At 49.5% G+C, this 63564-nt stretch overlaps 1 protein-coding gene across 1 annotated transcript; it reads right to left on the bottom strand.

The window, feature by feature from the left end:
• Window positions 1-8871: 8871 nt before the first annotated feature.
• LOC122389079 (U1 small nuclear ribonucleoprotein 70 kDa-like) lies at window positions 8872-41971 on the bottom strand. The gene is made up of 7 exons (XM_043380765.1): window positions 41392-41971; window positions 37809-37926; window positions 37008-37072; window positions 16447-16509; window positions 15912-15993; window positions 10512-10899; window positions 8872-9471 (listed from the first exon to the last, which is right to left on the bottom strand). The coding sequence occupies exons 1-7, from the start codon at window positions 41533-41535 to the stop codon at window positions 9222-9224; spliced, it is 1110 nt and encodes a 369-aa protein (XP_043236700.1). The 5' UTR covers window positions 41536-41971; the 3' UTR covers window positions 8872-9221.
• Between the last annotated feature and the right edge of the window lie 21593 nt (window positions 41972-63564).

Raw genomic sequence — 63564 nt, 5'->3', positions numbered from 1 at the left:
CGTTGAGCTTTAACGACAGAAGTCGCAAACAAAATCGCGTGGAGTCATTCCGGACACGTGTCCGGTATTACCCCGAGGTCAGCTTTATTTTAAGAAAGCAGGCAGCAGTCAAAGGCATTGCGCCGCAAACGCCTCACATCCAGCAGTCGCCTAAGAAAGGCTTAATTGAAGGTCATTGCAAAGCAGCACTTCTGAAAATGCGTTAACACATTTCACAGTCAGCAAATAGATGCAACAAAAATTAAAAATCAGATACGAAAAACACATTTAACGCTATAAAAATGAAAATAATGGAGCTACCGTGACAAACTTGCACCACGTGCTAGAATGGCGCTCAACTGAAATGTAAACAACATCAGCCGATTAGTGATGGACAAAGTACTCACTAGAGATGGGTGGCCGGCATTACCCACCGTCCGCCATTGCCCCACTCTCCCCTATATACGAGCATACGCCTTCTGCACGAATCTCGTATACTGCCTTTTCCGAAGCACTTGAGACCAACGAGCGACTGTATCAAATATCAATGCGGCTTATCTCGGGCATTTGTTGCGAGCTGCGCTGATCGGTGAAAGAAGCTGGCCGTCTTGCCCTACCCATGTGACCGTCTTACCCCATGGGGTGGGGGTGAGACGGGTTTTTGCAAGGTTTTGCAAAAATAGCTGTAGTTAATTTGTTGAATCAGCTCTAGGTCTCATCTTCTGGCAAATGGAAGTACAATGTCTAAAAAAGGTTTTCACTCAGTTTCCCGTTTCTATGACGTTTCTAACCGGCCCAAAATGGCTCCAAAGTTTAGATGCCCGTCTTACCCTACTTTCCCCTAACAGTTGTTCACTAGCCGATGTGTGCATAGTACATACAGAAACATATGAGGAGATGTCACATCAAAAATGAGGACACACCGTGTGACAACAGGCAGTGGGTAGGTACATCACCGTTGGCCGTCTCCGGAGTTCCCGTCCAGTGCCGGGTGCCCGGCGGCAGTTCATCCTGCAAAAATGATTCCGGGGGTGTGATATTAGGAGAATGGTCTAAAACGAAACCCCAATTATTCCCGTAATATACTTCAAGTAGCACCTTTTTAGCCTTAGATACCCCCAATATCCCAACATTATTACCCTAATATGCCTGTTGGATGGCTAAGTGGAATCAAAATGATTATCTGGTTATGCCTCCATTATTCTTACGAAATGCCTAGTGTATTCCCCCTGAATCTCCTCTATGCCCCTTTGATGCCCCCTAGCATAGTTCGGATGCTCCGTCTAAACCCGATCTATGCTCCTTCGATGCTATCTACAGGGTGGGGCAGAAAGATTTACCTGTTTCGTCTCAGACGGCCAACTTCACTCAACAGTGGTGCAAGACCCACATGCCTGGATTCTGGGACAAGGACATGCGGACACCATCAAGTCCAGACCTGAACCCGATGGACTTCACCACCTGGGCCATCCTGGAGAGGGAGAAGTGTGCAACACCACACAGCAGCATCGCCGCTCTGAAGCTGGCACTCGAGACGGCATGGTCGAATTTCGACGAAGACACCGTGCGGCGCTCGCGCCTCTCCGCAGGGAGAGGTTTCGGGGCAGGGGTGAAGACCAAAGGTGGTCAAATTGGTTCATAGTGCCGTTGCTGAGATGTGTACATGCTACTGAATACGTGTACCAAAAATCATTTGAATATCTTCGTTCTGGACCGAAATATTTTCAAAAATCAAGAGGTAAATCTTTCTGCCCCACCCTGTATATACCCCATTGATGCTCCTTTGATGCTTGCTATAAACCCCATTGATGCTCCTTTGATGCTCTCTATATACCCCATTGATGCTCCTTTGATGCTCTCTACATACCCCATTGATGCTCTCTATATACCCCATTGATGCTGATTTGATGCTCTCTATGCACCACATTGATGCTCCTTTGATGCTCTCTATATACCCCATTGATGCTTCGTTCCGCAGTGGCGGATCAAGGGATGGGCTCGCGGGGTCATGCTATTCCTCGTGAGATCCCCATGAGATACCTAGCGCACTGATTTCTTTACCCACACAAAGGTAAGAGACGCCATTTATGTAACCACCTTCGCCCTTCCTCTGAATTTCCTGGATCCGCCCATGCCATCGACGCTCAGCCACACCAACAACAACCACGATACGCTTGTGTGTATAAGAAAAACGTACTGTATTGATTGGAAAGACAACTGCCTCTGCATTCATTTCAAAATCACAGCTTCCTAGTTGCCAAGAGACATTCAATTTGTACAGTCTGTCTTAAAAGTACCGCGCAAAGTAACGGTGGATCCATCAAGCCTGACCGAGGAAGGGCCTGCTAAATTTGAATCACCGAAGCAATTGACATTCTCGACCACTCCCCAGGTCAATTGGTTCGGTGACTTTCATATTAGGTATAGCAGGTTCTTCTTCGGTCAGGCTTGATGGATCCACCGTCACTTTGCGCGGTACTTTTAAGACAGACTGTACAGTCTGTCTTAAAAGTACCGCGCAAAGTGACGGTGGATCCATCAAGCCTGACCGAGAAAGGGCATGCTTTAGTTTGAAAGTCACCGACCAATTGACCTAGGGAATGGACGAGGATGTCAATTGCTTCGGTGACCCAAATTTAGCAGGCCCTTCCTCAGTCAGGCTCGATGGATCCACCGTCACTTTGCGCGGTACTTTTAAGACAGACTGTACATACTATCCATATTAAACATACGTCACGCACACGCCTCATACCATAACAAACAAATAACAAATGCCATATCACATGTTGAGATCCAGGCTGTAAAAAAGCACATGACACACGAGAAGCGCCGCTGGCTCTTCTACGATGACCGTTGTTTTGCGACTCTTACGAAGGAGTCGCAAAACAACCGGTGCCCCTTCAAATGGCGTGGTTTTTCCCACCTTTGCTACACAACGAAAGTTGAGCGTGTGGCTCCTACGAGTTCCCCCTCCCTGACCTCAACAGTGTGGCCAAATTGGTTTAGCGTTAGGGGGAAGATGTATAAAAAAGTCGTACGAGGATGTCACTATTTTCAAAAAAAAAAAAACTCGTCTTCAGCCTCAATTTAGGTGCTGTTTTTACAGATAATGTGGAAAAACTATACCTGACATCAAGTTCTGGTGGAAAGTACAAAAAATCTGAATATTGTCATTAAAAATGTAAAAAAAAAAATTGCAAGCGCGACAGCACGAGTATGACGGTGCGAATCGTACATTGGAACATTTTTAGTCTTTATTCCTACACTACATAGGTATGCTTTCACGACAAAAACGTCGTGATGATGTAATTTTAAAATTTCTGAGGATGTCATTATACTTTTCATTGGGGGTGACTTTCCCCGCAACATCACCAATTTGGCCACACTGGACCTCAAGAAAGTCCGACAACGTAGCGGGCTGCCACATGGGATGTCAACAGGCCCGCCCATGCCGCTTGTGACCCCTTTCCCTGTGGGGCGGGCCATCACGTCCGTCTCCATCATCTCCGTCCATCACTCCGTCTCCACTCCGCCCCTGGGCTTACCTCACTGCGCGGGCACACTATGCTGTCAGCACCGACAGATTTTTCAGCGCGTCCGCCGTCGCTGTTGACTCTGCCGGCAGCCCCATCATGTCGTGGACGATGAACCACATCGTGGAGCGCGATGCACGGGACAGTTTCTGGTTGAAGACGTAGTAGGCGACCCCGAAGAGAAGGAGTGCCTCTTCAAGGCACTGGGCGCTGGCCACCACTGTTTCTTCGACCACGATGTCGAACTCGTCTCCCGCTCGTGTATCAGGGGACGCGTCATCGTCGCCGCTGGCGCCTCCATGATGACCGTTCCCTCCTCACCCAGAAGGCGCAGCAGTACCAGCGCCGCGTCCTCTGTGGATCAGGAAAGGAGGACGACGGACATATCACTTACTCATTTGAGAATATTTTTTATTCACACTGACGGGTCCAGGGATGCTCACACATACTGAAGAGTATGAGGCAATCCCCCCCCCCCCCCCAATGCATTTTGTATAAGATTGGTTGAACAGGTTCGCTTATACTCGATATGTAAGAAGTTAACATGTATCAGAACAACGATGTTCAACTGTTGGGTACCTACCTATTTAAACAAATATAATGCTGTATAGTAATGATCTCATTTAGACATCAGAAGCACAAGTACACGCAACCTTAGAAGAACACTACCTACATATGAAAAATCAAGGGCCTTAGTCAATCCAAGCATTTCATCGTCATATGAGTTCCTGCTAAGGATGGTACTCACCCTCAATAAGGCTCAATTCCAGCCTAAAAATGGCACCACTCGCAACCACACAGCACCCAACACCGCTCTTCACTGATCACCGGAAATGGCGGAGAAAAATGGCGGACCTTTGGCGCGTTCTTGATGCCTCCAACGAAGAATCATTGAGGAATACTATGGTTCTGCTCGGGTGATATCAAGAGTATTTTGAAAGAATCAGGCAAAGGAAGCATAACAGAAGAATATGAAAGCATCTCAAGGGAATATGAGCCTCCCTGTGATTCCGGCAAGATACCCTCTGGGCAATGAAAGGGTATATTGCAAGAATAGATAGAGAATCATAAAGGCATAACTATCAGCGACTGGGGTATCAACAGCATCTTATACGCACGGAATCATGCAGAATCATTTAGGGTATCAATGGCATAATATGGTTCTCACAGGGTGATATCAAGAGCTTATTAAGAGAATCAATACCTAATTCATGGAGGTCGAGGGAATATCATGGGAATATGAAGCCAACTGCGATTCCATGAATATACCCCATAGGTATAATGAAGAGATCAAAAGGGAATAATTGGGGTATAGACTTCAATGATCAGGGCATCAGGAGATTCATTTTGGTTTTCAGTGTGCGCTGTCCTGTCCTGTCCTGTGCACGGATGCTCCCTCATCATGGGGCTCGGCTCACGGCACGGGACGGTCAGTGGTCACTCGCGCGCCACGCCGACGCCCGTGCGTCTCACACTGCCTTGGCCTATATTATCGCCAGCACTCCGCAAAGCACCATCTCTCACAGCGCCATCCGTAAAACACACACTACACCCTCAAATAACAGCACGGCACATGGGATATTCTCACTAAACTCCAGCACCGATTTCACGCCCACACTCAAACACCGACAACTTCCGTTTGAAGGCCTGAACTGAAGCAGAAATTTACAAACATGGCCGCCTCTATAGGCGCGCCGGCCGATCGAATGCTGATTGGTCGAGCGAACCGTCCGGTCAAAATTCCGCCGCCGGCTGTTTAGCGCAAGGCCGTATAAGTTTAGCGGTTTAGCGGTTTAGCGTCTCGCAGTGTTTTTATATACCTTGGCGTCTCGGTCGGATACGGCGAGCGCGGGCGGGTTGGGGCAGACGGCAGTTCTCTATATACCGTGGGACGTGGTTTGGGGGTGGAGGGGTGGGTGGGGGAAGGGGTTGTTGCTGTGCGGCGGCCTCGGGTCTGGGCGACACGCATGTCAATCGCCAAACACGGATGACGGAAACCTAGATGTTCGCCATTCCGAAAAGTCCTAAACATGATTTACGGTTTAGTGTCATATGAGCGGATCATTCTCAGTGATACGGCTACGTGCTATGCTCCGGCTTTCAAAATGCAGTTTCGATGATATTGCAACTTTATGTTTCGTTTCGTATCGCATAGGGCAGCTTTCGGAGGCTTGCGTAATGTAGCGGTGACAACTCATTTGTCACTTGGCATCGAAAAATGCAAAGAAACAGGGGCGGATCCAGGAAAACTCCAAGGGGAGGGTCATGAATCGAAGTGGTGCCCCTACCCAAGATTACCCCTACCTATACCCAAAATTAAAAACTCAACGGATTTCGTCCACTTCATTTTGGTGGTGCCCCCGTTTTCAGTTTTTTATTTTTATTTTTTATTTTTAGTCAGTATCTTACCTCTTAGCCACAACCACATTTACCAATTGTAAGCAAGTATATATGAATGTGCTATGTGTATATATGTTGTGGACGCTGAGTAATGAGTACTTACCAGGAACGTTATCAGGTAAGCAAATCGTTGTCAGTCCGACGAACTTGACCCTGGCGTCTAAAGGGTCTGTCCTTGACACTTCAGGCTTGTCAGGGGCACCAAAGTCCTTCCAGGGACACCACAAACCTGTCAGGGGCACCTACGGCCTTGTAGGGGCGCCACAGGCCCACCAGGGGCACCACAGGCCTGCCAGGAAGCAGGGGCACCACAGGTCTAGCAAGTATACACGACAGGCCTGTCAGGGGCACAACGGGCCTGTTGGGCCCATGAGTACCCCTAGGGGCAGGGGCACCACAGTCCTTCCAGGGGCACTGCAGGCCTGTGAGGGGCACCAGCGGCCTAGCAGGGGCACCAGTCAACACAGGCCTGCCAGGGGCACCACAGACCTGCCAGGGGCACCAGAGGCCTGCCAGGAGCACCACCGACCTCGCAGGGGTAACTTGGACCTGTCAGGGCCCAGGGGCACCACGGGCCTGTCGAGAGGCACTTCAGGCTTTTCAGGGGCACCATAGTCCTCTCAGGGCGCAGGGGTAGCAGGGGCACCAGAGGCCTGCCAGGGGCACAACAGGCCTAGCAAGGGCACCACTGGTCTATCAGGGGCACCACGAGCCTGTCATAGCCAGGCATCTCAGGCTTGTCAAGGCCCAGGGGCACCACAGGTCTGTGAGGGGCACCAGCGACCTAGCAGGGGCACCAGTCAACACAGGTCTGCCAGGGGCGCCACAGACCTGCCAGGGGCACCACAGACCTGCCAGGGGCACCAGAGGCCTGCCAGGGGCACCACCGGCCTCACAGGGGCACCTTGGGCCTGTCAGGGGCACGACGGGCCTGCCGAGGGGCACTTCAGACTTTTCAGGGGCACCAGTCCTCTCCGGGCGCAGGGGCACCAGAGGCCTGCCAGGGGCACCAGCGGCCTAGCAAGGGTACCAGAGGCCTGCCAGGGGCACCAGCGGCCTAGCAAGGGCACCAGAGGCCTGCCAGGGGCACCACAGGCCTAACAAGGGCACCACGGGCCTGTCAGGGGCACCTCAGGCTTGTCAGGGCCCAGGGACACCACAGTCCTTCCAAGGGCACCGCAAGCCTGTCAGGGGCACCAGAGGCCTGCCAGGGGCACCACAGGCCTAGCAAGGGCACCTCTGGCCTGTCAGGGGCACCTCAGGCTTGTCAGGGCCCAGGGGCACCACAGTCCTTCCAGGGGCATTACAAGCCTGTCAGGGGCACCAGAGGCCTAGCAAGGGCACCACAGGCCTGCCATGGACACCACAGGCCTGCCAGGGGCACCACCGGCCTTGCAGGGGCGCCTCAGGCCTGTCAGGGGCACCACGTGCCTGCCGGGGACACTTCAGGCTTGTCAGGGGCGTTACAGTCCTGTCAGGGCCCAGGGGCACCAGGCCCGTGGTGTCCCTGCTAGGCCTGTGGTGCCCCTGGCGGTCCTGTGGTGCCCCTGTCAGGACTGTGATACCCCTGATAGGCCGGTGGTGCCCCTGGAAGGTCTTTGGGCCCCCGGGCCTCAAGGGGGGGGCATGACCCATGTGACCCCCCCCCCCTTGGATCCGCCCCTGCAAAGAAACGAACAGTAGTCTTCCGAAAGATGAAGAGTAAATCGTAAAAATGTCGAGGCAAGAGCGAGCCATAATGTGGCAGTCAAAACCAGAGCCCAGAACCGACTGCAGAGCAGTCAATCGAATGATCGGTCATCGATGTGCGTTCTCCAAGGACCCATCGCTCCCAGTGTGACCCGAGACCGACCAAGCCCAACGCCCGGCGCGTCCCGTGCGAAATCCGTGTGCGCAGTGCGTCCCAAGCGTAATCCGCGTCAGTTCCGCTCGTAATCCGCGATACTCGGAAGCGTAATCCGCGCTCCTGTGGGTCGACTGGCGAGTCAATGTCCTCGCCTCCTTCCGTCTGTCCGCTGCAGCTCTGTCCTGCACCAGGGTCAGGTCTGCACGAGACAGCTGTGTGCCGGTGGGGTGAACAGGGTTAGACCGTCACCGAGCACCGGCCAGTGACCGTCCGTCTACCCAGCCCGTATTGCGGAAAACGGCAGCACATCAGATAAAAAAGGACAACCAGAAGCACCATATATAGACATGTGGTGTCGCCATAACGCAGGAACTTAGAATAAGTAGTTGAGATTCAGTCAGCCTTGACTGGTGTGTTTGAATGAAACTGTCACTTGGAGTACGTTTGGAACAAAACCGTTGTTCAGAAGACCTTGACTGAAGATCTGAAATCGAGAATTGTACGGGAATAATACAGGAAGCTATACTCAACTAACGGGTACATATGGATTAGGATATATCTTGTCGGACGAGCGGGAGCCAACTAACGCTCACATCACTCACGGGATAACAGGGCGGTGCGGATAAAAGTCACACTCATTTATAAATGTCAGCAGTCGATGACAAGGTCAAACCGTCATGCACGATATCTTCCCCATTAGAGCACCTGGTCATTAAGAACATAATTTCAGCAGTAAGCACACGTGGCTGCTGAGACATACAGCAATGTTTCCCTCGTCCCTAATAGGTGGCGGCGCTGAGCGTAGACACACTCAGATCGGCCAACCCCCTCACCCTCTGACCTTCCAGTCCAACCAACTGCCGTCTCGGCTGGCAGTGACGGAAACAGAACCTGGCTGTGGCCCATCCACCCAGGGTCATACCTTCGGGATGAATGGGATTAATTACCAACATTCAAACACCAGACCTCAGGTCCTCAACAGTAGTTAGATGGAACTCGTGCCATCGCCAAACTAAACAAGTCGAAGTGTGTGACACACGCCACACATTTTCCCCTTTTCGCCCGCTTTTTCCTGCTCGCCTCGCCCACAATCCTCCACCGGAAACACTCGACCCAGATGCGTCACGTATATTGAAACCAGCGATGAGCACAGACGCACGACTTACCGAATGAGACCGCCTCCAGAATCGCCGTACCGCGGACCGGACGGCGAGGGAGCACGACGGACACAACCTCGACGGACCGCCGGGAGCGTCCCCAGGGGTCCTCTCCCGCTGACCGCCGCAGCGCGTCCTCCCGGCTAGCTACACACCTCGGGTCGACCGCGCCGGCCCGTCCGCGCCCCGCTCACACAACACCGACCAAAACGGCCGCGGCCAACACAACTCTGGGATGAATGAACGCTCGTCGCCATGTAAAGAGATAGGTAAGCGGGCGGGCGGGCGCCGCTGGCCGCCGGGCCTTCAGTAGTCGATCTCGCCCTCGTCGCGGCGCTCGTATCCGGAGCCGTTGCCGGCGTCCTGGCCCATCTCGGGCGGCGGTGGTGGCGGCGGCAGGTCGCGCGGCTTCTTGTCCTCGTCCTTGAGCGGCGGGTTCTGGCCGTTGTAGCCGCTGCTGTACTCGGGGTAGTCGTCCTCCGGCTCCGTCTTGACGCGCACAGCGTCCGGGTCGAAGTAATCCTCGCCGTTGCGGTCGCGTCGGTCCCGGCGGTCCCTGCGGGAGGGGAGGGGGAGGGGCAGTCAGACACGGCGGGATGGGAGTGGCGGACGACGGGGAAGGGAGGATAGAGTGTCAGATACAGCAGGAATCAGGATGGTGTGCGGACGGCGGGGGAGAGGTTAAAGGTTAAAGACAGACAATACCCGTCGAAACATGAGAACAGATATTATACATAAATGACGATAGATAGATAGACGAAAAAAGAGTAAGAGAGACAACGGGAGAGAGAGAGAGAGAGAGAGAGAGAGAGAGAGAGAGAGAGAGAGAGAGAGAGAGAGAGAGAGAGAGAGAGAGAGAGAGAGAGAGAGAGAGAGAGAGAGAGAGAGAGAGAGAGACCACCATGAAATAGCGGGTGGTGTGACAGTGAGCATGCAGGCATCTGATCGTAAGCCTATAGTGCCATCTACAAATCGTTCCACATATCCAAACCAAACCCGAATGACATACGGCGACTGAGCAGCAATTCCATGCTCAGCATAACGACCCTCCTGACCCTATCAGACACCCGCTGACCCGGCTCCCCTCGTCGCGTAGCGGTGCAATGCTTCACACCGTACGGAGCCCGGGTTGGGCGGGGGGGGGGGGGAGGACCGGGGAGGCAGGTACCGGGCAGGTACTCGGGGGATAAAGCTCTCTCGGGGGCGGGATTTAGCAGGGCAACAGGTCACTGTCAGGTGCGGGAATTAGGGGTAAACAGACAGCTCTAGGGAGGATGGAGACTGGGGGAGGGCGGCAGCTGTCAGTGGCGGCTCTGACGGCCCAGACCACCCGGGCGGCGCGCTGAGCTCACGGCATGACGCCGGACCTGCCGACGGAGGCCAGACCGCTCGTAAAGCCGGCCATAACTGCTCGCGGAGCGGCGGATTACACCGCCGCAGCGCTGCCAGACAGGGCGACACAGCTCCTCCCTCCCTTCCACGGCCGGCGGGGCCACAGCGCGGACCCCACAGCAACACGGGTGACGGTCCTACCCGGCGTCCCGCCCACCCACACCAGCCCTCTCCTCCCGGCCAGTTCCCCCGTCCAGCACTCACCTGTCGCGGTCTCCGCGCTCGCGGCGTCGCTCGCGGTCGCGCCGCTCGCGGGGCGAGCGGCTGCGGTGCCGCCGCTCCCGGCTGCGCGAGCGCGAGCGGCGCCTCTTGCGCTCGCGGTCGTCGCCGCGCTCTCGGCGGTCGCGCGGGCTGCGCGAGCGGCGGCGCTTCTCTCGCTCGCGGCTGCGCTCGCGTCGGTCGCCGCCGCGCATCCGGTCCGAGTCCTCTCGGCCCGAGTACTTGACGTTGACGTCGGGCCCGCCGCGACGCGTGCCGCCCAGGCCGCCACCGAGCCGGCGCGGCAGCCAGCCCTTGACGGTGCGCGCGCGCTCCACGTCCACCAGCACGCGCCGGCCGTCCATCTTCTTACCGTCGGCGTGCTTGTAGGCGGCTGGAACACGCGGCCGGCGCTCGTCAGGAGCCCCCGGCGCCTTCGGACGCGCAGACGCACTCACCGTGGGCGGGGCGTGCCGCAGTCGCGGGCCAGCATCTCAGAAATACATGCACCTCCCCCCGCCCCCACCGCCCCATGCATTAAATCCCCGTGAATAGTTACTTAAAATGTGACCCGATTAAAACAGAAAACATATAGGAATTCAAATCAAGGTCTGCATAAAAGTAAAGGAGGCACACTACATACAAGAGGAATCCAACAGTCACAATAGAGCGAAAAAAAAAAAAACATGAAACCCACCAGCAATATGTTCGGCGATTGGTATCCAAACCAACCAACTTTCAATCACACTTAACTGATGAATCCTTCCACTACCAAAACATCAAAACAACAGCACGATTCACATCACAACACATCACGGCTACATCATCAACAATACCCTTGTCACGTCATCACCCCACCGATCAGTCCTACTTTACGTAACCAAGTGTGAAAAATGACGCATAAAATCCGCATCAGCATCTGTCAAATGGACACGATCCGAACTATAAATCACAACCCACGTCATGTTTCAGCAGCTCACGATTCAACAATACCCCGTCCGAGTCCCGCGTTAGTTCTTAGAGACGGCACACACACACACACACACACACACAGAGCCGGACACACTGGCTCCACCCTGCACCTGTCGGAACACAGACACGGTAACACCCGGTAACACCCGGTAGCACTCTGCCGCCGCCTGCCTGTGGACGCGGACGTGGTCAGCCCGTGGTAGCGGCGGGACGGGGAAGGATCGGGCCGAGTTACCTGCCGTAGTTACCTGGCAGTGAGGAGGTCGCGCGCGCTTTAGACGGTACGATCGGTCCTCGGCGGGTGGGAGCGTGGGTCCGGCCAGCCGCCATACCGTTCGACCCCACTTACGAAAGGTCAGTCTAGCACCTCCCTTACGCAGAGGTTCACCAAGAAAACGACCTCCCTTACTCAGAGGTAGAAGCAATGAGCAATTAAAAATTTACAAGTACCTCCCTTACACAGAGGCTTACGGGGAAAATGACCTCCCTTACTAAGAGGTATAAGCAATGAGCAACTACCTCCCTTACGCAGAGGTTCACCAAGTTTCTTCCGTACTTTCGAGATCTACTAAGAAAACGACCTCCCTTACTAAGAGGCAACTGCAATGAGCATTGAGCAAACATCTCGCTTACGGAGAGATTTATCAATAACCTCCCTTACTCAGAGGTATGAGCAGCGAGCATTGAGCAAGTACCTCCCTTACGCAGAGGTTTACCAAATACCTCCCTTAAACAGAGGCTTACCAACTGTTCCTCCCTTACTCAGAGGCATGAGCGCTGAACAAGGACGCGAAGATTTATCAATGGCCTCCCTTACTCAGAGGTATAAGCAATGATCAAGTACCTCCCTTACGCAGAGGTTTACCAAGTTCCTCTTTACGTAGAGGTTTTCCAGGTTCCTCCCTTACTCAGAGGTATGTGCAACGAGCAGTGAACAAATAACTACCACCCACGCAGAGGTGTCATTTTTACATATACGGTAGTAGTGAAAAGCAGACGATAGAAAATAACAGCATTGGCATGAGGACTTGAGGAACGAATACATAAATTTAGATAGGAAAAATGAAGCATGTGAACGGAGATATTTTCAGAACTTTACGTTGCCTTTTCAGCTTCAATGTACGTTTCAAGCATAAAAACTACCACGTAAATCTGAGCCGGATACTTCAAAGGTAGAACAATTAGATAGGTGTGCAAAATTACAGCCAATCAGAGTGGAAAAAGGAGCAGCCGAGTTCATACCAACCTCCACTTACGTGTTACTGCCGCTTGAAACTTACGCTAGCTGGCGAGCGACGCTGTGAATTCGTCGTAGGCATTGCCATTGGCAACCCACAGATGAAGAATGATTTCTCGAAATGAGGAAATTTTGAAACAATACTGGAGACAAGGCATTTCAAAGCTGAACAGTAAGTTGCAAAGTGCACGCAACATGCTTGAAATACGAAAAGGAAAAGTTACAATGATTAAAATTAAAAGTATAACAAATTTGGATTTCATAACTGAAAACTGAAGCCACAGAGATAGGCCTTTCATAATGACCTTTGAACAATACCAAACTTACAACCTTTCACTTACGCTGAAGACCAAGGCAGGCGCTTCGGGCGGGAGGCTGGTATAAACGCTTTCACCAAATGACATTTTTAGAAGAGTGACATTAACAGTTCTATCAAGTCTGGTAGCTGACTTCGTAACAGCATATTATGCCAGCCATACAATGTCGATTGAATGAATTACGTTCCACAATCATTGAACATGCCATTAAAGTAACTATGTTTCCGAAGTAGCAAACCGTTTCCGAATTTCCCATGAGACAACTGAATTGCCTCAACTTTCTAGCAATCATAAATATAATTCACTGTTCTTCTACACAAAAGCCTTCATTTGAATGACGCATGATTCATTCGAATTCCATCTGAAACTGATAGATGGCGCTAACCACAATGCAGTTATCTATCAACTGATGAGCGATTAACAATTTGGGTCATAATTAACAACAAAAGGAAATATAATGCAAGTGGAACATTTAGGTCGTACAAAACTCTATCGAAACTGATAGTAATTAAACTTTATTTTTGAACGCTACTTTAACCCGCGCCCCATTGGGCTATAGGCGGACCCTACCACCCGATGGGGGAAGGCGTTTCGCCCCCCCCCCCCCTCCCCTCAGATCTCGGAAAGTTACCGACCGATTTTGAAAATTCAAACGGCATTCGATAGCACCAGCAGGGTACTACTACCTTGTGACCAAGTTTCGTTGACCTAGGTGCAACCGATGACGTCAGAGGTCAGGTCAAAGGTAGCGTTTTTCACCGGTTACGGGCCTTCTAAGGAATGCGCTATAACATCGAATAAAAAGCATGTTATCGAACATCAGCGATTCAGCGTTGGTCGCCTAATACATATGCTGCTTAGGAGGTCACTGATACCAGGTCAGGTCACAGGTCAGGTCACGAAGGGTCACAATATGGACCCGTCGCCCAACTATACTAGGGTCGTGCGATGCGTGTTTTATGACAAATTTTACATTTCAAATTCAATGGTGTGGGTTAGGTACACGACCATAAGGACCGGTTTAGGTTCCGTTCTGGTGGAGGTCAGGTCAAGGTCAGGTAAAAAATATATCAAATTTCAAAGTTAATATTTTGCATAAAAAGGGTGTCTATTCGCTGCAGCTCATCACGGGGAATCCAATGGTGGTCTTCATTTTCCTCTCCGCGGTCCATAACGGCAGATTGAGTTGGAAAATTTTACGTCATGAATTTTGAGCAATTTTTTCCCATAACTTTGCCAAAAATAGAGCAATCGAACTGAAATTTGGCATGTCAATAGCATACTAATAGTTCTATAACGAACATTCCGTTTTTTATATTTTTTTTTGGTATTTTGGAGTATTATATAAAAAAACACTTTTTGAGTTTTGGGGGTCTAAATCCAAAACTTTCACAAATCCGAGATAGCGGTTTTGTAGCCCTGTTAATCCTACATCTTTTTTATTCTGTACATTTTTGTCTATCTCAAAAACTGTAGGCATGATAGCTCTTCCCGCAAACCTTTTTTGGTCGAAATTGGCAGAACATGACGTCACTCTGACGTTATTTGCGGCCAACCTATCATAGGCTTTGGAAAAATCTTTGGTCACAAGGTGTAAAATTGATGCCCGGAGAGGTCCTGCAAGTTTCGTGTCGATATAAGCTATACTTTGGGAGATATCGACTGAAAAGGAGAGGATGGCCGTTTCACCCCTTCGCCTAACGGGGCGCGGGTTAATGGAATCGAAATCCCTTTTTAATCAGAGTACTCGTATGCATATCATAATCATCAATTTTAATGAATTTCAGGTTAGGCATGACTATTTTTGAGGTAATTATCAACACTTACGCTTCTCTTATACTTTCCAACCGCTCTTCGCATTGTTCATGGACGCACATTCCTCTTCCAGCAGCAGGGGACGAATTTCAGGTAATTGAACTGAGCATAATTCAATGATGACGCAAAAGCTAAGAACTCCCCAAATTTTGAGTGAAACTGAAAACCAACCCTAGAGATAAAGCTGCATGACATCACCCATTTGGTCAGAAAGGGAGATTACAATAACATCAACTCTGCAACCATCTACTTTAATGATATTCAGATATCCATGAATAATGGAGCGTCATCTAGCCTCTTTGAGTGGGGGTTCATAAAACCTGGTATGGTTTTCGGCGATCGGGCTTACCACCATACAAACCTACAGGCCAGGGGATAGATACGTGGCGGAGTTGCGACCACAGGCTACGCGCCCGGGCGCCGCCAGGCTGCGGCAAACAAAAGCGTCAGTTACAATCATGCCTGGAGGATGGCGCCACGGCCCGGACCAGCGCAGATGCTCGCCCGGTCGGCGCCTTTAGGATGCAGGAACGTTTCAAACGCGAGACCACAATGTCATAGATTAACGACAGGGCTTTGGTTCAGCATTGTCTTTGGAACGAAACAGTATCACTTTGGGCAGGAGCGTAAGACATTAAACAGCACAAACAATCCGGCGCCAGTCTGTGGGAGAATTCCGTGTTTCGGATAGCCCGGCATCCGATACCTCCTCTGATGGCCTGAAAACACTACAGAGTGGCGCGAAAGGAGCGGCCTACACGCCGGAGGAACACTTTCAGGTAGCGGACAGCGCGACAGCTGCTGTAACAGCCGACAAAACCAGCACGGTCCAGGACAGGGGCAGGAGGGATGTGGGGGCAGCCAGTTCGGTGGCCGGGCCGGGAAGCCGCGGTCCGGGACAACCCAACCGACCCAACACTAGAGGGGAGACCGATAATTTAGTCCCGGGATCAGTGAGCAGCTGGGCATGATCCCGTCTCGGGCCCCTTACACCCCATAGCGCAGGGTCAGGTCAGGACGCGCGGGGCCGGACCGGGACGGGGCGGCGCCCGACGCGCTACTCACAGTGCATGTCTCGCTCGTGCTCGTACTCGATGAAGGCATAGCCGCGCGGCTTGCCCGACTGAGAGTTGTGCACCAGGACGATCTGACAACCACACACAATGGCGTCATCAAAGGCAGCTCAGAACTCTGGACGGTTGAGCAAGGGGCTCAGCATAGTGCATGTTGGTGGGCTGAGTGCAATAGGGCGCTCGTTCAAGTTTGAAGGGGAAGTCACAAACACGCCTCGGCTAGTGCAGAATAACAGACACTACTGATTGCACATCATAGAACATTCAGTATTTTGCAAGTCTGAAAAAATGGTGCCACAAGCGAGCACGAACAGGACATGAGACAAAAAAAAAAAACACAGATCGAATGACAAGGCCAGTAGTGCTAACATAACAGCTCGAAGGCACGCCACTCTTGTGTGATTTGATGCAAGGCAGCAATAACACAGAAAATATCTAAAATACACCACCTGCACCAACGACACATGGCTCTTAGACGAGACAGCACAGAAGCAGAACGAAGAGGGTGGAAATTTCAGACTACTAACCTTCTTGATGGGCCCGTGAACCTCGAATTCTCTCCGCAGCTTCGACTCTGAGGTGTCGTAGTTCTGGAAAACAGCCAAACAGTTACAAATATGGACTTTTTGGTGGATGATAATAGGCCGATATGGAACTTGCAATGTAAAAAACACACACACAATTATGCAAAAAAAAAAAAATAATAACGAAGAAAATACCTGGTGAACCCCGTTTTCAAACAAATGCCTACTAACAACAATACTAGTGTGTTAGACACTCCTAGAAAAGCGTAATTGGTCGGTGACTTATAGTGATTCAGTTATGACAAAAGCATAAAACCTGCATAAATGGCAGTGTGGCCGCCGGTACGGCGTGTTTTTAATTTGGTTGCGTCGAGCCGATCTTGTGACGTCATTTTCGCTCACTCTCACTTCCGTTTCACAATTGTTTACGTTCCCTCGCGTTTTCCTTATTTCCGTTGAACTGATCAGCCCACGAGGGAGAAACGTATGTTATTTATTTTTCTAATGTGTTTCATGTTTTGCCATATATTATTGATGCGTGTACCCTGTGAGCTCGTTGGATTCGCAATTTAAATAGGGCAAATGTGTTATATGACTAGAAATCGATTGGCTGTGGGTCGGGAGAGTGCGCCAGTTTGTGTGACAGCGGCCACATTTTGCCCCACAGGTCAAAACGTACCGTACCAGTACAGTAGGTCTACAAAAAAAGTCCCCCGCTCCAGAGGCGGCCGGCCGGCCGAACCCCCGGATTCCAGCCCCAACTCTATTGCGCAGGCCGCGGCAGCGACACGGGTCAGGTCGCGGCGCCCGGCGAGTGGGTCAGTTGGCGGCGGCCGGCCGTGGAGTGAGGACGCCGTGTGAGGGGCGCAGAGATGCCGCAGTGCTGAGGAGGGGGAAGATAGTGACTCTGCACTATGCCGGAAATGATGCCTTTGTGATCTAAATTAAACACCCGCAGACGCAGTGCATATCCTCCCTCGCCCCATTCCTATTTTACCATAACCCTTCAATAATCCGTAATGACCATTCAACGCAAGCAAGCAAACAAAACAACCCGTTTAGCGGCGACATCATCTCGGATAAAAAAGCGACAGTAATGATTAAAATAGACATAGCGCGAGAGCAAATCGAGGGGTATATATGTATCACATACCCAGCATTTTATTCCCATCTAGAAAATCAAGATTGGGGATCTTGTCCAACAAGTCAGCGGCCGTTCTAGACACAGATAAATGCTTTGTTTTCGGTCGCATCATTATCTGCAATAATTCGAAGCGAGGTTTAACCCTCGCCGGCCGAGAAGAAGGGGTGAATGCCGCCACCATGTATTTTTTTATTTTTGCGGTAGCTCAAAGCACACTGATGATAGAAGGCTGACATTTCATATGCCTTGCATTTGATTCACGCCGGATCATTTGACATCAACCACGTTTTCAGGTCAGGTCACTTAAACATGGCGTCTTAACCCTCGCCGGCCGAGGGGGGGGGGCAATAGGGTTTTTCGCGATAGCTCCGAACACGCTGGCGATAGAAAGCTGAAACATGGCATACCTGAACTTTGATTCAAGCCGGATCTTTTGACACCAACCGCATTTTTGGGTCAGGTCAGGTCACTGACCTATGGCGTCATAAGTGAGCCTTTGCACGGTCTTCAGATGTCGCAACTTCGCAACGCCCTCACTGCCAGAGGAGATGTCACAGGGAAATGAAACTTGCAGGATCTAGTATCCATTATGAGTCTCACAGCTTGTTTATCTCGGATTTTTCCTAAAGGTCATATGAGGTCAGGTCATTTTCGTGACCTCACCATTAGGTATAAGTCAATGGTGGAAAAATGAAAACTGCTATTCTGGCGCCGGGAACGATCTCCAACTACCTCAAGCACACAGAATCGTGATTTGATGCACTCCTTGCAAGGTTAGATGCGTCACGTTTGCAATGTTGACCTTGCGTGACGTCATTTATGACGTCATCAAGGTCATATTAGTTTCTCGTCAATAACTCTTGAACAAATTAAGCTAGCGAGTCGGGAAAGGCACCAATTGACTCAGGAAGACCTGCCGAATCGAATGATATGCGACATGACCTCTTTCGACCAACTTCGTGACCTGGGGGTGCTGACCTGACCTTGACCTGAGGTCAACACCCCAAGTTGACCTGACCCGGACAAAAAGTATATCATTCGACGCGCCTGAGCAAGGCGAACACGATGCTGCCAAAATCGCGGTTCTGCGGCCGTTTTTGCGAAGTTATTCACCAAAAACTGAACCGTAACTTGGGGCACTTGACCTGACCTCAGAGGTCACCGGTTGACCTAGGACCTTAAAATCGGGTACCAATCTCTGCGTCTCGTAACGGCGCACACGCTCGTTTTTTCCGCGACGCGCTAGCTCCACCTGGGGCGAAACGGCGAGGGGGGTTCGTACCCGCCCCCCCCCCCTCGGTCGGCGCGTATGTAGAAAACCAATAGGCCCGGCGAGGGTTAAGTAAACCTCTGCACGGTTGTCGGTTATAAAATGATGCAAATCCGCAATGCACTTAGTGTCAAGCATAATGGAGAAATATGGAAACTGTTAATTTGGCGTCGGAAATGATCTAAAATTACACCTCAAGCACTTCAAATCGTGACTTCATACATTCTTGGCAAGGTCTAATGCTTCACTTTTGCTTTGCTCACCTTGCGTGACGTCATTTATGACGTCACTAGGGTGATAGAAGTGCTTCGTCAATAAATCCCGATCAAAATGAGCTAGCCAGTCGGGACAGCCATCTTTGGACTTTGCAAGACTTGCCGAATCAAATGTTATGCAACATGTCCTCCTTTCAACAGCTTCGTGACCTGTGTTGTCCTAACATGAAATTGACCTCAGGTAAACATTCTAAATTGCTTCACCTAAACAAAAAAGCATATAAATCGACTCGTCTGAGAACAGAAAACACGATTGTATCAAAATGACGATAATGCGACCATTTTTGCGAATTATTACCAAAAACCGATCGACTGCCTTGGGGCCCTTGACCTGCCCTAAGAGGTCACTGATATTTTAAAATGGGGTACCAGTCGCTGCGTCACGTAACGAAGCAAGCGCTCGTTTTTTTTTCCGCGAGGCTCTAGCAGCTAGCTCAATTATAGGAGCCAAACATGGGGTTGGGGGATCGCTCCCTTCTCACTCACTATTTGGCCGGGATAGTGTTTGCAATTGTTGTTAAAATCTAGCATTTTCAGATTTCAAATAACCCATTTTTCCCGCCCAAGTCTTTCAATTCAAGGTCATAACACCAGGTCACGTCAAGTAACCTTACCTCAAGGAAAGTTCCTGTGCTCATCATATCTAAATACACCGACTAACCGATCGCTTTAGAACTTTCAGCGATTTCAATGGGCACTCAGTAGGTATATATATTTGAAACGTTTACTTTGCAAGTTTGACATTGTTGACAGAAAGGCCGGATCAATTTTGAGATCGCTCAAGTCAATGGGAGAAAATTGAACTGCGCTTTTTTGGACGGAACGCATAATAAACACTCCGGAAACATGTGGTGCTTGATGGGATACAATACTGAATGAGAAAATTGTTTGTTTTGTTGGGAGCCATCTTTTTCAGTCTGAAAAGGCCCTTGCAGAGCTATGACATAACTATGCTGGTGTAGTAATTGGGCTGTGCGAGCCAGCGACAGTGATCTGCGGAAGCGAGACTGTTCCCGTGGGACGATTGCCCTGTCGGGACGGTCCAGCCGTCTCCCAAACGGTCACCCGAACAGGATTATGTGTCCTTAAATGGATCCGACATCAACTACAGGTTGGCTGGTGGGGTGACCTCCAGTCCAGAGAGGGAAGCATGAAGTCTAGGGGCGATACGGATTGTTTTTTCCTGAGGATAGCGAGGACGGAAGGGATCTAGCACTCTTCACCCTTCCTTATACTGAATGTATCTCAGGCTGTTAAATCTCCTAAGCGTTTTTTTCTCGACATCGTCAAGGTGTCATTAATAAAAATATGAACTCCGGGAGGATAAATTAAATATAGAAATTGTGGCCAACAGAACATTATCAGTTGCGGGAAACATACTAGTAAGCATGATCACACACCCAGCTTATATATGAGCCATCGGTCATAATTATTTTTGATAAACATGCTTAATATGTTGTTTTAGTCATTTTTTCCAGGAAATTAGCTATGTATAGTTACTTTTCGGATTATTCTCTGGGATAATAATATCTAACTCACAAGTCCATATATTTCGGATGATGTTGCTCACCCTTGGTCACTGGACAAAATAAAAACAATTACAATGAAAAACCACGTTTTTTTTTGTTTTTACATATATGAAAAACCACGTGGTTTTTCATATATGTAATTGTTTTTATTTTGTCCAGTGACCAAGGGTGAGCAACATCATCCGAAATATATGGACTTGTGAGTTAGATATTATTATCCCAGAGAATAATCCGAAAAGTAACTATACATAGACATGCTCAAGTTGTGAAATCATCTAAAGTGTTTGTAAAGTTCCACGATACGAATCTAATATCCTGCTATGCATCATTACCATTTCTGGTCAGGTCATGTCTTTGAACATAGGCCAAATTTTTCAAATAACCTTTATTTAAAAGATCAACTTTTGATTCATTCGAAGCGTTTTTTGATAAGAGGAACACGAGGCTGGTAAGATTAATTTCAAGCAAGTTTTAAGCTAAAAACTTTTGTGTTTGTGGAAAAGCAATTGGTTTTCTCATAATACCAATGGTGGCAGTTGCTGTTATTTACGTGCTAAGCCGTTCGCCTTTATTAAATCTGACAATATTATTCAGACATAGCGGCAAACGAGCTGATTGTTGTGTTAGGTTAGGCTCGGTCGATTTCAGAGTGGGAAGGATGACAGGAATTAGGGGGAGACAGGGGGCCTGGGCGGGAGTCCTGGACCTCATGCTCCGCTGGGGCCGAGCCCATCACGTGGGTTGGATTGCCCTGACACATGGATAGCCCTGGGCGGTGTTTCACGGCCCCGCGTTGCAGCACGCTGCGCTGCGCTGCTGCATTGTTGCGGCGGTTGATATGAATTCGGCTCCACGCTAGCGTTGCGAACTCCCGAGTCTGTTGATGTTTCCATGTAAACTGGAAACCCAATGCACCGCGGTGCGCGCAACGCACCCTGTCCAAGCAAAATTTTACCACCGATGACCTCTGGTGACATGACCTCTGGCTCTAACCCGATCTTAAATTGGCTGAAGTATATTTCTTTTTTTTTGCTACTTTTGACGCTACTTCGAATGCCACTTAAATGCCCAAAGCTGAGTTATAAGAATGATGCTCAATCCCCATTTTCCCTTCAACAGGGCGTGCATAGGCATTCCTGTGGGGCACGGGCTAACAATGACTTTCTCATAATCATTGTGGCCATGAACAAAAACACCATGAACATCATATAGACATGAACAGCTACTGCCATTCTTCAACACCGGTTTCGCTGCGCTGAGCGGCGGCCGTCCCGTTTGTTGGATTCTACGCTGGCTGGCGGAAAGCGTTACCGGCCGCCCGTCCACCGCCCGCGGGCCGGACCGAGCGGCCCCGCTGACCCTATCTGACCTGAGCCCGGCGCGATATGGGACAGGCAGACGGGGGTTCGGCTCAGCGAAGGCAGCGCCCACTGGTGCTGGGGACTTTTTTAATAGACCTACTGTACCTAAGTACGTGCCAAAGTACCAAAGAACCAGAGCCACTACGGACAGCTATGGCTGATGCTCATCGTTGATTTAGTGTCTTTTGTTTTGTTTGCCAATTTGTTATCTTTTACATACATGTAGTTTATTTTATCCTTTGTTTTTCACCACTGGCGTATGAAGGCCGGTTCAGTTTTGACGTATCCCAAGTGGGATGTAGAGTAAATGAATTGTATTGATTTTGTTGCCATGAGTAGTGTTTGGCAAAGTCAATTAACCATGTACTTACCCACTGACTCGTATTTGCCCACTGATGGTGCTGCCCTTGACTAACTCGAGTACTGACCAATGATTGACCAGCTGATTCCTGTTGACCCACTCCGTACTTGCCTGTAGTTAGCACATGGTCTTCAATCCTGTCTTGGCTGTGATACCTACCTACCTACCTGATGATGGATGGTCAGAACAGTCAAGATGAGTCGTCTGACGGAGCCAGGGCTCGGAGGACCACAGAGAAGGGTGCACAGTACCAGCTCAGCGTGAAGCAGAAGCTGTACAAGCGTGCACTGAGTTCTGTCCGTGCATCAGGTCAGAGGTTGTGCACAGCAGTATCACGGAATGAAAGGCACGAGCAAGTCAGAAGTGAGTACGACAAATGGAAAGGGCTCTGCCAAGATCTGGTGGCGGCTGATGAAGGGTTGCGGCTGCTACTACCTCCAGAAGATGTTGTCTACCATGCGGACAGACACTCCAGGCAACTTGAAGAAAATGATGCAGTCTCAGCAAAAGTGATCAAGTTCCTGAGTAATGTTCAACAAGTAGAGGCAGCTGATGATGTGGAACCACAAGACAGTGCGTCCAACCTGTTTGCGACCACCAGAACAGCTCTGTCGACCAGGGTAAGCCGTCAGTCAGGTGACTCGACTGCAAGCTCTGCAAGGCTGAAAGAAATGACGAGACAGGCCGAGTTAGCAACAAGAGCTGCCCTAATGAAGAAGAAACTTGAACTGAACAAGAGAAAACTAGAAATGCAGTATGAAGAAGAAGAGGACAAACTGATGACCGAACTCGCTGTGAGTGAGGCAAGAACAAGAGCGATTGACAAGTTTGAAAGAGAGCTCACCAACAGTGCTGAAGGATGTCAACCTGAACCGGATGCAGCTGCAGAAAGGCTACAAGTGATGCACCAAATGGAACTGAATGATGGTGTAAGAAGAGGCCAAGAAGCAGAGCAAGCGGAAGGTCAACAACTACAAGCGACTGTGGTACGACCCAGTCAAGAAACTGAGCAATCCCGAGTGGCTTCAAACCAGAACACAGGTGTGGTTGAAGATCTCGTGAACCTCCTGAGGGAGGAAGTGAGGCAGAATCATCTTCCTTCACTGGAGCCAGATGTTTTCCATGGTGACGTTGGTAAGTTTGACCTCTGGCTCAAGGGCTTTGAGACTTACATCGAGCACAGAACCAGCTCACCGATTGAACGCCTTCACTACCTTGGCAAGTATACCGCAGGAGAAGCCAAGCATGCAATCATGGGATATCTTCAACTTCGCAGTGAAAATGCCTACCAGCAGGCGAAGACCAAGCTCATGGACAGGTATGGAAATGAGTTTGTGAAGGCATCAACACTCAAGAACAGAATCCGTAGCTGGCCTGCCATAAGAAGCGGAGATGGAAAGGGGCTAAGGGAGTTTGCTGACTTCCTGGAGCAGTGCCAAGCTGCGTCAAGTGCAGCTGGCCACCTGCGAGTGCTGGATGACCAGCACGAGAACAGCATCATGCTGAAGAAGCTACCAAAGCCTCTTGTTGACCGCTGGAGAAGGTATGTAGACCAGAGGCTCTACGAGCCAGCTGAAGGTGAGACGGCAGGGTTTCCTCGGTTCTGGGAGTTTGTGAGATTCCTGTCCAAGGAAGCCAGAGTTGCCTGTGGACCTATCCAAGATCCTGTCACACGAGATGAGAAGGAGGGTGGACGTGGAGACAGGAGGGTGGCCAGAGCTCTCCAAACCGGTGTGACTGCAGCTTCAAGAGACGGCGCCCCTCGCTCTGCTACCCATGGCTGTGTTGTGTGTGCTGAGGATGCTTCTGCTGAAACCGTACCTGTCCCTCATCCAGTTGACAAGTGCAAGGTGTTCCTCAGGATGAAGCTGAAGGAGCGACAAGCAGCTGTCATGAGGCATGGTCTGTGCCGAGGATGCCTGAAGCGGGGTCACATCTGGCGATCCTGTCAGAAGAAGCAGAACTGTGAGACCTGCGGAAGAAGGCATCCAACCGCTCTACATGATGAGACCTTCACCGCTCCAACCTCAGTCGGACAGGACAAGCAGCAAGGAACAAGGAGACAAGCTGGATGCGAAGCAGGTCAGCCCAGAGTGGAAGCCACATCTCTTCGTGTGGCGTCTGAGGCTGGAGACGGGCGTCCAGGCTGCATCCATTCCATGATCATTCCTGTGTATGTCCACCACAAGTCTAATCCTGACATGAAGGTCCTGGTCTATGCAGTCCTGGACCCCCAGTCCGATGCGTGTTTTGTATCAGACTCAACCTGCGCAGCACTGGGTGCCAAAGGTCAGCAGGTTTCGTTGGAGCTGAAGACCGTGAGTGGACCATCTGTGGTGTCAAGCTCAGCTGTCCAGGATCTGGTGATGGAGTCGACACAAGGTGACTGCACTGTCGAACTCCCACAGTGCTTCTCAAGAGAGGCGATACCGGCAGACAGGTCCTGCATCCCGAGACGGAAGACAGCTAGGATGTGGCCACATCTTCAGTCCATTGCTGACAAGTTGCCTCTCCACTACCCAACTGCAGAGATCGGACTGCTCATCGGGGCAAACTGCCCCAAGGCAGTGAAGCCAAGAGATGTTGTCACTGGAGAGGATGATGACCCCTGGGCCGTGAGAAGTGCTCTGGGATGGGGCATTGTCGGCCCAGTGTCTGACTCCAGGACAAGCATGACTGCCTGCCAGTACGTGGACGCTGGTAGTGGCGAGCGAAGGCTGTGTCACTTCGCTTTCAGAACTGCTGCCCGAGAGATGACGCCTATGCAAGTGGCTCAGCTGTTCGAGCAAGACTTCAGAGATACTGTAACAGCTGGAAGCTGTGACATTTTTTTTCTCCGTACGTCAAAAAGGACATCTCTCACACTCTATACGTAAGGACGATCGCACTGCCTGCCGCGGCGCTGAGCCGGCGTGGGGAGGGAGTCGACCATACGATCCCCCGACCCGTCGGCCGGTCACCATTAAGCGAAGATCAAAGGCTCGCCGAAGGGTGGAGTTCCAACACACCCATCCGGGCCGGCGCAGCTGCCGCCGACAAACGCGCGCAGTCGGAACCACCTGCTGCCGGTGCTGGACCAGCCTCCCGACACCCTGGCACCGCACTTCCTGCCGAATTTTCGAACGGAAACCGGAGCGAAGGGTTGAGGTCAGGCTAACGCGGCGCCGCGTCCGGCGCAGACAGGGACCGACATCCGGCGAAAATCGAGTGTGAAAACGTCATCCGGCAGGAGACAGCTGAGACGGATGAGCCGTGCTAGTGAGGATGACGTCACGTTCCGGCGGAATGGAGGAGGAGGGCGACGGTCTCGACTCCGGATGCGAGACGGGATGTCGCCAATTTTCAGCCCCGGTCAGGGCTGCCGCCGGAGGTCATGCCAGGAAAGGACCGATTAACTGTCCCGGTCACAGAAATCGACCCCCGCCGGAACCGGATAACGAAAGGAATAAAATCGGACCGCAGAAGAAGAGAGGGGAACAGAGCACGGTATCAGACCACGGGTGACAGACTACGGGGGAGGAGAGCTCATCTGGACGGCGGGTCGGCCGGCACGTCTCAGTCTGAGGCTGGCCGACCCCACCCCTGCCGGAGCGGAGGGACTCTGCTGCCGCGACGGAGATTCGACGTGTCAACCATCATCAAACTGTCAAGTGAGTCATCTCATCTGTCCGCCTCATCAAGACTGCCTCCCCGTCATGGACAATTCACCTCCCATTTACCCATCGGATGTCTCTGATCTGGATTACAAATGCCACTCCCTGAGGTCTAACTTGAGCCACCATTAGGAGGGTAATGGGTTAACACCGTGTAGGGGAGGGCGGTAGGATGGTCTCGCGCGCTCCATATTGCGTCCCGGCCGGGCAGGCCGCGGTACGACCTGTTTGTAAGGGAGGGCAGATGGTCGCTACATTCCGCTCCCGACCGAGCAGCGCGGCAGTGGTGCGTCTGTTTGTAAAGGCGGGAAGGGGCTAATGGGCCTGACTGGTCCGGCCTTGTCTATGGGATAGACAGAGGGGTTAGAGGGACAGCCGGGGCGGGTCAGTAATGGTCAGTGTAGGCTAATGGCTCACCATTACATTGGTATTGGGGTAGCGCTATCTGTCGGTCATCGCGCGCGCGGTCCGGCCGCAGTGAGGTGTGGGATTCAAATGTATGAGAGGGGAGTGGAACAGGTCAGGTGGTGTCATTTTTAGGGCGCTGGTCACCACTGACGCGTCAAACTACGTCAGATGACGTCATGACAGTTCAATTGGCGATGTTTTGTAAATAATCTTTTTGCGGTTAGGGCGTTAGGATTAGGTTTAAGGCTAAGTTTGTATCGAGAATGGCGAGTTGACTATATCGATCGCAATGCACCGGTTATGGCTTGAGCTTGAGCATTACTGTATCGCCCGTTTGTAAATATAGCGTGAAAATTTAACAATCTGTCTGGGAAAAGAAAGGGAGGGTTACTCCAGATATGTTGCTGATTCAGATTCACAGAGACCGCTAACGTAATTATCATTGAGTCGTCATCGTCGATCACACGGCCTCACGCCGGCCTAGCACCACAGACTCACCGGAGTTGAATGAGACTACGCCACGGCCGTCTGATCACCAATCAACGGAAATGCAATGATCATCCCTCACGACGCGACCCTTACAGATACATTTTTTTTCGAAGCTAGTAGGTCAGCATAAGTTGTTTCATAATCTAATCAGTTTGAACTCGGTAGGCCAGCGTATCAATTCATTATCAATCTAGTGTTAATTCCAAGTTTGTCAATTGATTCTCAATCCTTACAAGTGCTATTCGAGATAAATCGACGGTCATCGTAGGATTGTCACATTCATGGGATATACTCATCATTCGGATACGGTTTGTCATGAAGGCGGCCCAGAAGTCGTAATGTGTTCAGTTGCAATTGGATAGGGAGAGTACAACATCGTAAACGTTAAACATTATTCTGCCCCTTCGGCAGCTCAGCGCCAGAACAAGTCTGAATTGCCTTCCGGGTTGTTATTAAGTCAGCATTGAGTCGTTTCGTGATTCGCGTTCACATAACCGAATACAAATCTGAATCACCATTTCAATCGTTATAAATTTATCGCTGTTCGTAACCTGTCAGTCAATCCCCCTTTCTCTCCTAGCATCATCAGCACCTAACTGATGTTGATGCCAGCTCCCCCTTCGAGGTATATCAAAGTTTAATGTGGAAATGTCACGGTTGTTAAATTGATGCATCATTTGAGACAATTGATCATAAACATCAAGCGAGTTACCGTTCAATGTGATGTGACTATGTCAAAATGTCACCCTGCTTGTACACATCTAGAGTTGGTTACGGAGGGAAGCGAGAAATTACCGCAGCTCATGTCCTTCATGTAGAATAAAGACGCACCGACGACAGCGCCCCTAGCGCCACCCACAAGACCCAACTCTTTCGGTGCAGCCCGACCGCCCAGGAGGCCGAAAGGAAATGGTGGCGCCACCTATGACCGAGGCACGCCAAACTCTGCTTATTCATTCTGCCGCGAGTGGACGCGACATGACCATCTCACGCGTGGAATGTGCGTAGGAGACGGTCAGACGGGGATAGAGGATGAGTGAATGAGTAGGCACGCGCGGGAGTGGATGAGTGAATGGGGGCGTGAGTGAGTATGTACTTGAGAGAGAGAGAGAGAGAGAGAGAGAGAGAGAGAGAGAGAGAGAGAGAGAGAGAGAGTGAGAGAGTGAGTGATAGAGGGAGAGAGAGAGAGAGAGAGAGGGAGAGAGAGGGAGAGAGAGAGAGAGAGAGAGAGAGAGAGAGAGAGAGAGAGAGAGAGAGAGAGAGAGAGAGAGAGAGGCTGACGCCAGCGTTTTTTTATGATGACTAAATCTTGGTCTAACGTAGAATATTGGCTAACGGGTAGATCCAACAAGAAGGAATCAAACAAAGATGGCTTTTGACCACAGGGCACATTCTCAAATGATCTAAATAACATTTAGTGATCATTGCATTGGAATACGTTCAATTTGTCGAAACCTTTCAAGTAAGGCGTGATAACTCATTTAACCAGCAGGCAAAAGTGACTGTCATGCTAATTTAACCCAGATGAGGCAAACGGCAAGGACAGTTGAATCTCACGAATGCAATTCCGGTCCCCATCAGATTGGAGAGCGCTGGCCCAGCAAGCCCTCAGCTCAGCGGAACCGTGAACAATGCACCAATATGGACCTGCTGAGAGAAAGAAATTATCTGTTAAGACAGCTGGACGAACCCTTCTTTCAACGATTGACCCACGATGACCTCAGTAGAAAAGACGGACAAATTTGCAGGTGGCAAAAAGGGGAGAAATAGACGGCAGTCACATATGATCAAATTTTAGTAAATCTTGGTGAACAACTCTACGGTCTAATTCTGGGAGAAACTGGTTACCTTTGTCAGTCGAAACCAAACTCTACATCGCGAATCATGTTAACATCAGATTAGCAGACAGTTATAGGCTAAAACAGGAATGGGGAGACTAATTGTGTTATGATTGAGCGCGCATCACTAAAACTTAGAAATTGAAAGACAGAAAGTGACCATGACTGGGTCAGATGGCGTTAGATTCAATTGAGCAGCACCAGGGACTTGTGAGGGAATTACACCCACCCCAGTCACATTTCTAGTGTCATTCCCTAACAAACATGTACAACAGAAGGTCAAAGATCATTGCCACCCCAAGCTAGGATGACATTCAATCTCATGTCATGCATGGTGTGAAAGCTACTGACAACTGTACTTACAAGGTTTTGGAGGGATACGCTGAAATTAATGAATTCAGATGATAAATCAGTAACATGCAACAATTCAAGTCATATTATTCCCAGTAACATCCGTTAGTTGATCTCTTTCTATTGACATGATCTATTGAACATGGAATTTCAATGTCAATGACCATTGACCCCTCAGGTCACAACTGATCTCATATCTGGCCTTGGATGCTAGCACAACAGTTTCAAACCAGTGCGGTTTCACTTAACATCCTGGAATTGACAATTTATAAGGCATCATTGAACATGACAAACTCTGTCAGGTGGTGGAACAGATACAATGGAGGGCTGTCTATCGGATTGTCCTCTATCCTGGACAGCTACCTTGACTGAAATTATAATAGCAGGTTTGCCAGCAAAAGTACCCACTAGGTAAATAAATCAAATTACCATTAACACTGGAGAAATGGCAATGAGCGTACTATTGATTACACCAGTCTTTGCCGAGCCATCAATTTAGTTTGAAATTAGCACCATTCTCCATTGGACGGTTCCCATTAGCTTGTTAAAGTTACTGCTCTTGCCTTTTTTTTAATTTAGTCTGAATGGGTGAATGGGCAGAGTTGAGAAATCAGAGCTCGCACTAAGCATAGCTTGTTGTGGTGAACTCGGCCTGCCAACCGACCGCGCAATTCCAGTTGCATAGCATAAAATTGTCAGAAAGTTTAACCTGTCCTCAAGACTGGAAGTGGACACAGTCCCCGCTTGATTTGATATAACCATTTCTCATTGCTGATGTTCCCACTCGAATAATTGGATATCACATTTGCCAAAATTTGTATACCTTCAACAACATAGCAATCGGTAAACCGAGCTTCCTTAAATTAGAACACCACAAGTTGATTGTCAATTGCAACTGAATTGCAAGTTAAATAAATCATCTAGTCGAGTATGTCAATAAAACCTGCATTATAAAATTGACTCTCATAAATCGGTTCAGTAAGATAACATGAAATCACATGAGTTGGATTGTTTTTAAATTGAAATGCCAAATTGAGACTAATCCGGCGCACTACCTTAGAATTCCCTTGATGCAAATACTTACGTCCCCAGAGAAATTTGCGACAACGTGGCGAGGGACGCCAGACAACAATCCACATAAAAATATTCATGATCACAAATGATTGGGCACTACTGAGAATTACTTCATTAAATCACAGGCAACACTCAGAATAGTCGAGTTGAAATTCCGATCAAAGTTAGCGTCTCCAAGGTTGAACGATGAGAGGTCAGGATGTACTAACCCGCAGGCGACAGGATCTTATGACGTCACTACCGATCAACAAGTATGAAACTGGCAATCTCCTAGAAATATGACGTCACTGAGTGAATATAGTAAGCTACGGTAGAGACGTTTCGGCTGATAGGCGTAAATATCGTGTAGACGAAAGGAGTAGTAGATGGTCTGAGTATTTGGCGGCGCAGATTTCTCTATCCAATGATTTTTTTTGTTCGGGTCGCGGGTAACAATTGATTCGTACCGCGCAGCGGTGCGCACATGGACTGAAGGGATTCTACGGGTCAGACAGGTAAGGAGATACAGAAGGAGTGACCCTGAAGTGGTCGATAGCTATTGAAACCGGAATTACAAAAGGAGGAAAGATCTAAGGATGGATGCTAGCCGAAGAGGAGGTATGTTGCAACACTTTCATGTGTTTTTGACTCTGCTGATACGTCTAAGTCTTCTAGGATTGGACTGTCTCACGTTACGGAGTAAGTAAGTAAATATGTTAGGCAGATATCAGAACAAAGAACGCCATAAGACGCCCAAGCTGAGAGGTGAATCAGAGAGACAGGACGAGGGAGCACTCCGCCGAAGGTGAGTGACAAAATACGAAGGTGATAGATTGAGGCGAAGGGGTAATTCCGCCAGGATGAGGTGAGGTAAGTCCACCGTCGGAAAGGATCGCAGCATGTATCACTCATGACGCTAACGCGCTTGAACACACATCTGCAGGACAGGATTCCACGGCGTCGGATAAAATTGTAGGATAGATTCAGTCATGGAGTCTTCGAGTCACACCGGTCAATGATTCAAAGGCGCCACTTGCGGGTGCCATGACTGCATGAGAGTACGGAATAGGTACCTGTCTATGAGCCCAGTGAGACTGCGGTCGCCGGGCAGCAGGATTGTGTCCACCGGTTCGTTAGGTGAAAACGCGTAAGACGGTCTCTCACAGAAGGGCTGCAAGGGTCAGTAACCAACGTCCGGCCGCGGGGTTTTAGTAGGGAAACAGAGATGTGCCGTGAGCGGCAGAGGTTGACGGACCAATCATAAGCCACTGAGGAACGCTAATAACTGACGCTACCCGCGTCGATCTTTAGACAAGTAATCGGGGTCAAATGATGTAGGTGTTCGAAGAGAGTGGGCCGGCAGAGATTGATTGAACCAATCACATCCATCGACGAACGCTAATAATGTAATCGCTACCTGCGTTGCACCTTTAGACAAGTAATCAGGGTCAGGTGATGTAGGTGTTCAAGGATATTGGGCCAGGGAGCCCAAGAGGTGCTAGGAAGAGCACACACGATTCCAATGTTGGAATAGGGCGCGATAAGTCGTTGGGAGGTAAGAGTAAGCTTAGATGAAACTTACACTAACCACGGAGTCTATTGAACAAATTGCGTTTATTGTCCCTGATATGTACCGCTGGAGGGAGTTAGAACAATTGCTGGGAGGGACTGAGAGGTCGACGCGGGATCAAATTTATTGTAGTGGGATGAGAGAGGTATGACAAAGAGAGTGAGTCTGAGGGAGATTGAGGTATGCGTCATATAGTGTAAGGACCAGCGGGAGATCTAATCTCAGCATTGAGGGCGACATTAAATGGGGATGGACTCGATTATCTTTGGGATGATAGGCATAAGAAAGGGAGAGAAAATGGTGGGCAGCTATCAGGTATTAGATGGTGGCTTCAGGTTATGTCCTCAAGGGAGGCATCAAAATTATATACTTTGGGGAGACTTCCGTGTCCTAAATTCCTTATGAGACAGATACCATCCTAGGCAGTGAAGACTATATGTTGACAAGCGACAAGCCAGCCTCATTATAAATATTGTTTGTGACGAGCCCCAGGCGCAAGGAACGGTGGCGGAAAGGAATCGGTCAGCTTGAAACCAACGGACCGATCATCAATTGAAAATGGGTGTGCAATTGCGTTTGAACAAGAGAGAAGTCAAACAGCAAGAAAATCAACTCGTTAATCAACCATTTGAGGATCTACCAGTCGAAAACACTCACCTGAGGTTGTTCCAGAGCACGGCGCAGGTCGGCAACCATCTCGGAAAGAAAAACACCCCCGATGAAAGAAATTTTATTAAACATTTTTTTTTTTGAAAACATACTCCCCACCGCTTCCGGACCCCCTGGGGGCACTCTTCACAATACCAAGATGGAGAAACCGCAGTCTGTGGAGGACAGATTGTTTCTCAAGAAGATGACGGAAGGAACTCGTCAGAGGGAAGATGGGCATTTCGAGATGCCTCTCCCCCTGAAAGAAGATGTGAGACTGCCCAACAACAAGGCCGTTGCCATGCAGCGCCTGAAAGGACTCAAATCGAAGTTGGTCCGGAACGAAGCCTTCAGACGTGACTACACGACCTTCATGGAGGCTACCGTGGCCAACGGACATGCAGAGAAGGTCCCAGAAGGTCAGCTGCGGCTGGACAATGGAAGGGTCTGGTACCTGCCGCACCACGGGGTGTACCACCCCAAGAAACCCGGTAAAATTCGCGTCGTATTTGACTGCAGCGCGGAATTCGGTGGGCAGGTCCTGAACAACCATCTTCTCCAGGGACCAGACATGACTAACAGTCTAACCGGCATACTCTGTCGGTTTCGAAAGAACCAGGTAGCCGTGACATGCGACATACAAGGCATGTTCAACCAGGTGGGAGTAGACACAAGAGATCGGGACTTTCTGAGGTTCATGTGGTGGGAGAACGGAGATCTGAAACAGGCACCACAGGAGTACCGAATGACTACCCACCTGTTTGGAGCAAGGTCATCACCCGCGTGCGCCATGTTCGCGCTCAGGAAGACTGCTGACATGTACGAAGACGCAGAAGGAAAAGAAGCAGCCGAGTTTGTGAGAAAGAATTTTTACATTGATGATGGTCTGACCTCTGTTGACAGTGAAGACGAAGCCATCGACCTGATCGACTCAACTCGGAAAATGTGTACCCGTGGCGGGTTCACCCTCCACAAGCTGCTCTCCAACAGCGTGAAGGTGCTGGAGTCGGTGTCACCCGAGAGCCGCTGCTCAGAGCTGCAGAGTCTCGATGTTGGCACGGTGTGTCTGCCAGTCCAGCGAGCTCTGGGTGTCGAGTGGGACACCGAGACAGATGTTCTGCAGTTCAGTGTACAACCCTGCAAGAAGCCATCGACGAGAAGGGGGATCTTGTCCACAGTAAGCTCAGTGTTCGATCCCCTAGGCTTTGTCTCGCTTTTCATCCTCAGGGGTAAGCAGATCGTGAAGGAGCTCTGCCGCGACGGTTTCGGTTGGGACGATCCCGTTCCAGATGATATCCTGACGCGCTGGGGCGACTGGACTTCTCAGCTCGAGGCACTGTCGTCACTGCGCATCCCAAGGTGCTACAGGACGAGCGACTTCGGCCTCGTGAAGCGGACAGAGTTACATCACTTCTCAGACGCCTGTACGCACGGCTATGGGCAGTGCAGCTACCTGCGTCTCATTGATGAGCAGGATCGGGTCTGCTGCAGACTCGTGATGAGCAAGGCCCGAGTCACTCCCTCGAAACCCGTGACGGTGCCCAGACTCGAGCTCACTGCTGCCCTGACCTCGGTCCAGGTGAGCTGCTTTCTCCGAGAAGAGCTGGACATCGAGGACCTGGCAGAGTACTTCTGGACAGACAGCCGAGTGGTCCTCGGCTACATCTCTAACGACGCCAGAAGGTTCCATGTCTTTGTAGGGAACCGAGTGCAGCAGATCAGGGAGCACACCGAAAAGGACCAGTGGCTGCACGTGGAGACAAAGTTGAACCCAGCTGATCTGGCCTCCAGGGGCGCGAGTGCTGCAGAGTTGGAGAGCAGTGATCTGTGGTGGAATGGACCTCCGTTTCTCAGAAGCACCGACCCGCTGCCGGGACGAGATCTTGACACGACTCTGGACCAGAAAGATCCTGAGGTGAGACGCGCGGCTCAGACTGCCGTGACACTTCAGACGACCACGTCAGAGACGGTTCGCTTTGCAAGTTTGACGGAAAGGCTTGAACGCTTTTCAGACTGGCACCGAGCCAAGAGAGCAGTCGCACTCTGCCTCAGATACAAGGACGCACTCCTGGGGCGGCGTTCGTCACCTGACCGCCCGTTGACTGTGACAGAACTCGAAGAAGCCGAAACTGTGATAGTGCGAGCTGTGCAGGAAGAAACGTTTACAGAGGAGCTGAGGACGCTGAGTTCGAAGATGACGGCGTCAGAGCAGGGTGAAACAGCTACAAAGGCCATCAAGAAAACAAGCAAGCTGCACAGATTGGACCCCTACGTCAATGAAAATGGAGTGATCTGCGTCGGCGGCAGAATCAGGAGAGCGGACCTGCCGGCGAGTCAGCTACACCCGATGGTACTCCCACGAGCAGGTCACGTTACCCGCCTCGTCATTGACCACTGCCACAAGAGAGCTCATCACCCCGGACGTGGAATGACGATCGCCGAAATCCGCTCAGCAGGATTCTGGATCGTTGGCGTCAGAGGCGCCGTGTCCCGTCACATTCTGCACTGTGTGATGTGTAAGAGAATCCGCGGCACCTTTCAGGGACAGAAGATGTCCGACCTGCCTGAGGAGCGTCTAGCGCCGTCTGAGCCATTCACTTACAGCGGCGTGGACCTCTTCGGTCCGTTCTATGTGAAGGAACGGCGCAGTGAACTGAAGAGGTGGGGAGTCATGTTCACCTGCCTCGCTTCAAGAGCGGTACACATCGAGACGGTGAACTCTCTCTCCACAGATTCGTTTCTGAACGCTTTCAGAAGGTTTGTTGGACGACGAGGCCCTGTAAGGACTCTACGCTGTGACAGAGGAACGAACTTTGTCGGAGGGAAAGCAGCTATGGAAGCCGCTTTGGACGAAATGGACGCGGGAGAGATTCAGCGAGAACTGCTGAAGAACAACTGTGACTGGGTCGACTTCCAGATGAATGCTCCCTGTGCTAGCCACATGGGCGGCATCTGGGAACGTATGATCCGCTCCGCTCGAGCAGCGTTGGACGCTGTGTTGAAAACCCACGCCGAGCAGATGGACGACGAAGTGCTGCGGACAGTGATGGTGGAAGTGGAGGCGGTAATCAACAGCCGTCCTATTCCTTTCCCAGAGATGACCCAAGTAGATGTAGTAGAACCTCTGACCCCAAACCAGATACTAACACAAAAGACGAAAAGGGTACTCCCGCCCCCCGGTAGATTCTTACCTGTAGATGTGTACTGCCGCCAGCGATGGCGCAGGGTTCAGTATTTAACTAACCTCTTCTGGAGCAGATGGATGGCAGAGGTACTGCCGACGCTACAAGAACGCCGGCGCTGGACGAGAGAGCAGCGCGGGGTGGAACCTGGCGATGTCGTCCTCATGGCTGAACCCGACTCGCCGCGTAGCAGCTGGCCCCTGGCGAGGGTTCTGCAGTCGCTCCCCAGCAGAGACGGACTGGTCAGGAAGGTTCGGATCGTGTCCGGCGGGAGAGAACTGGAGAGGCCCGTACACCAGCTGGTGATGCTCGTACGACAGACGGCGGCGAACGGCGAGCACAGCCAGCCGCCCGCTCGCCGAACGGAAAAGTGAGTTTTCCGGCGGCGACGGGGAGGCGCGGCCGCGGGCCGCGGCAACATGGACGACCGGACTTCAGATGGAGGTTCGCGGCGGCAACGGGGAGGTGCAGCCGCGAGCAGTGCGGTTAGCGTCCAGTGAGCGCCGACCGAGCGCCGAGCGGACGTCGTGAGTGCTCGGCGGCGAAGGGATGGTGCGATCACGGGCGGCCTGGGCGGCCCGCGTGGCTAAACGGACGGTGGATGACGTTCAACGCTGTGGACGAGGAGGCGCGTTTCGAGCGGCTCTCTGAGCCATCAACCAGGCGCTGGACTACTGGCGTTCACAGCTGTAGATGAGGAGGCGCGGTTCGAGTGAGTGGCGCCCTTCGAGCGCCAGCCGGGCGCTAGACTGACGTTTACCGCTGGCGAGGAAGCAGCGATGGTGCCGAGAGCGCTCTGTGATTGGAAAGTGTATCGTGTGGGTGATGGGTAAATCACTGCAGAGTGAGTGATTTAAAGGAGGCGTGTGGCCGCCGGTACGGCGTGTTTTTAATTTGGTTGCGTCGAGCCGATCTTGTGACGTCATTTTCGCTCACTCTCACTTCCGTTTCACAATTGTTTACGTTCCCTCGCGTTTTCCTTATTTCCGTTGAACTGATCAGCCCACGAGGGAGAAACGTATGTTATTTATTTTTCTAATGTGTTTCATGTTTTGCCATATATTATTGATGCGTGTACCCTGTGAGCTCGTTGGATTCGCAATTTAAATAGGGCAAATGTGTTATATGACTAGAAATCGATTGGCTGTGGGTCGGGAGAGTGCGCCAGTTTGTGTGACAGCGGCCACATTTTGCCCCACAGGTCAAAACGTACCGTACCAGTACCTAAGTACGTGCCAAAGTACCAAAGAACCAGAGCCACTACGGACAGCTATGGCTGATGCTCATCGTTGATTTAGTGTCTTTTGTTTTGTTTGCCAATTTGTTATCTTTTACATACATGTAGTTTATTTTATCCTTTGTTTTTCACCACTGGCGTATGAAGGCCGGTTCAGGCAGAATCATGTAGATTTTCCATCAATGAAATACTTACAATGCGAGCCACGAACAAAGTTTTGAATGGGTCCATGGTGCCATTTGGCAAACTGGTCGGGTCCCCTGAAAAAGCATGAAACACATGAAAAACCAGAAGACATTGTCAACGTTTCATAGTTTTAACTTGACCAATGCTGACGTTAATTCAGGCACTAGCTAAATCGAGAATTAGTGACCACATTTGCCATGACCATATATTGCATCATCCTGCATTCTTCAAAGGTTGCGGACAAAAGTTCGTAGGAATCGTATATGTTCGTATGGCAATAGCACCTGTACATACATAATATGCAGGAACAAAAGCATTCGGTTTGGTTTAGTCAGGATAGGAGATATAAATTGGTATTCTTCAGCGATATGAACTTTCGTCCGCTTACTTTGTTACGTACTTTGGCGTACAAACATTTACGCATGTAGGTACTTTTGTCCTAAAATTACTCTCCAAAGCCAAAAGACAAGCAAACAGTTCAAAACGTTGAAATATCATTAACAACAGCTTCCTTGTTAAGTGTGAACACAAAATCTTGAAACAATCTAGATAAATAGATTCTCGGTGAAGCAAAACCACTGACAAAATCACCCCCCCCCCCCGACCCATCCCGACCCATCCAGACGGTAAGGACCCGGCGGTCTGTGCTGGAGGGTTACGGATCTGGGTCCGGGGCGGGTCAGCAGTGCTCCCGACTCGCAGAGGGCGATACACGCCCCAAGGAGTCAGGGTTAGTGACTTAGGGGCCCGATTCACAGAAGCGATGCCTGCCCCAATGAGTCAGGGTCAGGACTCAGGAGTCAGACTCACAGAGGGCGATGTCCTGCTCCAGCCGGTAGGCCACCTGTTCCTGCTTCTCGCGCCGTTTGCGGTCACGCCGCTCATCTCTGGTCTCCACCCGCGTCGGAGGAGGGGTGTCATCTGGATCCTGGCGGCACACGGGGGTGCATGTTGGTAAATACTGACCTCAAAGCAATCATAACACGGACAGCAAAACTGACACCAGACTGCAAAGCATGACACACAAACATGCTCGAAGTGCGCCCAATTCGATGGAAGTGAAAACCTGTCAAGCAGGAATGCACGCCTGTAACTGTAATTTGTACACCTTGCACAGTGTTTCAAGTTAAAGTTACCATTCTCAGTAAAAGCGCAATGATACTTAGCATCATAGGGAGACCACCAGCCAGCTTGCCCTCAGTTGACTTTGTTTTACAACTCATATGGGTAGTTCTTGAAGCTGACATTTAATTTAACACTCAGAGCATCAGGTAACTACTGCTAGAGCCTTTGTGATGTTACATGTAGCAGAGGTATGTATCCCTGGTGATAAAAAGGTCCTAACCAGGAACAACTGGTGGGACAGATCAACATGGAAGCTGACCTGAGCTGACCCACCCAAAACGCACACATACATCATCATCAAACAAAACTAGCTGGTCTGAAATCTGGAATCAGGATCCAACATCCCTGAAGCACCAAATTTTAAGTAGCTCCCAATTTCCCTGAGATTTTGGCAATTGAACTGACCTGTAAGGTCAACAACTAATTCGGGACCATCAAATTGGGTAGGTGCCAAATTTGGTTTCCACTTGTCACAAGATCTTATTTTTAGCAGAGCTTATTCTTTGTATTGGTACTTCTCCACCAGCTTAAACTTTCTCAATGGTACCAAAGTACCTGCAAGGTTATGTTTATTCTGATGCTTGAATATGGCAGTACTATGAAGATCGCATGCATATAATGTTACCAAATAAGCACGGGCATCACTTTTTCAAAATTTATTGGTAGGACTCAAATGCTTAATTTCAGGATAGCAAAGTCATTCTTACCATGCACCGCCATAGGGTTAATGCCAAAACTATGAAATTATTGGTAGGGCTTGGGCCCTACCAAGCCTATAGAAAATGACACCCATGCAAATAAGATAAAAGTAATGAGAATGACTACAAAATAAGAAATACAATTCATATCTAATCTAAAATAACACAAACCAACAGCCAACCCAACTTAGGTAACCTTACCTTACCTAACCTACAGCCTATGAACCTACAGGTTACAGGGTGATCGAAAAAAAGTGTCACCCCTAATTTTAAAGCCATATAACTCGCGATTGGTTGGTCGTACGACTTTGCGCCAGGCAGCATTGGAAAGAGCATACAATTTCCTTTCGAATGGATGTAAATATGCATGGTTTATGCCGCAAACGAAGATGTAGCTATTAACAAAGTATGTTAAGGACGCAAATTGGCGTGTTCAAAAGTTTGGTTGTGCAAATTTGTACTTTTGACAGAGTTTTTGATCTGACAGCTCACGTGACAGCTCACGTGAGCATTTTTCTTAACTGTTCCATGTTACCGCTGCATAAAATTGATAATCCGGTAGTGCAGGTTGTCGCAATAATTCGCTAGTTACCGGCGAATTTGTGAATAATGAGGCCGCATATTTGCAAGGAAGATCTGATAAGGTCTTCCTTGCCTAAGGTCAGCTGAGAAACAAGTCTAAGGTCAGCTGAGAAACAGTCTGCAGTGAACAACATACACTCCATGTGTAATGTGTAAGGTGTGTGTTATGTTGAGTTACGATACTCATTGTTCTCGTTCAGCGGTGTCCGATCCCGTTCGGTGAATTTCGTTTCACGTGAAAGCCGGACACTGACTGGTTTTTGAGCCCATGGGGACATGATTTGGATTAGAAAACAATCATGAATACATTCAATTGAAAAGAAATTGCCTGCTCTTTCCGATGCTGCCTGGCGTGAAGTCATCCGACCTACCAGTCGCGAGTTATGTAGATTTTAAGTTAGGGGTGACATTTTTTTTCGATCACCCTGTACAACCCACAATCAATAAAAAAAATCATTTATTAATGAAGGATAGTGCCTCTGTGTGCATGCAAACTACCAATGGTCCCATATTCAAGTCCTAAAATAAACATAACATTTATAAACTTGAACCTTGGTTCTACAATCAATGTAACCAGTAAAATGTGAAGATGAAGTCCAAGTAAATAAAAAACATAATCTAACCTGACTTAACCTTACCTACTAGCCTACTAAACAACCTACCAACCTACTACAACCTACATCCCAACAAACTACCAGCCTACAGGCCACAACCTACCACTTGGACTTCATCTTCACATATACCACACCAACTTGAACCAGTAAATGTGTAGATGAAGTATGGTGAAGACAAAAAGCATAATCCAATCTGACCTAACATTACCTACTTAACAACTTTGAACCACCAACCTACAAGTTACAACCTACAAAACTACAACCTACAACCCACTAACTTAGCAACGATACTTGATCTACATTCTACACATATACCCCTGAGCCTTGGTGTGCATGGAGAAGGTCAAGGTGTAAGCCCACCCTACATTTACCATTCTCCAAGTGTAATGGCTGAGGGAAGGTTCAAGCCAAACCCTGCCCCTAAGGTACCTCTATATTTGTTGGTGTGAAAACTCTAGAACCTGAAGCCAGGCAGGAAGCTAGGATTTTGCTCAGGGAGGGGCCATAGGTCATTGCCTAGTATCAAACCCCCTCCAAAAAGGAAAACACCTCAGATTTGGCCCACTATTTTTTGGGGGTGTGGTGCAGCTATTTTTATTTACTTCTATTTTTCACTTAATTTAATTCTTCTTTCCGCCATCAGGGGTGCGGGGCATGGCCCCGGTGGCCCAGCGTCAAATTTGTTTATTTGGGTGCGAAATGACATCCAGCTGAAAGTCATTTTCCACTCTCACCTCCAACTTTTCAGAACAATTTTCTACTCTCAGCTTTACCTACCGAGAAAAGCATTGTGAGGATGGCCATTTTGCATCGTACATTTTACCACACTCGTATAACAATTTATGGGACCTATCCTTTTATCACTCTTTTTGGGCCTTGTCTGACCAGCAATTTTCCACTCACATCCCCCTTTTTGCTGAGAAATTTTCCCCTCCAACACCCAAGCCAGAATGCAATTTTGGGACACTGCGGTGGCCCCCCTTGGCTACGTCCCTGCCTGTGGCACTGGTTGAATGCTCACACTAGTGGAAAATTCTACAGTTTTACTACAAAGTATAATATTTACACTTTTGACATGAAAACTGAAATCAGTCAATTATTCCCTGGCCAACACCATAGTGACGGCTGGGCAGTGGGCACCATAGAGTGTGACCCCTTTACTTCATGTTCCTAGATGACACGCTCACACAGCAGTTCTGAGTGGTGCCCAGCCAAGTTGGCTCTTGCATCTCTCCATGCCATTTTGCACCATACCAAGGTAAACCAGTGAGTGTCTTCACTCCGACGAGATCTCATCATGCTAACCATGCATTGCAGCAGTTGGAACAACTGTTGAAGCCCACAGCCATTACAGTATCAATCTTAATGACTTACCTCAAATTCATTTAAGAAGCCACCAAGCCCAGAATATCCTGTAGTCTTCTTTTCATGGGGAAGCTTGTCTACAGGAGGTAGGTACTGGATAGGATCCCTTGGGGCAAACAGTGCCAGAAGATTTGGAGGAAGGAACTGAGTCATGACTTTAACTTGGTGTATATATCTTTATCTTCAACAGACCAGATCTCTTCCTCTTCTTTAAATGAAATTCACTGGGGGATCAGGATGGACCTTCTCTGAATTATCACAGCATTACTCAATATTTACCAAAAAGGATTAAATTGTTTCTTTTCCTGGTTGTGGTTATTTAACGATACAAGATTTTAGTCTTATGTAGCCTTGGAAGCACCAAACAAAATCATCAAATAAATTTTTCCACCGCTTCGTCGCCGCAACAACACCTCTCCATTACATTCACCAAGGAAGATGGCCGCCAAAACCAGAAAGCGTTGTTCAACAGATGAACTTACGCCAATTCCGATTGGTAGCAGATGCTAGTTGCCTAGCAACGCTAAGAAATGTACCAGATTAGTTTAACCTGATTGGCTGTTTTGCTGAAAGCGGTTGCTGCTTGTCGCTTGTGCTGTTATTGAGAACACCACAGACGGACAGGAGAGCATGTGATGACGTTTAAGTAGCAGACAAGATATACAGACGAGCTCATGCTCCGAAATCGCTTGATTGTTTTTTATCGCTTTTTCACGATTCAATGCGCCATGTCATCAGATGTACAGCACATCAGCTTTGTATCAAATAAAGCCCCTTTTTATGGTCTTTTTATCAAAAACTTAAAATGGACCAAATCCATTCAAAAAGCCCTTAAACAACTGCAAACGAACGCATGCTCAGAAGCTGCTGGAAAGATTTCAGTGAGCCTAAGCTACATGTCACTAGCATAAATTCCGACGTTTTTTTCGGTTTCTGTGGGATTTCGGTTCGCGTACTAAAGTTCGCCTCATAGCGAATGCATTGCGCAAGGCACAGACTGGCCTTGTACAAGGCCAGTCTGGACTCTGGCGTCCCGTGGAACGATCAACGAAAATCCGCAAAAACCGACGAGTCGGAACCGAAAAACGTTCAGAGTTGTGAACTTGTTTTCGGTTTCTGCCAAGACCCAAGATTCCAGTCACCGTGAAGATTCCTATAGGGTAAGGTGCCTTATTAGCGACCTCCTTAAAGGAAAAGGGCCACCTTTAACATGGGGATTGAAACTGAGATAGCCATCTTGTAGCCCGTGTCCGAAAACCTATCTGTCTACCTCCTTACGGCCGATTTCGGCCTCCATTCGTAGTTATCGGCAATTTTAAAAGAAAATACGCCAGGAATGCGTCCTTATCCCAGGAATGCGTTCTTATCCGACAATACAGCCACCCGCGGCGAGGCTTTGGTTTTTTACCAATCAGCTCCAACCAGCTCAGCTTTAACCAATCAGCTTATCTGACACAATCCGACGAGTCTGTCTTCTGAACGCTGATTGGCTTGAGTGTGACGTCATCGCTATGCCATCATACAGTAGGTGCCGTAGAGAGTATCAACATAGTACCTACCAATATGTTAAATAGTTTTAAATACTTTTTAGCGAATTGTGCACTTCTGGCACCAGTTTTAAAAAGAAAATGAAAAATAATAATGTCAAAATGAAAAACAACGATATCTTCATATTTCACGAAGGTGGCCCTTTTCCTTTAAAGGGACCCTCCCACCTTGCTCCCACCTTAACATTAGATTTGAGTTGAGATAGCCAAAATGGGGTCCCTGGCTCACAATTACCGGTTTCGGCACTCACAACATCGAGAAATGCCTTAAATCGGAAATATTGAATTTCAAAATTGCAGCATTTTGATTCAGAGGGGCTAATGCATAGGAATACCCCTCTGAATGTGTGACGTCAGCGCAGATATCTAACGATTTTTAAATGATAAAAATTCACTGATAATTAGGTAATTTAAAAATTCACTGATAATTAGATAACGTTTTGTAGCACGCGGTGGTATATGCTGCTTTGCGCGCAACAAATGCCACACTTTCAAAGAAAGTCGCTATAGGAACAGCGGAGATCCCAAAAAGTAAACAAAAGTAAAAGTCTAATATCGTGAAAACCGGTGAATATTTTACGATGAAATTTTGTAGATATTCGTTTTTGCTCTTTCTGAACCGAGCGACATCACTTTCATGCCAATTCATTAACTTTTTTGAAGGTGGGAGGGTCCCTTTAATTTGAACCGTCCGTCCCGTCATTGCTCACGCCAAGCTCTATGGGTGCCACTGTAGGTAGGTAAGGGAACAGGGGCGTAGGCAGGGGGGGGGGGCCACTGGGCCATGGCCCCCCCCTTGGGCGCCGAAGGCGCCCTCCAATCGCAAATGCAATTGTGATATAATCGAATCGAAATACAATCGCGACTGGAGGGCGCCCTCCAATCGCGAATGTGTTTACAGGGAAAATACGGATGGAGGGCGCCCTCGGAGGACGCCCATTCCAAATACGCCCTCCAAATACGGTTGGAGGGCTCCCTCGGGCGCCCTCCAACCACATTTGTAGGCTGTAGCTCTCTAAGCGTAACGGTGGTCGCCTATGTAAGCCGCTGTCCTGTAAATAAGCGCCCTCTCACCCGAAGGCGCCCTCCTGTAGGTCGCCACCCTGCTACACATTGCCGCCCTTCTGCTGATCGGCGTCCTCATAATTATTGGCGCTCTTCTACCTATTGCGCCCTCATGTGAAATTTTGAAGGCCGCCTTTCTCCCTTTTGGCACCCTCTTGTTCAGTGCCGCCCTCCTACCTATTGGTTCCCTAGTCCTTCCTGTTGAATGCTAATCGGGGCCCTTCTCCTATTGGCGCCCTCGTGTTGATCGCCGCCCTCCTAACCACTGGCACCCTCCTGTTGATCACCGCCCTCCTATCTACTGGCACCTTCCTGTTGACTAGCGCCCTCCGCACAGACGCCGTCCTGTTCGTGTCATCCTCTTGAGCAAAGGCGCCCTCCTCACCATTGCCACCCCCATTTTAATCGTCACCCTTCCGCTCATTGGCGACTTGCAGTTGATGACCGCCCTCCCACCTATTGGCGACCTCTTGTTGATCGCCACCCTCCTATTGGTGCTCTCCTGTTCCTCGCCACCCTCTTACCTGGTGGCGCCCTCCTGTTGATTGTTGATCGGGGCCCTCCTACCTATTGGTGCCCTCCTGTTGATCGCTGCCCTTCTATCCATTGGCGCCCTCCTGCTGCTCGCCAACTTCCTACCTATCGGTGCCCTACTGTCGAAACTCGGGATGTTGATCGGGGCTCTTCTACCTATTAGCGCCCTCCTGTGGATCGCAGCCCTTCTACCTATTGGCAACATCCGTTGATCGCTGCCCTCCTATCATTTATTTACTCCTTTGGCATGTTCTTCAACTTAGTCGTTCTATTGCACATAGTTGATGTCTTGCCTGTGAAAACTGCCGCAAATGAACGTGCATTCAGCACAATGAATGAAGTACCTATACCTACCAAAACTATCTACGCTCTTCGATGCATAAAACACGTCTTTGGTCTTAACGGATTGATCCTACTTTACGTGCATCATGGCATCTATATGTATTACGATTAAGTATTGTCAACAGGTTCGGCCGCAACAGCAGGCATCTGAAGTTTCGGTGATTGAAACTGGTTATGTGGGTACACTGTATGCACCTGTGAGAAGGCTATGAAGGCTGGTCTGAGGTAATTTGGATGATGTTTACGCATCTCGCGCTCCGGTATCAATCCGATACGGTGATCTGGTGCGTAGATATGCCACCGCCAATAAACTTTTATACATCGACACCCATGAGCCAAGCTTTCTATACAGTTTGTGTGGCAGCGGCCCGACCAAACCTTAGGTATTTTTTATACCTTCAAATTTGGTAAAAGAGCGAGAGGAGCTTTGAACAGTGATCGTATAAAAGGCGTGCCTAAAAAGCGGAGGAAAAGGTTGTTTTCAAAAATTTCGCGCGCCTTCGGCGCAGCATTTCAAGACCACTTGACCTTTTGTGACCTGGAGTAGGTATAAAGAATACACACGATGCAAAATCAATGCAGCACGACCTATACGAGGTTACGCAAAAAAAAAAACTGGTGGCATGGTAAAAAACGCCTCCCAACCCCCCCCCCCCCGTTGAGTGATTTTTTATCTCGCGACCGTATGGCGCCCTCCTTGGGTGAGGTGGCGCCCTCCAAACCCTTGCCCCCCCCCCTTCGCGATTTTCTAAATACGCCGCTGTAAGGGAAGGAGGGTGAATTGCGCCACCTTTAGGAAAAACGCTAACTGTAAGAAAACCGCTGGAGATATAAGCATGCACTGGTAACCATTTCAAAGAGGAACTCATTGGCTACGATTTAAGAGCCTACCGATCAATTCATTCTGACAGCTGCTTTTTTCAGAAACATGCAAAAGGGCGCATTTGCCAACAACTGATGTAAATTGCGCCAGGGGGATGGCGCAATTAGAATCTAATTGCGCCCTATACCAGAGTTGGAGATCTCGGGGGTCGGGGGGGGGGTCAGGACCCCCCCCTGAAAACGAATTACTGCTATGTAAGTCAATGGTACTGCATCCAGCCCGCCTCCATCTGCCCGGCCAGCGGCCTGGACCCCCCCCCCCCTGACATTTTGACAGATCTCCACCCCTGCCCTGCCCTATACTTAAATATGGTTAAGCCGTAAGCGAATGAGACGGAATGCATACACCCCGGCAGTCTAATGTCATGACGGCCTACTTGAACCAGGGCTGCGGAGTCGGAGTCGGAGTCGGAGTCGGAGTCGGAGTCGGAGTCGGTCGGAGTCGACACAGTTGTGACCGGAGTCGGAGTCGAAGTCGGAGTCGATTTTAGAAACCCGAGCCGGAGTCGGAGTCGGAGTCACCGAAAATCTGTCGACTCCGCAGCCCTGCTAGGTCTACGGAGTTGTAGTCGGGGGTTGGAGTCGGTCGGAGTCGACAATTCTGCCCGGAGTCGGAGTCGGAGTCGGAGCTGGTTTTTGAAAGCCGGAGTCGGAGTCGGAGTCGGAGTCGCCGAAAATCCATCGACTCCGCAGTCCTGACTTGAACATTTATAATGTTATTCAGGCTGGATAAACAATAAATGTAATATAAATCGCAATGTTTTTTGCTCTGGTAGATAACTTTACATCACATGTGTCCGTACCGTTCGCTTGTAATAGTGCAACGAAAACGTTTTCTGTAACTGACTAGATATATGTCACGACACTTTCATATTGTGAGGCTGTGACCCCCAGTGACCTGGCCTGGTATCAGTGACCTCAGATAGCAAAGTATGTGTTTGACGAACAATGTGCCATCGATGGTTTTCAATAACTTACCAATTTAGGTACTCGATTTCACAACACATTTCTTGAAATGCCTGTGAACGGTGAAAATCCGACCTTTGACCCACTGGCGGTCGCAGGGGGGGGGGGGGGCCACGGGGGCCATGGCCCCCCCTTTGGTGCTGAAAGGTGGGGCCATACTATCTTTTGGCCCCACCTTTCAGATCGAACAAAAGTCCTAGAAAAGCTTTTCCTATGTTTCATTTTCTTTCTTGCTCCATCAAAGGACGTAAATTTCACTCATGAGTGGGCTCAGTTTCGCATTCTGTCAATTTGGCGGTCAGCGTCGCTGGCACCGGTTCACGAGTATGGCCGGATCTTATATGGAATATCAGCGTGGGTTTACTTAAGGCTCTCGTAGGCCCAGCATTCAGCAATGGCTGGCATGAGACCCTCTTCGGCAGTGGCGGGTGGGCCCTGCTAAAGGAGATTGGCTCCAAGACACTAAAGTAAGACCTCATGGGTTGGTGCTGTGCACCTCAGAAGCCCGGTGGTGATGCCGTATGCCGGCTTGGTTTCTTAAGGATTAGCGTGGGACCTTCGGGGCCTGCATAGAGTTTGCCTGAGCTAGTATGTAATTTTAGAGGCATGTGTGTAATGTGTACACAGTGGCGGTCGCGACTCGCGGGGGGCCGGGGGGGGGGGGGACATCAGGGCCATGCCCCCAAAGGTCAATAAAGGGGGCCATCATATCATTTGACCCCCCCCCCCCTCAAACAACCAATGGGCCCCCATATAGGTGTATGGGGCCCTGGCAATTATTCGATCGTCACGAGGCTAAAAAAAACACGCCAAGCTATTAATATAGCTCCCACACCGGTCTTTGAGCGTCCTACACTGACCTCTGAGGGAACTTCAGTGGCGGTCAAGCGCCCACGTTGACCGCTAAGAGCCTACATCAACCTCTGAGGCCCCACATCTGGCCTATGAGGGCCCCTAACCGGCCTCAGGGGTCCCAACCGGCGTCTGAGGGTCTCACACCGGTCTCTGGTGGCCTTATTTCTGTCTCTGGTGTCCCAAGACGAACCTTTAGGTGCCAATAAGGGCCCCGCACTGGCTGCTGAAGACCCGATGCGGGCCTCTAAGGGTCTGCACTGGCCTCTGAGGAGGGCCCATCTTGGCCTTTGAGGACCCTCTGCTGGCCTCTGGGGTCCAACGACGGCTCATGCCGGTCTTTTAGGGCCCCACGCTGACCTTTGAGGGCCCATGTTGGCCTATAATGAGTAAGGACCCACATTAGCCTCTGAGAGCCCAACTCGGTCTCTGATGGTCTCAAACTACTGGCCTTTGTAGTTTGCAGGCCCTGTACTGGTCTCTGAGGGCCCTAAACTGGCCTCTACATGAAAACATACATGGGTGGGTTTCTGAAGATCAGAGGGCTCACGCAGTCTCCGGCACAGCCTTACGTTGGTCCTGATCGAGATTGCTTTACGTCCTGATGGTCCCGCGCTGATTCCCTCATATTTCGACGTCGGGACCCCATGAGCCGGTGTGGGTCCTGGGGCTGGCAGAGACTGATGAAGTCCCTAGGGCTCAGGGCCAGTCTTTTTAGCAGTAGGACTAGGCAGGTTGAGTGAGCTCCAACAGAGCCGTTGCGAAGCCCCGCAGGAGTCGCGCGCGGCCCTCAGATGCCGATTCTGAAAGCTCGGAACCTGTGGGGGTCTCCAGAGGTCGGTGTAGCGCGGAAGCTGGGGCATAAACTTCTCCGTCGAGGGGGATAAAAGGGGCGGAGCCAGGGGGCAAGAGGGGCGAAGAGAGCGAGCTTGATTCGCCGACTTGGCCCGGCACTTTGCCGACCGATCGCCAGCCGGCGCCACCGTCGCCCGCCGTCGCAGACGCGTCGCCAGGCACTGCGACGCGGGCGGCGAGTCGGCTCGGGCTGGCCGGCTGGCAGGCGACCGCGACGGATGATCAATCAGCGAGTGGCCGATGCGCACATTGTCTGAATCACCAAGAATCACAGCTTCAGCCCTATCCATCGGTTTTCTACTACTGGTATCATCGTGACCTTCGCACCTGGTTCCTGGTATGATGGCGTCCTCACGATGGCGAGGTCACAAGTCCGACATGACCTCACGTGACCTTTAGGAAAAATATGGCAATCATAAAACAACAAGCCTGTGTATTGCTAAGCTACTGACCTCAACCGACACATATCACACCCTGACACCGTGTTTCAGCTTGACATGCTTATTCGTTTCTTAGCAATGAAAAGAGGTGATTACATTAACATTTCATCTCTTAATATTACCGGGTGGCCCCCCCCCCCCAAAAAAAAAACGTTCCGAACTCTGGAGGCCTATATCTCAAATTCGAGTGCAAATAACAAACCAATTTTTTTTTTATCAAGTTTGCGTCACTTCTTTGCGCATTGGTATGCCAAATTATGACACTGTACCATCATTTTCAAGCCAGCAATCTTATGTTGAATTAAGTAAGACGTTTTTGCTTTTTTGCCGATGTTGAACGGTAATGATGATTGGCTTAGACGTACCATGTTAGAAAGAAATGGAAAAATAGAACACGTGAATAAAACCAGTACGTGTGATGCTATTTTAAATATTTGTGTCCCAATTATATGCCAAATATTCAAATACTTAGCCAAAATGGTGGTACTGGATGACATTCGTTTCAACACTAAGTGCTTTTTCGATGAATGGCAGTGGCACGGCGCATGGGTTACTGCTGATCGCTCTCCCTTCAAAAAAATCAAACAGTAAATTGACCGAATAACGAAAAAAGCTAGATGGAATGTGTCACCCTGAGGCCTGAACCATCAATGAGACTAGATGCCAGTAGCATGGTCATTGGTCATGGCAGCAGGCCATGGAGCCGAGTCAAGTGACCCGTTCACTCACATTTTTTAGTAAGCATCCAAGCAAAAAAGTAATTTTTACATGGCATGCTAGAAACACAAACCGTTTTAAAAGTAATTGACCGAATAACATAAAAAATCATGTCATTTACTGAAAATATATGCCGCATTGACTAATGGAAGTTTCAATGTTGTATTTATATCACTTTCTGAGAAATATTGATTTAAAGTTTAGAACGTTTTTTTTTCTGGGCAACCCGGTATCCTTTTTTAGGGGAGCTACACTGCAAAAGGCGTTCTGGCATGATTGACAGAATGTGAAGCACTGCTGGCTTAGCCCTCGCATGTGTAGGTGGGGGGGGGGGGTCGGATGGACCCCCATTGGTTTTTCGCGAATAACTCGCGCAAAAACCGGCCGATCGCGATGAAATTTTCAGGACCCTCGAGTCGAATACCAGCAACGCTTTATGGCTTTCTAACAGGGTCCGATTTTCCCGACCTTTGTTGATCTAGGACCTTAAAATTGGGCATTATCGGCTTCCTCTCGTCACGGGCAACACGATCGTTCTTTCCGCAAAGCTCTAGCTCGATAAAGGGCGAAACGGCAAGGGGGGGGTCCAACCGACCCCCCCCCCCCTACACATCAGAAGCTGGCAAACGCCGCATACATGCGAGGGTTAAGCTTAGCCCACACCTTCTGGAGCTGTCTGGTGAGGCAAACGATCTTGGTGGCTCCTAGCAGCCCTTTGACGTTCTCTTGAAGAGTCGCCCAGAGAGTTTTGATGGGATTAACCCGCGAGTTGCTGGGGGGGGGGGGGGGGGCGTTAAACGCCCCCACTTTTTTCGCCGGGCCATAGCATAAAAACGGCGCGCCGCAGGCGCGCCAAATTTTGGGTACCTGTAGGGAATTGATTGAAGTTTATCGTGACAAAGTTTCAAAAAAATCAGTCGGAAAATTTTTGAGATATCGAGGTTTTAGTGACGTCATGTTTTCTGAGTTTTCGACCAAAAACGGCGTATGTTCAAAAAATCATATAAAATCACATAATAGACATACAGACATGCCGTAAACGCCATTAGACTGCCAATACCATGATCAATCAAATGGCTATCTTCGATTATTGATTATCGTTCCGCATTTTCCAAAATCTTGAACTGAATCTTGGCAATTTCTCGTGACCGCTTCACGACCATGATACATGCATTTCTTAAATTGAACTTTTTGAGCCAAACACGTACACATATGATAAAATGAATGTCACCATCGTGTTCTACGCCCCAAATTACCCATAAAACATGTGTCACAGGCTGCGAATATCAGTCTTTATTTTCGGGGATATGTGCCTGCCCGGTTGACCTGACCTTGACCCTGACCTATGATTGGCTGACCCCTACATGGAGCTGACACTCTTGTAGGCCTTATATGATGGATTGTGCACCGTTTTGACAGAGTTTATGACGAGAGGCGCCCATTGCGAAGTCCTGAAGTCCATGCTACTGAAAGCCCGATTTCAGGTGTTTGACCTGACCTTGACCCGACCTGTGACCTCAAAATTCAACTTTAAAGTACTCATCTGAAGCGTCTCGTCGCGCTCTTTCGTTTGCCGCCTCCTGCGTTTCGCTGCGCCTATTGGTTCTCGAGTTATCGGCTGGGGGCGTTTAACGCCCCCCCCCCCAGCAAACGGTGGGTGGCGAAATACCCCAGCAACTGCCGGGTTAAGGTCTGAGTTATTCCCAGGTCAGCTATTGTATACATCCAGAGGAAGGACAGGTTCTCACAGCGCCAACCTTGCGCATATTTGCCGTATGAGGAAGGACTTCAGCAAACATGAAGAAAGATTTCCTTTGCGTCGGGCACGATAGTGCGCTTAATCATCTCCCCACTTTGGCCCCATCAGTGGATTAGACGGGGACGCTCGTCTGAGAGGATGTTCCACTGGTTGCATATATGCCTTATTTTTGGTGATTTTTTGGGGGCACCACATGAAAGGCTGACAACACCCGGAGCCTCATTGCCCGGTGATTTGCACCTTTGCCGGATGCTGGAAGGGTAGAACGGGCGGGACATCGGATGCATCAGCAGTCCCCACGCGGTTGTTCTGCCGGTTTGACGGATGAAAAGGCTTCAAAGATCAGATTTGGCGCTCTTTGGCAAGCTTCAAGCGACAATGCTGACGTCGTTTCGTGAATTCTGGTCATCTCGAGGATTTGTACGTCTTGATTTTCTATTTTTCACGGATCTATGTGGTATTTTAGATCGGATTCCGGCCGCAGTGGGCCATTTGGAATATCTGGTATAATAGTGTATGTAACTGTACATCCCCATCATCCCCATATCGCATACAAAATGCAAATTGCAAGCGCTCCTCGAATAACAAACCCGTCCAAAAAAGTATGTATCCCGATGACTGGTTTGTTGACTGACTTTAGGCCCTTACATTCAGCGTTGGCTCCTGACGGTCTTTGTTGGCCACTGAGAGCCCTCCCCGGCTACTGAGGGGCGGGCCTATATAAACCTTAGAAGACCCCTACACAGATAGCTGAGAGCCTCCAGCCGATCTTTAGAAGCCCACGCCGAGTTTTGGAGCTCTTAAGCCGGCCTCTAGGAGTCCAACGCAGCTGACTTTACTTTCATGCGGTTTTGGATGCCCCATTCCAGCCCACGAGGGCCCAAGTCTGCCTCTAAGGGCCCCATTGGCTTCTGAGGGCCTAGCCTTGCATTTGTCTCTGAGGGCCTCAGTCCGGCCTCTATAGATCCTTTGCAGAACTTTGAGGGCCCCACCAGCCTCTGAGAGCCTGCGTCGACCTATGAGGGCTCCAGGACATGCCTTGAAGAATGTCGGGCCAGCGATCGCTGAGTCCAGTCAGTTGACAGTCTAACTCGAAAGTTAAACTTTGTGGTTATCATAAACAACATCACGAACAACATTACCAATAACGATGGCACTTTTAGTTTTTCTTCATTCTATCGATTAACGGTTTCCCCGTATGACGTTTCCTCGTATCGGCCCACGTCGCTTGGGTCCGCTTGAGTAAGTAGGTAAGAATCACTTGTGTTCTCCAAATATTGATACTTTTCTGACTAGCATGAATGTGTCGTTTGTGGGACCACCTTAGAGCGGTATTGGATCTCTTTGCATGCGTCATACTGTGGGAAACAGTTCTCTTTCTCACAGGCCCTTGTGTTACTGAGTCCCCACTTACCTGGGCTCTGTACCTCCCTGTGTTGTGTGTAGGTGCCCTTACTGTGGTCTGTTCTGTGCCCCTATCCTGCACTGTATATCTATCGCCATTCCTGTGCCCTGTATATGACATTCCTACATCTGCTCTACCCTGTGATTACCTTGCCTGTGCCTGGTCCTGTCGGCTTCCTGCCATGCATATGCCATGCCCTATCCACTGCATATCCGCTACCCTACCCTCCCCTGCCTGTTCTTTATCCTGCCCTGCGCCCGGTCGATTCCCGTGCCTAACCCAGCTCAGTGCCCTTTCTGTCTGACGCCCCAGCTTGCTCTAGGTAGTCCCTCCCCATTCGTCAATGCCCTAAAATGTGGTGCCCTTCTTTTCCTGGCGAATGACCGGTCCATGGTTTAGGTCTTGCAAACCATCCGCATGCGCCCTTCAACCTCCTTTCTCCCTAGCAGACCCGGCCTGTCTTAACCCGCGCACCGACGGGGGTCTGCGCCAACTTCGCACCGACGGGGGGGGGGGGGGGCGGATGACCGCCCCCCCCCCTGAGATCTCGAGAACGAAGCAAAATAGCGACAAGCGGTAAACGGCATCGGATACGCACGGCCAAGATCTACAATTTTTACTAAGGTCATTTTCAGGTCAGGTCAAAGATGACGTCACAGGGGTCGAAAAAGTCAAAATGGCGGCGCTAGATATGGAGAGAGTTTTTCTCGAATAACATTCGAATTAGTCAAGATAGGAACAAACTAAGGGCATCATCGTGATCCTCTCGTCAATCCGCATCGAATGATATATATATGTTGACCTCGAAAGGTCAAGGTCAAAGATTGACCTCAGGTCACGTGACCTCGAGGTCAGCATGTATACCATTCGATGCGTCTTGACGAGCTGAACACAATGAGACCATCCACGCGTCTGTATCTTGTTCCTGTACGGAGTTATTGGCCAAAAACCTTTGGTGACCTTTGATGACGTCACATGACCTCACAGCTGCCCAACAGCAAAACAGACCTCAAGGTAGTGAGGGTTGATCGTATATGAAGTCATGTATGGTATATGGGGCCATTCCGACCCGTTTTAGTGGTAAAAACAGGGAGTTGATTTTTCCCTCATTGACTTATAATGGGGAGGTCGCGAAATTGACCTGACCTTAGGTCACCGATATCAAAATTCCGAGATATACGAATTGTAGCTACTAATGACCTAATAATATCCTGCGACTTTCAAAGGCCTCCGACATCTACTGTAGCTCTGGCACGGTGACAAAGTTGCAAAAAAGTGACTTGAGGTTGGGTCATTCAAAGTGACCTGGTGACCTGACCTTAAAAGGTAGGAGGTTCAAACTTGCACACCATGTGTAAAATTGATGAGGTTATAGTCATACCAAATTTCACGGGGGGGGGGCGGATATCCGCCCCCCCCGTCGGTGCGAGGGTTAAAACTTAACATCCCTGCCCTTTAACCCTACCCTGCCTGTTCTACACCTGCCTTGGCACTGCCCAATGCCCATGTTTCAACATTACATTTCCCCCATCAACTGCCTTAACCTGACTCGCCCACTCTGTTCAGTTCGGTTCGACCCGGTCTAGTCAGTTTCAATCTGCTGACTTTGTCCTTCCGTATCCTTTGATGCTCCACAAGGAGAGAGTCGGGGCTGAGGGGCGGCCCCTGCCCTGCCAACTGCTCAGTAGTGTGAGGAAAAGCGAATTCTTTCAAAAGATCATCTGAAATCAATTTGTACCTAATTAACCAACACAATTGAAAGAGAACAAGTCATTGATGCATCGAAAATAAAATGTGATAAAGACCGCTTTCTTTCCTTGTCAAAACAAATGTCCTGAATACTTACAGAAAAATAATAAAAGCAATGCTGATAATACTTTTGCGGCATTTATGTCACTCAAATATGATGCAACAAGCCAATTTTCGGTCTTCGAAACATGTACGGACATTGCGTACAAGTTTTGAAAGGTCCGAAAACTTGTACGGACACTGTCTAGTGTCCGTAGTGGTGGCGACGCACATGTGGCGCGTGGGCTGTAATGTTTGGATAGATCGTCCCGTACCCTTCAAAACGTGGGCTGTGACTGAACTGTTTCGCTGGATCAACCAGCGCCCCACCGTGACTGTGTCTTGATCAGGGAGGAATGTTCACGCGGCTGTGTTTTTAATCAAGAACGAGTGTAATGTTTCGGTACATCGCCATTCACCCGACTGAAACGCGCACTGACGTGGTACGTGTCGCCAGAGGCTAGTAGCTTAGCAACCTACACATTTTTTTTTGTTTTACGATTCATGATGGATATATTTTTCCTGAGGGTCACGTGAGGTCATTTCGGACTCCTGACCTCGCCATCATGAGGTCGCCATCATACCGGGGATCAAGTGCGAGGGTCACAATGATACCAGTCTCAGGAATAAAGAGAAGGCAGCAATTAACGAAGCATACTGCGAAATAATAGGATAAACAAACGGCTTCAAGCACTAATAACTTCATTAAATTATTATATCCTAGCATAAAAAATGCATAGCAACATGACGTTTCGGTAGATAGAGCTGATAAGGAGGAGGCAACAATTAACGTAGCAAAATGCGAAATAATAGGACAAATAAACGGCTTCAAACACCAATAACTTCATTGAACGACTATATCCTGGCATAAACATGGCATAGCAACATAGCTTGTTGAAAGCGCCTTCGATTGAATCCAAGAACAAATCTATGCGACTAATGTGAGGGGAGATATGTAAGATAAAACATTTTTATGTTGTCATTTTAATACGTTCTTTCAGCGCCGGCCGCCCGCCGGCCGCCGCCCGCAGTCGACGCTAGCGCACCCTGTGGCCGGCCGGCGAAACGGGACAAAGACAACCAATCAGCTTCCCCCGCCGCCCGCTGGATCCGCCGCTGGCCGGCAGTCCCAATCGAGTACCAATGAGTCCCAAATGCGGCCCGAATAGTTCCAAATGTTAACACGCGCGGCTATGCATTTGGTATCATTTGGGACTGATTTGAAACTGCAATTGGCACTGCCCATTGAGTTCAACATTATTTGGAACTAATTGGTACTAGAAATTGGGAGAAGCACCCTCCGAGTCGACCTACTAAGCTGGGGCATAAACTTCTCCGTCGAGGGGGATAAAAGGGGCGGAGCCAGGGGGCAAGAGGGGCGAAGAGAGCGAGCTTGATTCGCCGACTTGGCCCGGCACTTTGCCGACCGATCGCCAGCCGGCGCCACCGTCGCCCGCCGTCGCAGACGCGTCGCCAGGCACTGCGACGCGGGCGGCGAGTCGGCTCGGGCTGGCCGGCTGGCAGGCGACCGCGACGGATGATCAATCAGCGAGTGGCCGATGCGCACATTGTCTGAATCACCAAGAATCACAGCTTCAGCCCTATCCATCGGTTTTCTACTACTGGTATCATCGTGACCTTCGCACCTGGTTCCTGGTATGATGGCGTCCTCACGATGGCGAGGTCACAAGTCCGACATGACCTCACGTGACCTTTAGGAAAAATATGGCAATCATAAAACAACAAGCCTGTGTATTGCTAAGCTACTGACCTCAACCGACACATATCACACCCTGACACCGTGTTTCAGCTTGACATGCTTATTCGTTTCTTAGCAATGAAAAGAGGTGATTACATTAACATTTCATCTCTTAATATTACCGGGTGGCCCCCCCCCCCAAAAAAAAACGTTCCGAACTCTGGAGGCCTATATCTCAAATTCGAGTGCAAATAACAAACCAATTTTTTTTTTATCAAGTTTGCGTCACTTCTTTGCGCATTGGTATGCCAAATTATGACACTGTACCATCATTTTCAAGCCAGCAATCTTATGTTGAATTAAGTAAGACGTTTTTGCTTTTTTGCCGATGTTGAACGGTAATGATGATTGGCTTAGACGTACCATGTTAGAAAGAAATGGAAAAATAGAACACGTGAATAAAACCAGTACGTGTGATGCTATTTTAAATATTTGTGTCCCAATTATATGCCAAATATTCAAATACTTAGCCAAAATGGTGGTACTGGATGACATTCGTTTCAACACTAAGTGCTTTTTCGATGAATGGCAGTGGCACGGCGCATGGGTTACTGCTGATCGCTCTCCCTTCAAAAAAATCAAACAGTAAATTGACCGAATAACGAAAAAAGCTAGATGGAATGTGTCACCCTGAGGCCTGAACCATCAATGAGACTAGATGCCAGTAGCATGGTCATTGGTCATGGCAGCAGGCCATGGAGCCGAGTCAAGTGACCCGTTCACTCACATTTTTTAGTAAGCATCCAAGCAAAAAAGTAATTTTTACATGGCATGCTAGAAACACAAACCGTTTTAAAAGTAATTGACCGAATAACATAAAAAATCATGTCATTTACTGAAAATATATGCCGCATTGACTAATGGAAGTTTCAATGTTGTATTTATATCACTTTCTGAGAAATATTGATTTAAAGTTTAGAACGTTTTTTTTTCTGGGCAACCCGGTATCCTTTTTTAGGGGAGCTACACTGCAAAAGGCGTTCTGGCATGATTGACAGAATGTGAAGCACTGCTGGCTTAGCCCTCGCATGTGTAGGTGGGGGGGGGGGTCGGATGGACCCCCATTGGTTTTTCGCGAATAACTCGCGCAAAAACCGGCCGATCGCGATGAAATTTTCAGGACCCTCGAGTCGAATACCAGCAACGCTTTATGGCTTTCTAACAGGGTCCGATTTTCCCGACCTTTGTTGATCTAGGACCTTAAAATTGGGCATTATCGGCTTCCTCTCGTCACGGGCAACACGATCGTTCTTTCCGCAAAGCTCTAGCTCGATAAAGGGCGAAACGGCAAGGGGGGGGTCCAACCGACCCCCCCCCCCCTACACATCAGAAGCTGGCAAACGCCGCATACATGCGAGGGTTAAGCTTAGCCCACACCTTCTGGAGCTGTCTGGTGAGGCAAACGATCTTGGTGGCTCCTAGCAGCCCTTTGACGTTCTCTTGAAGAGTCGCCCAGAGAGTTTTGATGGGATTAACCCGCGAGTTGCTGGGGGGGGGGGGCGTTAAACGCCCCCACTTTTTTCGCCGGGCCATAGCATAAAAACGGCGCGCCGCAGGCGCGCCAAATTTTGGGTACCTGTAGGGAATTGATTGAAGTTTATCGTGACAAAGTTTCAAAAAAATCAGTCGGAAAATTTTTGAGATATCGAGGTTTTAGTGACGTCATGTTTTCTGAGTTTTCGACCAAAAACGGCGTATGTTCAAAAAATCATATAAAATCACATAATAGACATACAGACATGCCGTAAACGCCATTAGACTGCCAATACCATGATCAATCAAATGGCTATCTTCGATTATTGATTATCGTTCCGCATTTTCCAAAATCTTGAACTGAATCTTGGCAATTTCTCGTGACCGCTTCACGACCATGATACATGCATTTCTTAAATTGAACTTTTTGAGCCAAACACGTACACATATGATAAAATGAATGTCACCATCGTGTTCTACGCCCCAAATTACCCATAAAACATGTGTCACAGGCTGCGAATATCAGTCTTTATTTTCGGGGATATGTGCCTGCCCGGTTGACCTGACCTTGACCCTGACCTATGATTGGCTGACCCCTACATGGAGCTGACACTCTTGTAGGCCTTATATGATGGATTGTGCACCGTTTTGACAGAGTTTATGACGAGAGGCGCCCATTGCGAAGTCCTGAAGTCCATGCTACTGAAAGCCCGATTTCAGGTGTTTGACCTGACCTTGACCCGACCTGTGACCTCAAAATTCAACTTTAAAGTACTCATCTGAAGCGTCTCGTCGCGCTCTTTCGTTTGCCGCCTCCTGCGTTTCGCTGCGCCTATTGGTTCTCGAGTTATCGGCTGGGGGCGTTTAACGCCCCCCCCCCCAGCAAACGGTGGGTGGCGAAATACCCCAGCAACTGCCGGGTTAAGGTCTGAGTTATTCCCAGGTCAGCTATTGTATACATCCAGAGGAAGGACAGGTTCTCACAGCGCCAACCTTGCGCATATTTGCCGTATGAGGAAGGACTTCAGCAAACATGAAGAAAGATTTCCTTTGCGTCGGGCACGATAGTGCGCTTAATCATCTCCCCACTTTGGCCCCATCAGTGGATTAGACGGGGACGCTCGTCTGAGAGGATGTTCCACTGGTTGCATATATGCCTTATTTTTGGTGATTTTTTGGGGGCACCACATGAAAGGCTGACAACACCCGGAGCCTCATTGCCCGGTGATTTGCACCTTTGCCGGATGCTGGAAGGGTAGAACGGGCGGGACATCGGATGCATCAGCAGTCCCCACGCGGTTGTTCTGCCGGTTTGACGGATGAAAAGGCTTCAAAGATCAGATTTGGCGCTCTTTGGCAAGCTTCAAGCGACAATGCTGACGTCGTTTCGTGAATTCTGGTCATCTCGAGGATTTGTACGTCTTGATTTTCTATTTTTCACGGATCTATGTGGTATTTTAGATCGGATTCCGGCCGCAGTGGGCCATTTGGAATATCTGGTATAATAGTGTATGTAACTGTACATCCCCATCATCCCCATATCGCATACAAAATGCAAATTGCAAGCGCTCCTCGAATAACAAACCCGTCCAAAAAAGTATGTATCCCGATGACTGGTTTGTTGACTGACTTTAGGCCCTTACATTCAGCGTTGGCTCCTGACGGTCTTTGTTGGCCACTGAGAGCCCTCCCCGGCTACTGAGGGGCGGGCCTATATAAACCTTAGAAGACCCCTACACAGATAGCTGAGAGCCTCCAGCCGATCTTTAGAAGCCCACGCCGAGTTTTGGAGCTCTTAAGCCGGCCTCTAGGAGTCCAACGCAGCTGACTTTACTTTCATGCGGTTTTGGATGCCCCATTCCAGCCCACGAGGGCCCAAGTCTGCCTCTAAGGGCCCCATTGGCTTCTGAGGGCCTAGCCTTGCATTTGTCTCTGAGGGCCTCAGTCCGGCCTCTATAGATCCTTTGCAGAACTTTGAGGGCCCCACCAGCCTCTGAGAGCCTGCGTCGACCTATGAGGGCTCCAGGACATGCCTTGAAGAATGTCGGGCCAGCGATCGCTGAGTCCAGTCAGTTGACAGTCTAACTCGAAAGTTAAACTTTGTGGTTATCATAAACAACATCACGAACAACATTACCAATAACGATGGCACTTTTAGTTTTTCTTCATTCTATCGATTAACGGTTTCCCCGTATGACGTTTCCTCGTATCGGCCCACGTCGCTTGGGTCCGCTTGAGTAAGTAGGTAAGAATCACTTGTGTTCTCCAAATATTGATACTTTTCTGACTAGCATGAATGTGTCGTTTGTGGGACCACCTTAGAGCGGTATTGGATCTCTTTGCATGCGTCATACTGTGGGAAACAGTTCTCTTTCTCACAGGCCCTTGTGTTACTGAGTCCCCACTTACCTGGGCTCTGTACCTCCCTGTGTTGTGTGTAGGTGCCCTTACTGTGGTCTGTTCTGTGCCCCTATCCTGCACTGTATATCTATCGCCATTCCTGTGCCCTGTATATGACATTCCTACATCTGCTCTACCCTGTGATTACCTTGCCTGTGCCTGGTCCTGTCGGCTTCCTGCCATGCATATGCCATGCCCTATCCACTGCATATCCGCTACCCTACCCTCCCCTGCCTGTTCTTTATCCTGCCCTGCGCCCGGTCGATTCCCGTGCCTAACCCAGCTCAGTGCCCTTTCTGTCTGACGCCCCAGCTTGCTCTAGGTAGTCCCTCCCCATTCGTCAATGCCCTAAAATGTGGTGCCCTTCTTTTCCTGGCGAATGACCGGTCCATGGTTTAGGTCTTGCAAACCATCCGCATGCGCCCTTCAACCTCCTTTCTCCCTAGCAGACCCGGCCTGTCTTAACCCGCGCACCGACGGGGGTCTGCGCCAACTTCGCACCGACGGGGGGGGGGGGCGGATGACCGCCCCCCCCCCTGAGATCTCGAGAACGAAGCAAAATAGCGACAAGCGGTAAACGGCATCGGATACGCACGGCCAAGATCTACAATTTTTACTAAGGTCATTTTCAGGTCAGGTCAAAGATGACGTCACAGGGGTCGAAAAAGTCAAAATGGCGGCGCTAGATATGGAGAGAGTTTTTCTCGAATAACATTCGAATTAGTCAAGATAGGAACAAACTAAGGGCATCATCGTGATCCTCTCGTCAATCCGCATCGAATGATATATATATGTTGACCTCGAAAGGTCAAGGTCAAAGATTGACCTCAGGTCACGTGACCTCGAGGTCAGCATGTATACCATTCGATGCGTCTTGACGAGCTGAACACAATGAGACCATCCACGCGTCTGTATCTTGTTCCTGTACGGAGTTATTGGCCAAAAACCTTTGGTGACCTTTGATGACGTCACATGACCTCACAGCTGCCCAACAGCAAAACAGACCTCAAGGTAGTGAGGGTTGATCGTATATGAAGTCATGTATGGTATATGGGGCCATTCCGACCCGTTTTAGTGGTAAAAACAGGGAGTTGATTTTTCCCTCATTGACTTATAATGGGGAGGTCGCGAAATTGACCTGACCTTAGGTCACCGATATCAAAATTCCGAGATATACGAATTGTAGCTACTAATGACCTAATAATATCCTGCGACTTTCAAAGGCCTCCGACATCTACTGTAGCTCTGGCACGGTGACAAAGTTGCAAAAAAGTGACTTGAGGTTGGGTCATTCAAAGTGACCTGGTGACCTGACCTTAAAAGGTAGGAGGTTCAAACTTGCACACCATGTGTAAAATTGATGAGGTTATAGTCATACCAAATTTCACGGGGGGGGGGGCGGATATCCGCCCCCCCCGTCGGTGCGAGGGTTAAAACTTAACATCCCTGCCCTTTAACCCTACCCTGCCTGTTCTACACCTGCCTTGGCACTGCCCAATGCCCATGTTTCAACATTACATTTCCCCCATCAACTGCCTTAACCTGACTCGCCCACTCTGTTCAGTTCGGTTCGACCCGGTCTAGTCAGTTTCAATCTGCTGACTTTGTCCTTCCGTATCCTTTGATGCTCCACAAGGAGAGAGTCGGGGCTGAGGGGCGGCCCCTGCCCTGCCAACTGCTCAGTAGTGTGAGGAAAAGCGAATTCTTTCAAAAGATCATCTGAAATCAATTTGTACCTAATTAACCAACACAATTGAAAGAGAACAAGTCATTGATGCATCGAAAATAAAATGTGATAAAGACCGCTTTCTTTCCTTGTCAAAACAAATGTCCTGAATACTTACAGAAAAATAATAAAAGCAATGCTGATAATACTTTTGCGGCATTTATGTCACTCAAATATGATGCAACAAGCCAATTTTCGGTCTTCGAAACATGTACGGACATTGCGTACAAGTTTTGAAAGGTCCGAAAACTTGTACGGACACTGTCTAGTGTCCGTAGTGGTGGCGACGCACATGTGGCGCGTGGGCTGTAATGTTTGGATAGATCGTCCCGTACCCTTCAAAACGTGGGCTGTGACTGAACTGTTTCGCTGGATCAACCAGCGCCCCACCGTGACTGTGTCTTGATCAGGGAGGAATGTTCACGCGGCTGTGTTTTTAATCAAGAACGAGTGTAATGTTTCGGTACATCGCCATTCACCCGACTGAAACGCGCACTGACGTGGTACGTGTCGCCAGAGGCTAGTAGCTTAGCAACCTACACATTTTTTTTTGTTTTACGATTCATGATGGATATATTTTTCCTGAGGGTCACGTGAGGTCATTTCGGACTCCTGACCTCGCCATCATGAGGTCGCCATCATACCGGGGATCAAGTGCGAGGGTCACAATGATACCAGTCTCAGGAATAAAGAGAAGGCAGCAATTAACGAAGCATACTGCGAAATAATAGGATAAACAAACGGCTTCAAGCACTAATAACTTCATTAAATTATTATATCCTAGCATAAAAAATGCATAGCAACATGACGTTTCGGTAGATAGAGCTGATAAGGAGGAGGCAACAATTAACGTAGCAAAATGCGAAATAATAGGACAAATAAACGGCTTCAAACACCAATAACTTCATTGAACGACTATATCCTGGCATAAACATGGCATAGCAACATAGCTTGTTGAAAGCGCCTTCGATTGAATCCAAGAACAAATCTATGCGACTAATGTGAGGGGAGATATGTAAGATAAAACATTTTTATGTTGTCATTTTAATACGTTCTTTCAGCGCCGGCCGCCCGCCGGCCGCCGCCCGCAGTCGACGCTAGCGCACCCTGTGGCCGGCCGGCGAAACGGGACAAAGACAACCAATCAGCTTCCCCCGCCGCCCGCTGGATCCGCCGCTGGCCGGCAGTCCCAATCGAGTACCAATGAGTCCCAAATGCGGCCCGAATAGTTCCAAATGTTAACACGCGCGGCTATGCATTTGGTATCATTTGGGACTGATTTGAAACTGCAATTGGCACTGCCCATTGAGTTCAACATTATTTGGAACTAATTGGTACTAGAAATTGGGAGAAGCACCCTCCGAGTCGACCTACTAAGCTGGGGCATAAACTTCTCCGTCGAGGGGGATAAAAGGGGCGGAGCCAGGGGGCAAGAGGGGCGAAGAGAGCGAGCTTGATTCGCCGACTTGGCCCGGCACTTTGCCGACCGATCGCCAGCCGGCGCCACCGTCGCCCGCCGTCGCAGACGCGTCGCCAGGCACTGCGACGCGGGCGGCGAGTCGGCTCGGGCTGGCCGGCTGGCAGGCGACCGCGACGGATGATCAATCAGCGAGTGGCCGATGCGCACATTGTCTGAATCACCAAGAATCACAGCTTCAGCCCTATCCATCGG

The sequence above is a fragment of the Amphibalanus amphitrite genome, unplaced genomic scaffold, assembly GCF_019059575.1.
Source record: "Amphibalanus amphitrite isolate SeventyFive unplaced genomic scaffold, NRLGWU_Aamphi_draft 000019F_arrow, whole genome shotgun sequence".
Classification (NCBI taxonomy): Eukaryota; Metazoa; Arthropoda; class Thecostraca; order Balanomorpha; family Balanidae; genus Amphibalanus; species Amphibalanus amphitrite.
The sequence above is the reverse complement of the archived record's forward strand: the minus strand, read 5'-3'. Positions and strand labels throughout refer to the sequence as shown.

What these genes read in the sequence shown, in the direction of transcription:
- LOC122389079 (XM_043380765.1), bottom strand. Translation starts at nt 41,535, where the DNA reads ATGACTCAGTTCCTTCCTCCAAATCTTCTGGCACTGTTTGCCCCAAGG. An exon ending in GCTTCTTAAATGAATTTGAG is followed by an intron (nt 37,927 to 41,391) that starts GTAAGTCATTAA and finishes GTGTGCCGCCAG; the next exon opens with GATCCAGATGACACCCCTCC. An exon ending in CTTTGTTCGTGGCTCGCATT is followed by an intron (nt 16,510 to 37,007) that starts GTAAGTATTTCA and finishes GCTGTTTTCCAG; the next exon opens with AACTACGACACCTCAGAGTC.